The following is a 72089-nucleotide window of genomic DNA, read 5'->3' on the forward strand; positions in this document are numbered from 1 at the left end:
GGTACTGACTGTCTGACCACTAGAACCCCTAGCTCTAACCATAACCTAGAAGGTACTGACTGTCTGAGACCACTAGAACCCCTAGCTCTAACCATAACCCAGAAGGTACTGACTGTCTGAGACCACTAGAACCCCTAGCTCTAACCATAACCCAGAAGGTACTGACTGTCTGAGGCCACTAGAACCCCTAGCTCTAACCATAACCCAGAAGGTACTGACTGTCTGACCACTAGAACCCCTAGCTCTAACCATAACCCAGAAGGTACTGACTGTCTGACCACTAGAACCCCTAGCTCTAACCATAACCCAGAAGGTACTGACTGTCTGAGACCACTAGAACCCCTAGCTCTAACCATAACCCAGAAGGTACTGACTGTCTGAGACCACTAGAACCCCTAGCTCTAACCATAACCCAGAAGGTACTGACTGTCTGAGACCACTAGAACCCCTAGCTCTAACCATAACCCAGAAGGTACTGACTGTCTGACCACTAGAACCCCTAGCTCTAACCATAACCCAGAAGGTACTGACTGTCTGAGACCACTAGAACCCCTAGCTCTAACCATAACCCAGAAGGTACTGACTGTCTGAGACCACTAGAACCCCTAGCTCTAACCATAACCCAGAAGGTACTGACTGTCTGAGACCACTAGAACCCCTAGCTCTAACCATAACCCAGAAGGTACTGACTGTCTGACCACTAGAACCCCTAGCTCTAACCATAACCCAGAAGGTACTGACTGTCTGAGACCACTAGAACCCCTAGCTCTAACCATAACCCAGAAGGTACTGACTGTCTGACCACTAGAACCCCTAGCTCTAACCATAACCCAGAAGGTACTGACTGTCTGAGACCACTAGAACCCCTAGCTCTAACCATAACCCAGAAGGTACTGACTGTCTGACCACTAGAACCCCTAGCTCTAACCATAACCCAGAAGGTACTGACTGTCTGACCACTAGAACCCCTAGCTCTAACCATAACCCAGAAGGTTTGAAAGGCCATTGTATACTGACTATGACCTCTGTGGTCCAGTTTAGTTAGTCTTTATTATAAGGAGTTATTTCCAGTAACTGTATATAGCCCTTGGTTCTGATTAGATTAGATGACCAAACCTGAGAGGTGTAGTGTAGTCAGTGGTGTTGGTCTAGATTAGATGACCAAACCTGAGAGGTGTAGTCAGTGGTGTTGGTCTAGATTAGATGACCAAACCTGAGAGGTGTAGTCAGTGGTGTTGGTCTAGATTAGATGACCAAACCTGAGAGGTGTAGTCAGTGGTGTTGGTCTAGATTAGATGACCAAACCTGAGAGGTGTAGTCAGTGGTGTTGGTCTAGATTAGATGACCAAACCTGAGAGGTGTAGTCAGTGGTGTTGGTCTAGATTAGATGACCAAACCTGAGAGGTGTAGTGTAGTCAGTGGTGATGGTCTAGATTAGATGACCAAACCTGAGAGGTGTAGTGTAGTCAGTGGTGTTGGTCTAGATTAGATGACCAAACCTGAGAGGTGTAGTCAGTGGTGTTGGTCTAGATTAGATGACCAAACCTGAGAGGTGTAGTCAGTGGTGTTGGTCTAGATTAGATGACCAAACCTGAGAGGTGTAGTCAGTGGTGTTGGTCTAGATTAGATGACCAAACCTGAGAGGTGTAGTGTAGTCAGTGGTGATGGTCTAGATTAGATGACCAAACCTGAGAGGTGTAGTCAGTGGTGTTGGTCTAGATTAGATGACCAAACCTGAGAGGTGTAGTGTAGTCAGTGGTGTTGGTCTAGATTAGATGACCAAACCTGAGAGGTGTAGTCAGTGGTGTTGGTCTAGATTAGATGACCAAACCTGAGAGGTGTAGTGTAGTCAGTGGTGATGGTCTAGATTAGATGACCAGACCTGAGAGGTGTAGTGTAGTCAGTGGTGTTGGTCTAGATTAGATGACCAAACCTGAGAGGTGTAGTGTAGTCAGTGGTGTTGGTCTAGATTAGATGACCAAACCTGAGAGGTGTAGTCAGTGGTGATGGTCTAGATTAGATGACCAAACCTGAGAGGTGTAGTCAGTGGTGTTGGTCTAGATTAGATGACCAAACCTGAGAGGTGTAGTCAGTGGTGATGGTCTAGATTAGATGACCAAACCTGAGAGGTGTAGTCAGTGGTGTTGGTCTAGATTAGATGACCAAACCTGAGAGGTGTAGTCAGTGGTGATGGTCTAGATTAGATGACCAAACCTGAGAGGTGTAGTCAGTGGTGTTGGTCTAGATTAGATGACCAAACCTGAGAGGTGTAGTGTAGTCAGTGGTGTTGGTCTAGATTAGATGACCAAACCTGAGAGGTGTAGTCAGTGGTGTTGGTCTAGATTAGATGACCAAACCTGAGAGGTGTAGTCAGTGGTGTTGGTCTAGATTAGATGACCAAACCTGAGAGGTGTAGTCAGTGGTGTTGGTCTAGATTAGATGACCAAACCTGAGAGGTGTAGTCAGTGGTGTTGGTCTAGATTAGATGACCAAACCTGAGAGGTGTAGTGTAGTCAGTGGTGATGGTCTAGATTAGATGACCAAACCTGAGAGGTGTAGTGTAGTCAGTGGTGTTGGTCTAGATTAGATGACCAAACCTGAGAGGTGTAGTCAGTGGTGTTGGTATAGATTAGATGACCAAACCTGAGAGGTGTAGTCAGTGGTGTTGGTCTAGATTAGATGACCAAACCTGAGAGGTGTAGTGTAGTCAGTGGTGATGGTCTAGATTAGATGACCAAACCTGAGAGGTGTAGTCAGTGGTGTTGGTCTAGATTAGATGACCAAACCTGAGAGGTGTAGTCAGTGGTGATGGTCTAGATTAGATGACCAAACCTGAGAGGTGTAGTCAGTGGTGTTGGTCTAGATTAGATGACCAAACCTGAGAGGTGTAGTCAGTGGTGATGGTCTAGATTAGATGACCAAACCTGAGAGGTGTAGTCAGTGGTGTTGGTCTAGATTAGATGACCAAACCTGAGAGGTGTAGTGTAGTCAGTGGTGTTGGTCTAGATTAGATGACCAAACCTGAGAGGTGTAGTCAGTGGTGTTGGTCTAGATTAGATGACCAAACCTGAGAGGTGTAGTGTAGTCAGTGGTGTTGGTCTAGATTAGATGACCAAACCTGAGAGGTGTAGTCAGTGGTGATGGTCTAGATTAGATGACCAAACCTGAGAGGTGTAGTGTAGTCAGTGGTGTTGGTCTAGATTAGATGACCAAACCTGAGAGGTGTAGTGTAGTCAGTGGTGTTGGTCTAGATTAGATGACCAAACCTGAGAGGTGTAGTCAGTGGTGTTGGTCTAGATTAGATGACCAAACCTGAGAGGTGTAGTGTAGTCAGTGGTGTTGGTCTAGATTAGATGACCAAACCTGAGAGGTGTAGTGTAGTCAGTGGTGTTGGTCTAGATTAGATGACCAAACCTGAGAGGTGTAGTCAGTGGTGATGGTCTAGATTAGATGACCAAACCTGAGAGGTGTAGTCAGTGGTGTTGGTCTAGATTAGATGACCAAACCTGAGAGGTGTAGTCAGTGGTGTTGGTCTAGATTAGATGACCAAACCTGAGAGGTGTAGTGTAGTCAGTGGTGTTGGTCTAGATTAGATGACCAAACCTGAGAGGTGTAGTCAGTGGTGTTGGTCTAGATTAGATGACCAAACCTGAGAGGTGTAGTGTAGTCAGTGGTGATGGTCTAGATTAGATGACCAAACCTGAGAGGTGTAGTGTAGTCAGTGGTGTTGGTCTAGATTAGATGACCAAACCTGAGAGGTGTAGTCAGTGGTGTTGGTCTAGATTAGATGACCAAACCTGAGAGGTGTAGTCAGTGGTGTTGGTCTAGATTAGATGACCAAACCTGAGAGGTGTAGTCAGTGGTGTTGGTCTAGATTAGATGACCAAACCTGAGAGGTGTAGTCAGTGGTGTTGGTCTAGATTAGATGACCAAACCTGAGAGGTGTAGTCAGTGGTGATGGTCTAGATTAGATGACCAAACCTGAGAGGTGTAGTCAGTGGTGATGGTCTAGATTAGATGACCAAACCTGAGAGGTGTAGTCAGTGGTGTTGGTCTAGATTAGATGACCAAACCTGAGAGGTGTAGTCAGTGGTGATGGTCTAGATTAGATGACCAAACCTGAGAGGTGTAGTGTAGTCAGTGGTGTTGGTCTAGATTAGATGACCAAACCTGAGAGGTGTAGTCAGTGGTGATGGTCTAGATTAGATGACCAAACCTGAGAGGTGTAGTCAGTGGTGATGGTCTATCATCTGACAGTTAGTCCCTGTGGTAGAAGACCGTCTGAGAGCAGACATACGGTGGGTGGAGCCAGACAGACAGTGGGTGGAGCCAGACAGACAGACAGACAGTGGGTGGAGACAGACAGACGGTGGGTGGAGCTGTGCTTGATTTAGTCTGCCCTGTACAATGGAATGGAATAGTCCCAAACAGGCCAACTCCAAGTTAAGTCAAGCGCACCACCAAGCCTTTAGAAGTATTTGACCTATCTAGGTCTGATCCCAATACAGTCATGCTTTTCCTTCAGCTTTTTTACAGAATTTTGACTGACTTCATGTTCATTCTGCTGCAATGGTCCTCATCTACAGTGCCTTCGGGAAGTATTCAGACCCCTTGACTTTTTCCACATTTTGTTATGTTACAGCCTTATTCTAAAATTGATTCAATAAATTGTTTTCCTCCTCAATCTACACACAATTCTCCATAAGGACAAAGCAAAAACAGGTTTTTAGACATTTTTGCTAATTTGTAAATTAAAAAACTCTGGAAATATCACATTTACATAAGTATTCAGACCCTTTACTCAGTACTTTGTTGAAGCACCTTTGGCAGCGATTACAGCCTCGAGTCTTCTTGGGTATGACGCTACAAGCTTGGCACACCTGTATTTGGGGAGTTTCTCACATTCTTCTCTGCAGATCCTCTCAAGCTCTGTCAGGTTGGATGGGGAGCGTCACTGCACAGCTATTTTCAGTTCTCTCCAGAGATGTTCAATCGGGTTGAAGTCTGGACTCTGGCTGGGCCACTCAAGGACATTCAGAGACTTGTTCCGAAGCCACTCCTGCATTGTCTTGGCTGTGTGCTTAGGGTCGTTGTCCTGTTGGAAGGTGAACCTTCGCCCTAGTCTGAGGTCCTAAGCGCTCTGGAGCAGGTTTTCATCAAGGATCTCTCTGTAATTTGCTCCGTTCATCTTTGTCTTGATCCTGACTAGTCTCCCGGTCCCTGCCGCTGAAAAACATCCCCACAGCATGATGCTGCCACCACCATGCTTCACCGTAGGGATGGTGCCAGGTTTCCTCCAGACGTGACGATTGGCATTCAGGCCAAAGAGTTCAATCTTGGTTTCATCAGACTAGAGAATCTTGTTTCTCATGGTCTGAGAGTCTTTAGGTGCCTTGTGGCAAACTCCAAGCGGTCTGTCATGTGCCTTTTTACTGAGGAGTGGCTTCTGTCTGGCCACTCTACCATAAAGGCCTGATTGATGCAGTGCTGCAGAGATGGTTGCCCTTCTGGAAGGTTCACCCATCGCCACAGAGGAACTCTGGAGCTCTGTCAGAGTGACCATCGGGTTCTTGGTCACCTCCCTGACCAAGGCCCTTCTCCCCCGATTGCTCAGTTTAGCCGGGCGGCCAGCTCTAGGAAGAATCTTGGTGGTTCCAAACGTCTTCCACTTAAGAATGATGGAGGCCACTGTGTTCTTCCGGACCTTCAATGCTGCAGAAATGTTTGGGTACCCTTCCCCAGATCTGTGCCTCGAAACAATCAATCAATCAATTTTATTTTATATAGCCCTTCTTACATCAGCTAATATCTCGAAGTGCTGTACAGAAACCCAGCCTAAAACCCCAAACAGCTAGTAATGCAGGTGTAGAAGCACGGTGGCTAGGAAAAACTCCCTAGAAAGGCAAAACCTAGGAAGAAACCTAGAGAGGAACCAGGCTATGAGGGGTGGCCAGTCCTCTTCTGGCTGTGCCGGGTGGAGATTATAACAGAACCATGCCAAGATGTTCAAAAATGTTAATAAGTGACAAGCATGGTCAAATAATAATCAGGAATAAATCTCAGTTGGCTTTTCATAGCCGATCATTAGAGTTTAAAACAGCAGGTCTGGGACAGGTAGGGGTTCCATAACCGCAGGCAGAACAGTTTAAACTGGAATAGCAGCAAGGCCAGGCGGACTGGGGATAGCAAGGAGTCACCACGGCCGGTAGTCCCGACGTATGGTCCTAGGGCTCAGGTCTCTCAGTTGGCTTTTCATAGCCGATCATTTAGAGTTGAAAACAGCAGGTCTGGGACAGGTAGGGGTTTCGTAGCCGCAGGCAGAACAGTTGAAACTGGAATAGCAGCAAGGCCAGGCGGACTGGGGGCAGCAGGGTGTCATCATGCCCGGTAGTCCTGACGTATGGTCCTAGGGCTCAGGTTCTCAGAGAGAAAGAGAGAACGAGAGAATTAGAGAGAGCATACTTAAATTCACACAGGACACTGGATAAGACAGAAGTACTCCAGGTATAACCAACTAACCCCAGCCCCCCGACACATAAACTACTGCAGCATAAATACTGGAGGCTGAGACAGGAGCGGTCCGGAGACACTGTGGCCCCATCCGAAGAAACCCCCGGACAGGGCCAAACAGGAAGGATATAACCCCACCCACTCCGCCAAAGCACAGCCCCCGCACCACTAGAGGGATATCCCCAACCACCAACTTACAATCCTGAGACAAGGCCGAGTATAGCCCACAGAGGTCTCCACCACAGCACAAACCAAGGGGGGGGGGGGCGCCAACCCAGACAGGAAGATCACGTCAGTAACTCAACCCACTCAAGTGACGCACCCCTCCCAGGGACGGCATGAAAGAGCACCAGCAGGCCAGTGACTCAGCCCCTGCAACAGGGTTAGAGGCAGAGAACCCCAGTGGAGAGGGGAACCGGCCTGGCAGAGACAGCAAGGGCTGTTCGTTGCTCCAGCCTTTCCGTTCACCTTCACACTCCTGGGCCAGACTACACTCAATCATATGACCTACTGAAGAGATAAGTCTTCAGTAAAGACTTAAAGGTTGAGACCGAGTCTGCGTCTCTCACATGGGTAGGCAGACTGTTCCATAAAAATGGAGATCTATAGGAGAAAGCCCTGCCTCCCGCTGTTTGCTTAGAAATTCTAGGGACAATTAGGAGGCCTGCGTCTTGTGACCGTAGCGTACGTATTGGTATGTACGGCAGGACCAACTCGGAAAGATAGGTAGGAGCAAGCCCATGTAACGCTTTATAGGTTAACAGTAAAACCTTGAAATCAGCCCTTGCCTTAACAGGAAGCCAGTGTAGGGAAGCTAGCACTGGAGTAATATGATCAAATTTCTTGGTTCTAGTCAGGATTCTAGCAGCCGTATTTAGCACTAACTGAAGTTTATTTAGTGCTTTATCCGGGTAGCCGGAAAATAGAGCATTGCAGTAGTCTAATCTAGAAGTAACAAATGCATGGATTAATTTTTCTGCATCATTTTTGGACAGAAAATTTCTGATTTTTGCAATGTTACGTAGATGGAAAAAAGCTGTCCTTGAAACAGTCTTGATATGTTCGTCAAAAGAGAGATCAGGGTCAAGAGTAACGCCTAGGTCCTTCACAGTTTTATTTGAGACGACTTTACAACCATCAAGATGAATTGTCAGATTTAACAGAAGATCTCTTTGTTTCTTGGGACCTAGAACAAGCATCTCTGTTTTGTCCGAGTTTAAAAGTAAAAAGTTTTCAGCCATCCACTTCCTTATGTCTGAAACACAGGCTTCTAGCGAGGGCAATTTTGGGGCTTCACCATGCTTCATTGAAATGTACAGCTGTGTGTCATCCGCATAGCAGTGAAAGTTAACATTATGTTTTCGAATAACATCCCCAAGAGGTAAAATATATAGTGAAAACAATAGTGGTCCTAAAACGCAACCTTGAGGAACACCGAAATGTACAGTTGATTTGTCGGAGGACAGACCATTCACAGAGACAAACTGATATCTTTCCGACAGGTAGGATCTAAACCAGGCCAGAACTTGTCCGTGTAGACCAATTTGGGTTTCCAGTCTCTCCAAAAGAATGTGGTGATCGATGGTGTCAAAGGCAGCACTAAGGTCTAGTAGCACGAGGACAGATGCAGAGCCTCGGTCTGACGCCATTAAAAGGTCATTTACCACCTTCACAAGTGCAGTCTCAGTGCTATGATGGGGTCTAAAACCAGACTGAAGCATTTCGTATACATTGTTTGTCTTCAGAAAGGCAGTGAGTTGCTGCGCAACAGCTTTTTCTAAAATTTTTGAGAGGAATGGAAGATTCGATATTGGCCGATAGTTTTTTATATTTTCCGGGTCAAGGTTTGGCTTTTTCAAGAGAGGCTTTATCACTGCCACTTTTAGTGAGTTTGGTACACATCCGGTGGATAGAGAGCTGTTTATTATGTTCAACATAGGAGGGCCAAGCACAGGAAGCAGCTCCTTCAGCAGTTTAGTAGGAATAGGATCCAGTATGCAGCTTGAAGGTTTAGAGGCCATGATTATTTTCATCATTGTGTCAAGAGATATAGTACTAAAACACTTAAGTGTCTCTCCCGATCCCAGGCCCTCGCAGAGCTGTGCAGATCCAGGACAGCTAAGCCCTGGAGGAATACGCAGATTCAAAGAGGAGTCCGTAATTTGCTTTCTAATGGTCATGATCTTTTCCTCAAAGAAGTTCATGAATTTATCACTGCTGAAGTGAAAACCATCCTCTCTTGGGGAATGCTGCTTTTTAGTTAGCTTTGCAACAGTATCAAAAAGAAATTTTGGATTGTTCTTATTTTCCTCGATTAATTTGGAAAAGTAGGATGATCGAGCAGCAGTGAGGGCTCTTCGGTACTGCACGGTACTGTCTTTCCAAGCTAGTCGGAAGACTTCCAGTTTGGTGTGGCGCCATTTCCGTTCCAATTTCCTGGAAGCTTGCTTCAAAGCTCGGGTATTTTCTGTATACCAGGGAGCTAGTTTCTTATGACAAATGTTTTTCGTTTTTAGGGGTGCAACTGCATCTAGGGTATTGTGCAAGGTTAAATTTAGTTCCTCAGTTAAGTGGTTAACTGATTTTTGTCCTCTGACGTCCTTGGGTAGGCAGAAGGGGTCTGGAAGGGCATCAATGAATTTTTGTGTTGTCTGAGAATTTATAGCACGACTTTTGATGCTCCTTGGTTGGGGTCTGAGCAGATTATTTGTTGCGATTGCAAACGTAATAAAATGGTGGTCCGATAGTCCAGGATTTTGTGGAAAAACATTAAGATCTACAACATTTATTCCATGGGACAAAACTAGGTCCAGAGTATGACTGTGGCAGTGAGTAGGTCCAGAGACATGTTGGACAAAACCCACTGAGTCGATAATGGCTCCGAAGGACTTTTGGAGTGGGTCTGTGGACTTCTCCATGTGAATATTAAAATCACCAAAAATTAGAATATGATCTGCTATGACTACAAGGTCTGATAGGAATTCAGGAAACTCAGAGAGGAACGCTGTATATGGCCCAGGAGGCCTGTAAACAGTAGCTATAAAAAGTGATTGAGTAGGCTGCATAGATTTCATGACTAGAAGCTCGAAAGATGAAAACGTCATTTTTTTTTTTGTAAATTGAAATTTGCTATCGTAAATGTTAGCAACACCTCCGCCTTTGCGGGATGCACGGGGAATATGGTCACTAGTGTAACCAGGAGGTGAGGCCTCATTTAACACAGCAAATTCATCAGGCTTAAGCCATGTTTCAGTCAGGCCAATCACATCAAGATTATGATCAGTGATTAGTTCATTGACTATGACTGCCTTTGAAGTGAGGGATCTAACATTAAGTAACCCTATTTTGAGATGTGAGGTATCACGATCTCTTTCAATAATGGCAGGAATGGAGGAGGTCTTTATCCTAATAAGATTGCTAGGGTGGACACCACCATGTTTAGTTTTGCCCAACCTAGGTCGAGGCACAGACACAGTCTCAATGGGTATGGCTGAGCTGACTACACTGACTATGCTATTGGCAGACTCCACTAAGCTGGCAGGTTGGCTAACAGCCTGCTGCCTGGCCTGCACCCTATTTCACTGTGGGGCTAAAGGAGTTAGAGCCCTATCTATGTTGGTAGATAAGAGGAGAGCACCCCTCCAGCTAGGATGGAGTCCGTCACTCCTCAGCAGGTCAGGCTTGATCCTGTTTGTGGGTGAGTCCCAGAAAGAGGGCCAATTATCCACAAATGTTATCTTTTGGGAGGGGCAGAAAACAGTTTTCAACCAGCGATTAAGTGCTGAGACTCTGCTGTAGAGCTCGTCACTTCCCCTAACTGGGAGGGGGCCAGAGACAATTACTCGATGCCGACACATCTTTCTAGCTGATTTACACGCTGAAGCTATGTTGCACTTGGTGACCTCTGACTGTTTCATCCTAACATCGTTGGTGCCGACGTGGATAACAATATCTCTATACTCTCTACACTCGCCAGTTTTAGCTTTAGCCAGCACCATCTTTAGATTAGCCTTAACGTCGGTAGCCCTGCCCCCTGGTAAACAGTGTATGATCGCTGGGTGATTCGTTTTAAGTCTAATACTGCGGGTAATGGAGTCGCCAATGACTAGGGTTTTCAATTTGTCAGAGCTAATGGTGGGAGCCTTCGGCGTCTCAGACCCCGTAACGGGAGGAGTAGAGACTAGAGAAGACTCAGACTCAGACTCGCTACATAATGGGGAAAACCGGTTGAAGGTTTCTGTCGGCTGAATGAGCGACACCGGTTGAGCATTCCAACAGTATTTCCCTCCAGAAGCCATGAGAAAGTTGTCCGGCTGCGGGGACTGTGCGGGGGGAGTTATACTAACGTTACTGTCTGTACTTACTGGTGGCACAGACGCTGTTTCTTCCTTTCCTACACTGATAATACTCTTGCCTAACGATTGCGTCTGAAGCTGGGCTTGTAGCACAGCTATTCTCGCCGTAAGGCGAGAATTCTCCTGTATATTATGAGTACAGCGACTGCAATTAAAAGACATCATGTTAATGTTACTACTTAGCTTCGGCTGTTGAAGATGTTGATGAGCCATGTCCAGATAAAGCGTCCGGAGTGAAAAAGTTGAATAAGGGAAAAAAAAGTTGCGATGGAAAAACGGAAAATAACGTAAAGTTGGCAGCTAAAACGCACAGGAAAATGACTCTTCTGTCTCGGGATAAACGTCCGGGGTGAAAAAGTTTAACGAAAAAAGATGAGTGAGGACAAAACTAAAAAGTTGGTAAATTTGTTGAACACAGAGATTGATTAAACGTTTATTAAAAGTAAAACGTGAATAGTTTGGCAGGTAGCCAAGTAGCAACAAACAGCAGAGCAGCACGGAGACAATGCGGAAGCGAGACGGAAGTCACATCCGGAAGTCACATCCGGTGAAACATCTGGCTCATTGTTCTTTCTGCGATTGTACTACAGCGCATAACATACGATTTTAACCACATACCCTACCCCAGCCTGTCTCGGAGCTCTACGGACAATTCCTTCGACCTCATGGCTTTGTTTTTGCCCTGACATGAACTGTCAACTGTGGGACCTTATATAGACAGGTGTGTGCCTTTCCAAATCATGTCCAATTAATTTAATTTACCACAGGTGGACTCCAGTCAAGTTGTAGAAACATCTCAAGGATGATAAATGGAACAGGATGCACCTGAGCTCAATTTCGAGTCTCATAGCAAAGGATACTTATTTTTTAATACATTTGCAAACATTTCTAAAAACCTGTTTTCACTTTGTCATTATGGGGTATTGTGTTTAGATTGCTAAGGGTAAAAATAAATAAATATCGATTTGAGAATAAGGCTGTAACGTGTGGAAAAAGTCAAGGGGTCTGAATACTTTCCGAAGGCACTAACTGTCCTCCTGTGTTCTTATTGGTCAGGTCCTCCATTTAACTGTCCTCCTGTGTTCTTATTGGTCAGGTCCTCATCTAACTGTTATGCTGTGTTCTTATTGGTCAGGTCCTCATCTAACTGTTATGCTGTGTTCTTATTGGTCAGGTCCTCATCTAACTGTCCTCCTGTGTTCTTATTGGTCAGGGAATGAAGGGTCATAAGTGTGAGGTGTGTTCCCGTGAGTTCACCTTGTCAGCCAACCTGAAGAGACACATGTTGATCCACAACAGCATCAGACCCTTCCAGTGTCACATCTGCTTCAAGAGCTTCATCCAGAAACAGACGCTCAAAACGCACATGATCGTCCACCTCCCCGTCAAACCCTTCAAATGCAAGGTGAGTTTATATCCAGGGTTGGAACACGTTCAGGGAACAGCAAGGTGAGTTTATATCCAGGGTTGGAACACGTTCAGGGAACAGCAAGGTGAGTTTATATCCAGGGTTGGAACACGTTCAGGGAACAGCAAGGTGAGTTTATATCCAGGGTTGGAACACGTTCAGGGAACAGCAAGGTGAGTTTATATCCAGGGTTGGAACACGTTCAGGGAACAGCAAGGTGAGTTTATATCCAGGGTTGGAACAAGTTCAGGGAACAGCAAGGTGAGTTCATATCCAGGGTTGGAACAAGTTCAGGGAACAGCAAGGTGAGTTCATATCCAGGGTTGGAACAAGTTCAGGGAACAGCAAGGTGAGTTCATATCCAGGGTTGGAACAAGTTCAGGGAACAGCAAGGTGAGTTTATATCCAGGGTTGGAACACGTTCAGGGAACAGAACCGGAAACCGGAAAATAACGGCATTTTTCAACAACAGAAACGGAACCTGGAAGGAAAGTGATCCATACTGTTCCGAAACAGAACTGTTATTTTAAAAGCATGAGAACCGGTTAATAACGCAATTTTACATTCCAGGTATTTCTTTCTAGTCCCACAACAAAACTCAACAAAGAGCCTATGTAAAGCCCTCTCTGTCACTCAGAAACGTATTCTGTCTGCCTGCAAGCTGAAGATCTTTGCCTGTGTGTGTTTAGGCTACCAGCCCCTCCCCCCTCCGAAGCAGAGGCTCCTCTACTGACATTACAAGCTTGATTCAGAAGATAGGGAGAGACCTTTTTAATTAGCTAGAGAATAATGGATGTACTTTTTCAATGCTAGTTAAGGACACTATAGGCCTAGTTACAGTATCACATTTCATGTTGGATTTACACTACATGACCAACAGTATGTGGACACCTGCTCGTCAAACATCTCATTCCAAAATCATGAACATTAATATGGAGTTGGTCCCCCCTTTGCTGCTATAACAGCCTCCACTCTTCTGGGAAGGCTTTCCACTAGATGTTGGAACATTGCTGAGGGGACTTGCTTCCACTCCACAAGAGCATTAGTCAGGTCGGGCACTGATGTTGGGCAATTAGGTCTGGCTCGCAGTCAGCGTTCCAATTCATCCCAAAGGTGTTTCGATGGGGTTGAGGTCAGGGCTCTGTGTAGGCCAGTCAAGTTCTTCCACACCGATCTCAACAAACCATTTCTGTATAGACCTCGCTTTGTGCACGGGGGCATTGTCATGCTGAAACAGGAAAGGGCCTTCCCCCGAACTGTTGCCACAAAGTTGGAAGCACAGAATCGTCTAGAATGTCGTTGTATGCTGTAGCGTTAAGATTTCCCTTCACTGGAACTAAGGGGCCTAACCTGAACCATGAAAAACAGCCCCAAACATTCCTCCTCCACCAAACGTTACAGTTGGCACTATGCATTCAGGCAGGTAGCGTTCTCCTGGCATCCACTAAACCCTGATTCGTCTGTCGGACTGACAGATGGTCAAAGTGTGATTCATCACTCCGAAGAACGCATTTCCACTGCTCCAGAGTCCAATGGCAGCGAGCTTTACACCACTCCAGCCGACGCTTGGCATTGGGCATGGTGATCTTAGCCGTTGTTGCTCCTTCACGAACTGACTTGTTGGAAAGGTGGCATCCTATGACGGTACCACGTTGAAAGTCAGAGCTCTTCAGTAAGGCTACAAGCTTGGCACAACAGTATTTGGGGAGTTTCTCACATTCTTCTCTGCAGATCCTCTCAAGCTCTGTCAAGTTGGATGGGGAGCGTTGCTGCACAGCGATTTTCAAGTCTCTCCAGAGATGTTCGATCGGGTTGAAGTCTGGACTCTGGCTGGGCCACTCAAGGACATTCAGAGACTTGTCCCGAAGCCACTCCTGCCTTGTCTTGGCTGTGTGCTTAGGGTCGTTTTCCTGTTGGAAGGTGAACCTTCGCCCCAGTCCTGAGCGCCCTGGAGCAGGTTTTCACCAAGGATCTCTCTGTACTTTGCTCCGTTCATCTTTCCCTCGATCCTGACTAGTCTCCCAGTCCCTGCCGCTGAAAATCATCCCCACAGCATGATGCTGCCACCACCATGCTTCACCGTAGGGATGGTGCCAGGTTTCCTCCAGACGTGACGCTTGGCATTCAGGCCAAAGAGTTCAATCTTGGTTTCATCAGACCAGAGAATCTTGTTTCTCATGGTCTGAGAGTCCTTTAGGTGCCTTTTGGCAAACTCCAAGTGGGCTGTCATTTGCCTTTTACTGAGGAGAGGCTTCCGTCTGGCCATTCTACCATAAAGACCTGATTGGTGGAGTGCTGCAGAGATGGTTGTCCTTCTGGAAGGTTCTCCCATCTCCACAGAGGAACTCTGGAGCTCTTGCAGAGTGACCATCGGGCTCTTGGTCACCTCCCTGACCAAGGCCCTTCTCCCCCGTTTGGCCGGGCGGCCAGCTCTAGGAAGAATCTTGGTGGTTCCAAACTTCTTCCATTTAAGAATGATGGAGGCCACTGTGTTCTTGGGGACCTTCAATGCTGCAGACATGTTTTGGTACTCTTCCCCAGATCTGTGCCTCGATACAATCCTGTCTCAGAGCTCTACGGACAATTATTTCGACCTCATGGCTTTGTTTTTGCTCTGACATGCACTGTCAACTGTAGGACCTTATATAGAGGTGTGTGCATTTCCAAATCATGTCCAATCAATTGAATTTACCACAGGTGGACTCCAATCAAGTTGTAGAAACATCTCAAGGATAATCAATGGAAACAGGATGCACCTGAGCTCAATTTCGAGTCTCATAGCAAAGGATCTGAATACTTATGTAAATAAGATATTTCTAAAAACCTGTTTTCACTTTGTCATTACATTTACATTTTAGTCATTTAGCCGACGCTCCTATCCAGAGCGACTTACAGGAGCAATTAGGGTTAAGTGCCTTGCTCAAGGGCACATCGACAGATTTTTCACCTAGTCGGCTTGGGGATTAGAACCAGCGACCTTTCGGTTACTGGCACAACGCTCTTAACCACTAAGCTACCTGCCGCCATGGGGTATTGTGTGTAGATTGATGAGGAACATTTTTTATTTAATCAATTTTAGATTAAGGCTGTAATTTAAACAAAATCTGGAAAAAGTCAAGGGGAATACTTTCCGAATGCACTGTATGACCTGGTGAGTTTATATATGACCTGGTGAGTTTATATATTCATATTATATATATATATTACCTGGTGAGTTTATATATTATATTTATATTATATATGGCCTGCCTGTCAAACCTTCAAACGCAAGGTGAGGAAAGGATGAATGGATGACCTTTACAAACATCTGCATTAAAGGTTCCTCAATTTCTGATTCCATCCAGTGGACATAACATTGGCGTTTGTCTGATTCCATCCAGTGGACATAACATTGGCGTTTGTCTGATTCCATCCAGTGGACATAACATTGGCGTTTGTCTGATTCCATCCAGTGGACATAACATTGGCGTTTGTCTAGAGGGGTGGGTTTCGGACACCGTTATTTGAATTCTGGAATAACCGCCCCCTAGTCTTTGGTCTTGGAGGTTGGTTACTGCCTCAAATAGGGACTGGTAGCAGCCAGGGACTACAGTTAGGTCTTGGAGGTTGATTACTGCCTCAAATAAGGACTTAGCAGCCAGGGACTACAGTTAGGTCTTGGAGGTTGGATACTGCCTCAAATACGGACTTAGCAACCAGGGACTACAGTTAGGTCTTGGAGGTTGGTTACTGCCTCAAATAGGGACTTAGCAGCCAGGGACTACAGTTAGGTCTTGGAGGTTGGTTACTGCCTCAAATAGGGACTGGTAGCATCCAGGGACTACAGTTAGGTCTTGGAGGTTGGTTACTGCCTCAAATAGGGACTGGTAGCAGCCAGGGACTACAGTTAGGTCTTGGAGGTTGGATACTGCCTCAAATAAGGACTTAGCAGCCAGGGACTACAGTTAGGTCTTGGAGGTTGGATACTGCCTCAAATACGGACTTAGCAACCAGGGACTACAGTTAGGTCTTGGAGGTTGGTTACTACCTCAAATAGGGACTTAGCAGCCAGGGACTACAGTTAGGTCTTGGAGGTTGGATACTGCCTCAAATACGGACTTAGCAACCAGGGACTACAGTTAGGTCTTGGAGGTTGGTTACTGCCTCAAATACGGAGCTGAACGACGGCGTGGACAACATACAGCTGACAGGATATACGCTCCATCGGGCGGGGATAGAACGGCTGACTCCGATAAGACAAGGGTTGGCGGTCTGTGTATATTTGTAAACAACAGCTGGTGCACAAAATCAAATACTAAGGAAGTCTCTAGGTTTTGCTCGCTTGAGGTAGAGTATCTTATGATAAGCTGTAGACCACACTATTTACCAAGAGAGTTTTCATCTATATTTTTCATAGCTGTCTATTTACCACCACAAACCAATGCTGGCATTAAGATTGCACTCAATAAGCTGTATAAGGCCATAAGTAAACAGGAAAACGCTCATCCAGAGGCAGCGCTCCTAGTGGCCGGGGACTTTAATGCAGGGAAACTTAAATCCGTTCTGCCTAATTTCTACCAGCATGTTAAATGTGCAACCAGAGGGAAAAAAAACTCTAGACCACCTTTACTCCACACACAGAGACGCATACAAAGCTCTCCCTCGCCCTCTATTTGGCAAATCTGACCATAACTCTATCTTCCTGATTCCTGCTTATAAGCAAAAACTAAAGCAGGAAGCACCAGTGACTCGGTTAATAAAAAAGTGGTCAGATGATGCAGATGCTAAGCTACAGGACTGTTTTGCTAGCACAGACTGGAACATGTTCCGGGATTCTTCACATAGCATTGAGGAGTACACCACATCAGTTACTGGCTTCATCAATAAGTGCATCGATGACATCGTCCCCACAGTGACCGTATGTACATACCCCAACCAGAAGCCATGGATTACAGGCAACATCCACACTGAGCTAAAGGGTAGAGCTGCCGCTTTCAAGGAGCTGGACTCTAACCTGGACACTTATAAGAAATCCGGCAATGCCCTCCGACGAACAATCAAACAGGCAAAGCATCAACACAGGACTAAGATTGAATCGTACTACACCAGCTCTGACGCTCGTCGGATGTGGCAGGGCTTGCAAACTATTACAGACTACAAAGGGAAGCACAGCCGCGAGCTGCCCAGTGACACGAGCCTACCAGACGAGCTAAATCACTTCTATGCTCCCTTCGAGGCAAGCAACACTGAAGAATGCATGAGAGCACCAGCTGTTCCGGACGACTGTGTGATCACGCTCTCCATAGCCGATGTGAGCAAGACGTTTAAACAGGTCAACATTCACAAGGCCGCGGGGCCAGACGGATTACCAGGACGTGTACTCAGAGCATGCACTGACCAACTGGCAAGTGTCTTCACTGACATTTTCAACATGTCCCTGACTGAGTCTGTAATACCAACATGTTTCAAGCAGACCACCATAGTCCCTGTGCCCAAGGACACTAAGATAACTTGCCTAAATGACAACCGAACCGTAGCACTGTATTTAGCCATGAAGTGCTTTGAAAGGCTGGTCATGGCTCACATCAACACCATTATCCCAGAAACCCTAGACCCCACTCCAATTTGCATACCGCCCCAACAGATCCACAGATGATGCAATCTCTATTGCGCTCCACACTGCCCTTTCCCACCTGGACAAGAGGAACACCTACGTGAGAATGCTATTCATTGACTACAGCTCAGCATTCAACACCATAGTGCCCTCAAAGCTCATCACTAAGCTAAGGATCCTGGGACTAAACACCTCCCTCTGCAACTGGATCCTGGACTTCGTGACGGGCCGCCCCCAGGTGGTAAGGGTAGGTAACAACACATCTGCCACGCTGATCCTCAACACAGGGTCCCCTCAGGGGTGTGTGCTCAGTCCCCTCCTGTACTCCCTGTTCACCCATGACTGCATGGCCAGGCACGACTCTAACACCATCATTAAGTTTTCCGACGACACAACAGTGGTAGGCCTGATCACTGACAACGATGAGACAGCCTATAGGGAGGAGGTCAGAGACCTGGCCGTGTGGTGCCAGGATAACAACCTCTCCCTCAATGTGACCATGACAAAGGAGATGATTGTGGACTACAGGGGAAAAAAAGAGGACTGAGCACGCCCCCATTCTCATCGACGGGGCTGTAGTGGAACAGGTTGAGAGCTTCAAGTTCCTTGGTGTCCACATCACCAACAAACTATCATGGTCCAAACACACCAAGACGGTCGTGAAGAGGGCACGACAAAGCCTATTCCCCCTCAGGAGACTGAAAAGATTTGGCATGGGTCCTCAGATCCTCAAAAGGTTATACAGCTGCACCATCGAGAGCATCCTGACTGGTTGCATCACTACCTGGTAGCCAGGGACTACAGTTAGGTCTTGGAGGTTGGTTACTGCCTCAAATAGGGACTTAGCAGCCAGGGACTACAGTTAGGTCTTGGAGGTTGGTTACTGCCTCAAATAGGGACTGGTAGCAGCCAGGGATTACAGTTAGGTCTTGGAGGTTGGTTACTGCCTCAAATAGGGACTTAGCAGCCAGGGACTACAGTTAGGTCTTGGAGGTTGATTAATGCCTCAAATAGGGACTGGTAGCAGCCAGGGACTACAGTTAGGTCTTGGAGGTTGGTTACTGCCTCAAATAGGGACTGGTAGCAGCCAGGGACTACAGTTAGGTCTTGGAGGTTGGTTACTGCCTCAAATAGGGACTGGTAGCAGCCAGGGACTACAGTTAGGTCTTGGAGGTTGATTACTGCCTCAAATAGGGACTGGTAGCAGCCAGGGACTACAGTTAGGTCTTTGAGGTTGATTACTGCCTCAAATGGGGACTGGTAGCAGCCAGGGACTACAGTTAGGTCTTGGAGGTTGATTACTGCCTCAAATAGGGACTGGTAGCAGCCAGGGACTACAGTTAGGTCTTGGAGGTTGGTTACTGCCTCAAATAGGGACTGGTAGCAGCCAGGGACTACAGTTAGGTCTTGGAGGTTGGTTACTGCCTCAAATAAGGACTGGTAGCAGCCAGGGACTACAGTTAGGTCTTGGAGGTTGATTAATGCCTCAAATAGGGACTGGTAGCAGCCAGGGACTACAGTTAGGTCTTGGAGGTTGGTTACTGCCTCAAATAGGGACTGGTAGCAGCCAGGGACTACAGTTAGGTCTTGGAGGTTGGTTACTGCCTCAAATAGGGACTGGTAGCAGCCAGGGACTACAGTTAGGTCTTGGAGGTTGGTTACTGCCTCAAATAGGGACTGGTAGCAGCCAGGGACTACAGTTAGGTCTTGGAGGTTGGTTACTGCCTCAAATAGGGACTGGTAGCAGCCAGGGACTACAGTTAGGTCTTGGAGGTTGGTTACTGCCTCAAATAGGGACTTAGCAGCCAGGGACTACAGTTAGGTCTTGGAGGTTGATTACTGCCTCAAATAGGGACTGGTAGCAGCCAGGGACTACAGTTAGGTCTTGGAGGTTGATTACTGCCTCAAATAGGGACTGGTAGCAGCCAGGGACTACAGTTAGGTCTTGGAGGTTGGTTACTGCCTCAAATAGGGACTGGTAGCAGCCAGGGACTACAGTTAGGTCTTGGAGGTTGGTTACTGCCTCAAATAGGGACTGGTAGCAGCCAGGGATTACAGTTAGGTCTTGGAGGTTGGTTACTGCCTCAAATAGGGACTTAGCAGCCAGGGACTACAGTTAGGTCTTGGAGGTTGATTACTGCCTCAAATAGGGACTGGTAGCAGCCAGGGACTACAGTTAGGTCTTGGAGGTTGATTACTGCCTCAAATAGGGACTGGTAGCAGCCAGGGACTACAGTTAGGTCTTGGAGGTGGTTACTGCCTCAAATAGGGACTTAGCAGCCAGGGACTACAGTTAGGTCTTGGAGGTTGGTTACTGCCTCAAATAGGGACTTAGCAGCCAGGGACTACAGTTAGGTCTTGGAGGTTGATTACTGCCTCAAATAGGGACTGGTAGCAGCCAGGGACTACAGTTAGGTCTTGGAGGTTGGTTACTGCCTCAAATAGGGACTGGTAGCAGCCAGGGACTACAGTTAGGTCTTGGAGGTTGGTTACTGCCTCAAATAGGGACTTAGCAGCCAGGGACTACAGTTAGGTCTTGGAGGTTGATTACTGCCTCAAATAGGGACTGGTAGCAGCCAGGGACTACAGTTAGGTCTTGGAGGTTGGTTACTGCCTCAAATAGGGACTGGTAGCAGCCAGGGACTACAGTTAGGTATTGGAGGTTGATTACTGCCTCAAATAGGGACTTAGCAGCCAGGGACTACAGTTAGGTCTTGGAGGTTGGTTACTGCCTCAAATAGGGACTGGTAGCAGCCAGGGACTACAGTTAGGTCTTGGAGGTTGGTTACTGCCTCAAATAGGGACTTAGCAGCCAGGGACTACAGTTAGGTCTTGGAGGTTAATTACTGCCTCAAATAGGGACTTAGCAGCCAGGGACTACAGTTAGGTCTTGAAGGTTGATTACTGCCTCAAATAGGGACTGGTAGCAGCCAGGGACTACAGTTAGGTCTTGGAGGTTGATTACTGCCTCAAATAGGGACTGGTAGCAGCCAGGGACTACAGTTAGGTCTTGGAGGTTGATTACTGCCTCAAATAGGGACTGGTAGCAGCCAGGGACTACAGTTAGGTCTTGGAGGTTGATTACTGCCTCAAATAGGGACTTAGCAGCCAGGGACTACAGTTAGGTCTTGGAGGTTGGTTACTGCCTCAAATAGGGACTGGTAGCAGCCAGGGACTACAGTTAGGTCTTGGAGGTTGATTACTGCCTCAAATAGGGACTGGTAGCAGCCAGGGACTACAGTTAGGTCTTGGAGGTTGATTACTGCCTCAAATAGGGACTGGTAGCAGCCAGGGACTACAGTTAGGTCTTGGAGGTTGATTACTGCCTCAAATAGGGACTTAGCAGCCAGGGACTACAGTTAGGTCTTGGAGGTTGGTTACTGCCTCAAATAGGGACTGGTAGCAGCCAGGGACTACAGTTAGGTATTGGAGGTTGGTTACTGCCTCAAATAGTGACTTAGCAGCCAGGGACTACAGTTAGGTCTTGGAGGTTAATTACTGTCTCAAATAGGGACTGGTAGCAGCCAGGGACTACAGTTAGGTCTTGGAGGTTGATTAATGCCTCAAATAGAGACTGGTAGCAGCCAGGGACTACAGTTAGGTCTTGGAGGTTGGTTACTGCCTCAAATAGGGACTGGTAGCAGCCAGGGACTACAGTTAGGTCTTGGAGGTTGATTACTGCCTCAAATAGGGACTGGTAGCAGCCAGGGACTACAGTTAGGTCTTGGAGGTTGATTACTGCCTCAAATAGGGACTGGTAGCAGCCAGGGACTACAGTTAGGTCTTGGATGTTGATTACTGCCTCAAATAAGGACTGGTAGCAGCCAGGGACTACAGTTAGGTCTTGGAGGTTGATTACTGCCTCAAATAGGGACTTAGCAGCCAGGGACTACAGTTAGGTCTTGGAGGTTGATTACTGCCTCAAATAGGGACTGGTAGCAGCCAGGGACTACAGTTAGGTCTTGGAGGTTGGTTACTGCCTCAAATAGGGACTGGTAGCAGCCAGGGACTACAGTTAGGTCTTGGAGGTTGGTTACTGCCTCAAATGGGGACTGGTAGCAGCCAGGGACTACAGTTAGGTCTTGGAGGTTGGTTACTGCCTCAAATAGGGACTGGTAGCAGCCAGGGACTACAGTTAGGTCTTGGAGGTTGGTTACTGCCTCAAATAAGGACTTAGCAGCCAGGGACTACAGTTAGGTCTTGGAGGTTGATTACTGCCTCAAATAGGGACTGGTAGCAGCCAGGGACTACAGTTAGGTCTTGGAGGTTGGTTACTGCCTCAAATAGGGACTTAGCAGCCAGGGACTACAGTTAGGTCTTGGAGGTTGGTTAAAGGAATGGCAGATAAGTCTGGCTACACAGCCGATGGTCAAACGTGCTGCAAATGGAGAAATCATGTGACTAAACTGAAAAAGAAGAAGAACTTCACTATGAAACAAGATAAATGACATAAAGAATGATAATAAAAGCTTTGGAGCACCTTCAATTACATTTTGGGCAGAAAAGCGAACTCTGCTCCATCATTCATTTAATCAGATGGCTCATTCATCACAAAACCCACTGATATTGCCAACTACTTTAATGATTTATTAATTGTCAAGATTAGCAAACTTAGGCATGACATGCCAACAACAAATTCTGAACATACACAACCATGAATAACTGACCAAATTATGAAAGACAAGCATTGTAATTTTTAATTCCGTAAAGTGAGTGTGGAAGAGGTGAAAAAATTATTGTTGTCTATCAACAATGACAAGCCACCGGGGTCTGACAACTTGGATGGAAAATTACTGAGGATAATAGCGGACGATATAGCCACTCCTATTTCCCATCTCTTCAATTTAAGCCTACTAGAAAGTGTTTGCCCTCAGGCCTGGAGGGAAGCAAAAGTCATTCTGCTACCTAAGAATAGTAAAGCCCCCTTTACTGGCTCAAATAGCCGACCAATCAGTCTGTTCCCAACCTTTAGTAAACTATCGGAAAACTTTGTTTGACCAGATACAATGTTATTTCACAGTAAACAAATGAACTCCAGATGTTCAGCCCGCTAATAGGGAAGGGCATTCAACATGCATGGAACTCACACTAATGAGTGATTTGGCTGAGAAAAATGGATCATACAAATATTGGGAGCTGTTTTGTTAGACTTCAGTGCAGCTTTTGACATTATCCATCATAATCTGCTGCTGGAAAACACTGTATGTGTTATGGTAGGGCTGGGCGATAAAACCGTATGTGTTATGGTAGGGCTGGGCGATAAAACCGTATGTGTTATGGTAGGGCTGGGAGATAAAACCGTATGTGTTATGGTAGGGCTGGGAGATAAAACCGGATGTGTTATGGTAGGGCTGGGAGATAAAACCGGATGTGTTATGGTAGGGCTGGGCGATAAAACCGGATGTGTTATGGTAGGGCTGGGCGATAAAACCGTATGTGTTATGGTAGGGCTGGGCTATAAAACCGTATGTGTTATGGTAGGGCTGGGCGATAAAACCGTATGTGTTATGGTAGGGCTGGGCGATAAAACCGTATGTGTTATGGTAGGGCTGGGCGATAAAACCGTATGTGTTATGGTAGGGCTGGGCGATAAAACCGTATGTGTTATGGTAGGGCTGGGCGATAAAACCGTATGTGTTATGGTAGGGCTGGGCGATAAAACCGTATGTGTTATGGTAGGGCTGGGAGATAAAACCGTATGTGTTATGGTAGGGCTGGGCTATAAAACCGTATGTGTTATGGTAGGGCTGGGCGATAAAACCGTATGTGTTATGGTAGGGCTGGGAGATAAAACCGGATGTGTTATGGTAGGGCTGGGCGATAAAACCGGATGTGTTATGGTAGGGCTGGGCGATAAAACCGTATGTGTTATGGTAGGGCTGGGCTATAAAACCGTATGTGTTATGGTAGGGCTGGGCGATAAAACCGTATGTGTTATGGTAGGGCTGGGCGATAAAACCGTATGTGTTATGGTAGGGCTGGGCGATAAAACCGTATGTGTTATGGTAGGGCTGGGCGATAAAACCGTATGTGTTATGGTAGGGCTGGGCGATAAAACCGTATGTGTTATGGTAGGGCTGGGCGATAAAACCGTATGTGTTATGGTAGGGCTGGGCTATAAAACCGTATGTGTTATGGTAGGGCTGGGCGATAAAACCGTATGTGTTATGGTAGGGCTGGGCGATAAAACCGGATGTGTTATGGTAGGGCTGGGCGATAAAACCGTATGTGTTATGGTAGGGCTGGGAGATAAAACCGGATGTGTTATGGTAGGGCTGGGCGATAAAACCGGATGTGTTATGGTAGGGCTGGGCTATAAAACCGGATGTGTTATGGTAGGGCTGGCCGATAAAACCGGATGTGTTATGGTAGGGCTGGGCTATAAAACCGGATGTGTTATGGTAGGGCTGGGCGATAAAACCGTATGTGTTATGGTAGGGCTGGGCTATAAAACCGTATGTGTTATGGTAGGGCTGGGCGATAAAACCGTATGTGTTATGGTAGGGCTGGGCGATAAAACCGGATGTGTTATGGTAGGGCTGGGCGATAAAACCGTATGTGTTATGGTAGGGCTGGGCGATATGGTCTAAAAGATATCTAAATTTCTTTTAAACTTATGGGCGATTCATGATATACAGTATATCGGATTTTTTTTTTTTTTTTTTATTCTCTAAATAAGCGTTGTTGTACAATTAAATATAAAATACACTGCATTTCAAACAGTCAGCAATAAGCCAATGAATTCAGGGCTTGTGAAGTTATACCCAGGCAGAATATAAGCCTTCCACAACCAATAAGACACACTAATCATTTAAATATTTTATCAAAATAGTTTCACCTGCTTTTTTTGTTGTTTCAATAATCACTGATCTGGCTCTCCAGTCTGTCTATGAAAAAGCTATTTTTTATTACAAATGTAACTAGAACCATGCAACCAGGCATTAGGCTATAGATTAGCATTAGGCTGTAGAAAATGAACACAGGCCTCATCAACCATCTCTCAAGCCCACGTGCTAGTGATTAGCCAGGTTATCTTTATATTTCAAGTTTAACCAACTTGGATCTATTTGCTAGATAACAAGGTTGACTTGGATCTATTTGCTAGCTAACAAGGTTGACTTGGATCTATTTGCTAGCTAACAAGGTTGACTTGGATCTATTTGCTAGCTAACAAGGTTGACTTGGATCTATTTGCTAGCTAACAAGGTTGACTTGGATCTATTTGCTAGCTAACAAGGTTGACTTGGATCTATTTGCTAGCTAACAAGGTTGACTTGGATCTATTTGCTAGCTAACAAGGTTGACTTGGATCTATTTGCTAGCTAACAAGGTTGACTTGGATCTATTTGCTAGCTAACAAGGTTGACTTGGATCTATTTGCTAGCTGACAAGGTTGAGTTGTTATGAACACACCATTCTGTCCTTCTCCAACTGTTTGAACAGCATGTTAGCCTGTCCACTTTGTTGAGATGTTGAAATCAAGTGGCCTACCTTATTTCTCAGAATGAGAACGAGTTGTCAATTCCTTATATAATTGTGTGTTATGCTTATTGCACATTTATAAAACACAGACTAGACATCTAGTATAACGGTCTTTGGCTAAAATGCTGCTTGCGATACCACAATGCAGCGCGCGACAAACTGAGCATTCATCTTCCAGAATCAATGTTCATTGATACTCTCGTTTTAGTAGTGTAATATAATAATAATAATGTGTCTGCTCTGAGCTCAATTTGAGGAGTTGAGACATAAAAAGGGTATCGTTAGAAAAGTTAACTTCTCCTCTATTACAGTAAAATAATGTCTTAATGTGTTTTGGTGTCCATATGACCGATTCCGTTGGACCAAACCTCAAATGCAAATAGCGACTTGAAACAACTTGTCAGAGAGGAAAATGGGATCTCTCAAGTTTGTTGTTGTGAGAGGCAGGGGGAGGGGCTTGGTGTGTTTGTGTGGAAACCATAGAGGAAGAGGCGAAGCAAGAGGTTTCAGTCTCGCTCAAATCAGTCCAAAATAAGGCCAATGTGTTTCTACGCTCGTCACCTGCCTTCCCGCCTTTGGGACAACGATTCCCATTGTTAGAGCAGAGACATGCATCTCTTCATTATATACAGATCTCTGGTGTAAATGGGAAGGTGCATCTCATCATTAAATCCAGATCTCTGGTGTAAATGGGAAGGTGCACCTCATCATTATATCCAGATCTCTGGTGTAAATGGGAAGGTGCATCTCATCATTATATCCAGATCTCTGGTGTAAATGGGAAGGTGCATCTCATCATTATATCCAGATCTCTGGTATAAATGGGAAGGTGCATCTCATCATTATATCCAGATCTCTGGTGTAAATGGGAAGGTGCACCTCATCATTATATCCAGATCTCTGGTGTAAATGGGAAGGTGCATCTCATCATTAAATCCAGATCTCTGGTGTAAATGGGAAGGTGCACCTCATCATTATATCCAGATCTCTGGTGTAAATGGGAAGTTGCACCTCATCATTATATCCAGATCTCTGGTGTAAATGGGAAGGTGCACCTCATCATTATATCCAGATCTCTGGTGTAAATGGGAAGGTGGATCTCATCATTATATCCAGATCTCTGGTGTAAATGGGAAGGTGCACCTCATCATTATATCCAGATCTCTGGTGTAAATGGGAAGGTGCATCTCATCATTATATCCAGATCTCTGGTGTAAATGGGAAGTTGCACCTCATCATTATATCCAGATCTCTGGTGTAAATGGGAAGGTGCACCTCATCATTATATCCAGATCTCTGGTGTAAATGGGAAGGTGCACCTCATCATTATATCTAGATCTCTGGTGTAAATGGGAAGGTGCATCTCATCATTATATCCAGATCTCTGGTGTAAATGGGAAGGTGCACCTCTTCATTATATCCAGATCTCTGGTGTAAATGGGAAGGTGCATCTCATCATTATATCCAGATCTCTGGTGTAAATGGGAAGGTGGTGCACAGCACAGAGGAGTGAAGGACTACAGTTAGGTCTTGGAGGTTAATTACTGCCTCAAATAGGGACTGGTAGCAGCCAGAGACATGCATCTCTTCATTATATACAGATCTCTGGTGTAAATGGGAAGGTGCATCTCATCATTAAATCCAGATCTCTGGTGTAAATGGGAAGGTGCACCTCATCATTATATCCAGATCTCTGGTGTAAATGGGAAGGTGCATCTCATCATTATATCCAGATCTCTGGTGTAAATGGGAAGGTGCATCTCATCATTATATCCAGATCTCTGGTATAAATGGGAAGGTGCATCTCATCATTATATCCAGATCTCTGGTGTAAATGGGAAGGTGCATCTCATCATTATATCCAGATCTCTGGTGTAAATGGGAAGGTGGTGCACAGCACAGAGGAGTGAAGGACTACAGTTAGATCTTGGAGGTTAATTACTGCCTCAAATAGGGACTGGTAGCAGCCAGGGACTACAGTTAGGTCTTGGAGGTTAATTACTGCCTCAAATAGGGACTGGTAGCAGGGACTACAGTTAGGTCTTGGAGATTGGTTACTGCCTCAAATAGGGACTGGTAGCAGCCAGGGACTACAGTTAGGTCTTGGGGGTTGATTACTGCCTCAAATAGGGACTGGTAGCAGGGACTACAGTTAGGTCTTGGGGGTTGGTTACTGCCTCAAATAGGGACTGGTAGCAGGGACTACAGTTAGATCTTGGAGGTTAATTACTGCCTCAAATAGGGACTGGTAGCAGGGACTTTAGTTAGGTCTTGGGGGTTGGTTACTGCCTCAAATAGGGACTGGTAGCAGGGACTTTAGTTAGGTCTTGGGGGTTGGTTACTGCCTCAAATAGGGACTGGTAGCAGGGACTACAGTTAATAGCCATGTCCCGATGTTGTCAAGCCAAACGATCCCGATTATGAACATATACTGTAACTCATGCTTTGTCTTTTCCAGGTGTGCGGGAAGTCGTTCAATAGAATGTACAATCTGCTGGGTCACATGCACCTCCACGCCGGATCCAAACCCTTCAAGTGTCCTTACTGCTCCTCTAAGTTTAACCTGAAGGGGAACCTCAGCCGACACATGAAGGTCAAACACGGCATGGACATCTCACCTGATGGACAAGGTGAGGTTTTACCCTTTACCCTAACCCTTTACCCTTTACCCCTAACCCTTTACCCTTTAACCCTAACCCTTTACCCTAACCCTTTACCTTAACCCTTTACCCTAACCCTTTACCCTAACCCTTTACCCTAACCCTTTACCCTAACCCTTTACCCTAACCCTTTACCCTTTAACCCTAACCCTTTACCCTAACCCTTTACCCTAACCCTTTACCCTAACCCTTTACCCTAACCCTTTACCTTAACCCTTTACCGTAATACAGCATGGACATCTCACCTGATGGACAAGGTGAGGTTTTACCCTTCACCCTAACCGTTTACCCTTTAACCCTAACCCTTTACCCTAACCCTTTACCCTAACCCTTTACCCTTTACCCTAACCCAGCATGGACATCTCACCTGACAGACAAGGTAGGGCTTTACTTTTTTCCCAAACCCTGAACTTTATCCTAACCCTTTACCCTTGTGTCATCTTGATGACTGTCCAGTAATATGGTCAAGTGCAGCAAAGAAAGACCTAGAAAGCTGCAGCTGGCTCAAAACAGAGCAACACGCCTTGCCCTGTACTGCACATACACAACTAACATCAACAACATGCATGCCAGTCTTTCCTGGTTGAGGGTTGACGAGAGATGAACTGCTTCTCTTCTAGTTTTTATGAGAAATATTACTGATGGACATTTCCAGATTGTCTGCATAATCAAATAACATACAGCTCAGACACCCATACATACCACCAGGGGTCTCTTCACAGTCCCCAAATCCACGGTGTTGTGATCCTGTTGGTTCTACCACGGTGTTGTGATCCTGTTGGTTCTACCACTGTGTTGTGATCCTGTTGGTTCTACCACGGTGTTGTGATCCTGTTGGTTCTACCACTGTGTTGTGATCCTGTTGGTTCTACCACTGTGTTGTGATCCTGTTGGTTCTACTACGGTGTTGTGATCCTGTTGGTTCTACCACGGTGTTGATCCTGTTGGTTCTACCACTGTGTTGTGATCCTGTTGGTTCTACCACTGTGTTGATCCTGTTGGTTCTACCACGGTGTTGTGATCCTGTTGGTTCTACCACGGTGTTGATCCTGTTGGTTCTACCACTGTGTTGTGATCCTGTTGGTTCTACCACTGTGTTGTGATCCTGTTGGTTCTACCACTGTGTTGTGATCCTGTTGGTTCTACCACGGTGTTGTGATCCTGTTGGTTCTACCACGGTGTTGATCCTGTTGGTTCTACCACTGTGTTGTGATCCTGTTGGTTCTACCACTGTGTTGTGATCCTGTTGGTTCTACCACGGTGTTGTGATCCTGTTGGTTCTACCACGGTGTTGTGATCCTGTTGGTTCTACCACTGTGTTGTGATCCTGTTGGTTCTACCACTGTGTTGTGATCCTGTTGGTTCTACCACGGTGTTGTGATCCTGTTGGTTCTACCACGGTGTTGATCCTGTTGGTTCTACCACTGTGTTGTGATCCTGTTGGTTCTACCACTGTGTTGTGATCCTGTTGGTTCTACCACGGTGTTGTGATCCTGTTGGTTCTACCACGGTGTTGTGATCCTGTTGGTTCTACCACTGTGTTGTGATCCTGTTGGTTCTACCACGGTGTTGTGATCCTGTTGGTTCTACCACAGTGTTGTGATCCTGTTGGTTCTACCACGGTGTTGATCCTGTTGGTTCTACCACTGTGTTGTGATCCTGTTGGTTCTACCACTGTGTTGTGATCCTGTTGGTTCTACCACTGTGTTGTGATCCTGTTGGTTCTACCACTGTGTTGTGATCCTGTTGGTTCTACCACTGTGTTGTGATCCTGTTGGTTCTACCACTGTGTTGTGTTCCTGTTGGTTCTACCACTGTGTTGTGATCCTGTTGGTTCTACCACTGTGTTGTGATCCTGTTGGTTCTACCACGGTGTTGTGATCCTGTTGGTTCTACCACGGTGTTGTGATCCTGTTGGTTCTACCACTGTGTTGTGATCCTGTTGGTTCTACCACGGTGTTGTGATCCTGTTGGTTCTACCACTGTGTTGTGATCCTGTTGGTTCTACTACGGTGTTGTGTTCCTGTTGGTTCTACCACTGTGTTGTGATCCTGTTGGTTCTACCACGGTGTTGTGATCCTGTTGGTTCTACCACGGTGTTGTGATCCTGTTGGTTCTACCACGGTGTTGTGATCCTGTTGGTTCTACCACTGTTTTGTGATCCTGTTGGTTCTACCACTGTGTTGTGATCCTGTTGGTTCTACCACGGTGTTGTGATCCTGTTGGTTCTACCACTGTGTTGTGATCCTGTTGGTTCTACCACTGTGTTGTGATCCTGTTGGTTCTACCACGGTGTTGTGATCCTGTTGGTTCTACCACTGTGTTGTGATCCTGTTGGTTCTACCACTGTTTTGTGATCCTGTTGGTTCTACCACTGTGTTGTGATCCTGTTGGTTCTACCACTGTGTTGTGATCCTGTTGGTTCTACCACAGTGTTGATCCTGTTGGTTCTACCACTGTGTTGTGATCCTGTTGGTTCTACCACTGTGTTGTGATCCTGTTGGTTCTACCACTGTGTTGTGATCCTGTTGGTTCTACCACGGTGTTGTGATTTTGTTGGTTCTACCACGGTGTTGTGATCCTGTTGGTTCTACTACGGTGTTGTGATCCTGTTGGTTCTACCACGGTGTTGTGATCGTGTTGGTTCTACCACTGTGTTGTGATCCTGTTGGTTCTACCACAGTGTTGTGATCCTGTTGGTTCTACCACGGTGTTGATCCTGTTGGTTCTACCACTGTGTTGTGATCCTGTTGGTTCTACCACGGTGTTGATCCTGTTGGTTCTACCACGGTGTTGTGATCCTGTTGGTTCTACCACGGTGTTGTGATCCTGTTGGTTCTACCACGGTGTTGATCCTGTTGGTTCTACCACTGTGTTGTGATCCTGTTGGTTCTACCACTGTGTTGTGATCCTGTTGGTTCTACCACTGTGTTGTGATCCTGTTGGTTCTACCACTGTGTTGTGATCCTGTTGGTTCTACCACGGTGTTGTGATCCTGTAGGTTCTACTACGGTGTTGTGATCCTGTTGGTTCTACCACGGTGTTGTGATCGTGTTGGTTCTACCACTGTGTTGTGATCCTGTTGGTTCTACCACAGTGTTGTGATCCTGTTGGTTCTACCACGGTGTTGATCCTGTTGGTTCTACCACTGTGTTGTGATCCTGTTGGTTCTACCACTGTGTTGTGATCCTGTTGGTTCTACCACTGTGTTCTTGGTTGGTGTTAGGGTTGGTTCTACCATTGTGTTCTGGGTTAGGGTTGGTTCTACAACTGTGTTGTGATCCTGTTGGTTCTACCACTGTGTTCTGGGTTAGGGTTAGGGTTGGTTCTACCATTGTGTTCTGGGTTAGGGTTGGTTCTACCACTGTGTTCTGGGTTAGGGTTAGGGTTGGTTCTACCATTGTGTTCTGGGTTAGGGTTGGTTCTACCACTGTGTTCTGGGTTAGGGTTAGGGTTGGTTCTACCACTGTGTTCTGGGTTAGGGTTAGGGTTGGTTCTACCATTGTGTTCTGGGTTAGGGTTGGTTCTACCACTGTGTTCTGGGTTAGGGTTAGGGTTGGTTCTACCATTGTGTTCTGGGTTAGGGTTGGTTCTACCACTGTGTTCTGGGTTAGGGTTAGGGTTGGTTCTACCACTGTGTTCTGGGTTAGGGTTAGGGTTGGTTCTACCACTGTGTTGTGATCCTGTTGGTTCTACCACTGTGTTGTGATCCTGTTGGTTCTACCACTGTGTTGTGATCCTGTTGGTTCTACCACGGTGTTGTGATCCTGTTGGTTCTACCACTGTGTTGTGATCCTGTTGGTTCTACCACGGTGTTGTGATCCTGTTGGTTCTACCACTGTGTTGTGATCCTGTTGGTTCTACCACGGTGTTGTGATCCTGTTGGTTCTACCACTGTGTTGTGATCCTGTTGGTTCTACCACTGTGTTGTGATCCTGTTGGTTCTACCACTGTGTTGTGATCCTGTTGGTTCTACCACGGTGTTGTGATCCTGTTGGTTCTACCACGGTGTTGTGATCCTGTTGGTTCTACCACTGTGTTGTGATCCTGTTGGTTCTACCACTGTGTTGTGATCCTGTTGGTTCTACCACTGTGTTGTGATCCTGTTGGTTCTACCACTGTGTTGTGATCCTGTTGGTTCTACCACTGTTGTGATCCTTTTGGTTCTACCACTGTGTTGTGATCCTGTTGGTTCTACCACTGTGTTGTGATCCTGTTGGTTCTACCACGGTGTTGTGATCCTGTTGGTTCTACCACTGTGTTGTGATCCTGTTGGTTCTACCACTGTGTTCTGGGTTGGGGTTATGGTTGGTTCTACCACTGTGTTGTGATCCTGTTGGTTCTACCATGGTGTTCTGGGTTGGGGTTAGGGTTGGTTCTACCACTGTGTTCTGGGTTAGGGTTGGTTCTACCACTGTGTTCTGGGTTGGGGTTAGGATTGGTTCTACCACTGTGTTCTGGGTTGGGGTTAGGGTTGGTTCTACCATTGTGTTCTGGGTTGGGGTTAGGGTTGGTTCTACCATTGTGTTCTGGGTTGGGGTTAGGGTTGGTTCTACCACTGTGTTCTGGGTTGGGGTTAGGGTTGGTTCTACCATTGTGTTCTGGGTTAGGGTTGGTTCTACCACTGTGTTCTGGGTTGGGGTTAGGGTTGGTTCTACCATTGTGTTCTGGGTTGGGGTTAGGGTTGGTTCTACCATTTGTGTTCTGGGTTAGGGTTGGTTCTACCACTGTGTTCTGGGTTGGGGTTAGGGTTGGTTCTACCACTGTGTTCTGGGTCGGGGTTAGGGTTGGTTCTACAACTGTGTTCTGGGTTGGGGTTAGGGTTGGTTCTACCACTGTGTTGTGATCCTGTTGGTTCTACCACTGTGTTGTGATCCTGTTGGTTCTACCACGGTGTTGTGATCCTGTTGGTTCTACCACGGTGTTGTGATCCTGTTGGTTCTACCACTGTGTTGTGATCCTGTTGGTTCTACCACTGTGTTGTGATCCTGTTGGTTCTACCACTGTGTTGTGATCCTGTTGGTTCTACCACTGTGTTGTGATCCTGTTGGTTCTACCACTGTTGTGATCCTGTTGGTTCTACCACTGTGTTGTGATCCTGTTGGTTCTACCACTGTGTTGTGATCCTGTTGGTTCTACCACGGTGTTGTGATCCTGTTGGTTCTACCACTGTGTTGTGATCCTGTTGGTTCTACCACTGTGTTCTGGGTTGGGGTTATGGTTGGTTCTACCACTGTGTTGTGATCCTGTTGGTTCTACCATGGTGTTCTGGGTTGGGGTTAGGGTTGGTTCTACCACTGTGTTCTGGGTTAGGGTTGGTTCTACCACTGTGTTCTGGGTTGGGGTTAGGATTGGTTCTACCACTGTGTTCTGGGTTGGGGTTAGGGTTGGTTCTACCATTGTGTTCTGGGTTGGGGTTAGGGTTGGTTCTACCATTGTGTTCTGGGTTAGGGTTGGTTCTACCACTGTGTTCTGGGTTGGGGTTAGGGTTGGTTCTACCATTGTGTTCTGGGTTGGGGTTAGGGTTGGTTCTACCATTTGTGTTCTGGGTTAGGGTTGGTTCTACCACTGTGTTCTGGGTTGGGGTTAGGGTTGGTTCTACCACTGTGTTCTGGGTCGGGGTTAGGGTTGGTTCTACCACTGTGTTCTGGGTTGGGGTTAGGGTTGGTTCTACCACTGTGTTCTGGGTTGGGGTTAGGGTTGGCTCTACCACTGTGTTCTGGGTTGGGGTTGGGGTTGGTTCTACCATTGTGTTCTGGGTTGGGGTTGGTTCTACCATTGTGTTCTGGGTTGGGGTTGGTTCTACCATTGTGTTGATCCTGTTGCTTCTACCACGGTGTTCTTGGTTGGTGTTAGGGTTGGTTCTGCCACGGTGTTCTGGGTTGGGGTTAGGGTTGGTTATACCACTGTACTCTCCATAACAGCCCTTTTTCTCTGTGTTCCCAGATGCTCTTCCTGAGATGGAGGACCAGGGCCACTATGAGGAGGACAACTTTGACTTCGGGGCCTCTGGGGCCAACAACAACATGGATAATGGAGGCTCCCAGAACCTCACCAAGCTCACCACGGCAAACATGGAGGACATGGACAACTATTACAGCTTTGGGAAGGATACAGCTAACTACAACACGCCTTGAGCAGTTGGATAGGAGTGCTAATGTTAATGGACTACAGACCATTAGAGACCATGGGTTAATGGTGGACTAACTACAGACCATGGGTTAATGGTGGACTAACTACAGCCCATGGGTTAATGGAGAAGAGACCATGGGTTAATGGTGGACTAACTACAGACCATGGGTTAATGGAGAAGAGACCATGGGTTAATGGTGGACTAACTACAGACCATGGGTTAATGGTGGACTAACTACAGACCATGGGTTAATGGAGAGGAAAACAATGTTTCCACCCTTAGCTCTTCATCAGGCATCCAGGACCTAAGGGTGGAAACGTTGTTCTAAATAAATATCACCTGGGAGCATGAGCAGCAGTGTGCAGCGTTTTCCATCACTTCTACAACTCCAGCACCTGACGAGAGCACCTGGATGTGCCTCTGTTCTTCAGCTTCTGTTAATGGAGAGGAGACTATGGGTGGGGAACAGACAACATGGCTGCCATGCTGTGGCAATGAGAGAGTCTGAGTTAGGGTTAGGGTGTGCTGTGGCAGTGAGAGAGACTGGGTTAGGGTTAGGCTGTGCTGTGGCAGTGAGGGAGACTAGGTTAGGGTTAGGCTGTGGCAGTGAGAGACTGGGTTAGGGTGTGCTGTGGCAGTGAGAGAGACTGGGTTAGGGTGTGCTGTGGCAGTGAGAGAGACTGGGTTAGGGTGTGCTGTGGCAATGAGAGAGTCTGGGTTAGGGTGTGCTGTGGCAGTGAGAGAGACTAGGTTAGGGTTAGGCTGTGGCAGTGAGAGACTGGGTTAGGGTGTGCTGTGGCAGTGAGAGAGACTGGGTTAGGGTTAGGGTGTGCTGTGGCAGTGAGAGAGACTGGGTTAGGGTGTGCTGTGGCAGTGAGAGAGACTGGGTTAGGGTTAGGGTGTGCTGTGGCAGTGAGAGAGACTGGGTTAGGGTTAGGGTGTGCTGTGGCAGTGAGAGAGACTGGGTTAGGGTGTGCTGTGGCAATGAGAGAGACTGGGTTAGGGTTAGGGTGTGCTGTGGCAGTGAGAGAGACTGGGTTAGGGTTAGGGTGTGCTGTGGCAGTGAGAGAGACTGGGTTAGGGTGTGCTGTGGCAATGAGAGAGTCTGGGTTAGGGTTAGGGTGTGCTGTGGCAGTGAGAGAGACTGGGTTAGGGTTAGGGTGTGCTGTGGCAGTGAGAGAGACTGGGTTAGGGTTAGGGTGTGCTGTGGCAGTGAGAGAGACTGGGTTAGGGTGTGCTGTGGCAGTGAGAGAGACTGGGTTAGGCTGTGCTGTGGCAGTGAGAGAGACTGGGTTAGGGTTAGGCTGTGCTGTGGCAGTGAGAGAGACTGGGTTAGGGTTAGGGTGTGCTGTGGCAGTGAGAGAGACTGGGTTAGGGTGTGCTGTGACAGTGAGAGAGACTGGGTTAGGGTTAGGCTGTGCTGTGGCAGTGAGAGAGACTGGGTTAGGGTTAGGCTGTGGCAGTGAGAGAGACTGGGTTAGGGTTAGGCTGTGCTGTGGCAGTGAGAGAGACTGGGTTAGGGTTAGGGTGTGCTGTGGCAGTGAGAGAGACTGGGTTAGGGTTAGGGTGTGCTGTGGCAGTGAGAGAGACTGGGTTAGGGTTAGGGTGTGCTGTGGCAGTGAGAGAGACTGGGTTAGGGTGTGCTGTGACAGTGAGAGAGACTGGGTTAGGGTTAGGCTGTGCTGTGGCAGTGAGAGAGACTGGGTTAGGGTTAGGGTGTGCTGTGGCAGTGAGAGAGACTGGGTTAGGGTTAGGCTGTGCTGTGGCAGTGAGAGAGACTGGGTTAGGGTTAGGGTGTGCTGTGGCAGTGAGAGAGACTGGGTTAGGGTTAGGGTGTGCTGTGACAGTGAGAGAGACTGGGTTAGGGTTAGGCTGTGCTGTGGCAGTGAGAGAGACTGGGTTAGGGTTAGGGTGTGCTGTGGCAGTGAGAGAGACTGGGTTAGGGTTAGGGTGTGCTGTGACAGTGAGAGAGACTGGGTTAGGGTTAGGCTGTGCTGTGGCAGTGAGAGAGACTGGGTTAGGGTTAGGGTGTGCTGTGGCAGTGAGAGAGACTGGGTTAGGGTTAGGCTGTGCTGTGGCAGTGAGAGAGACTGGGTTAGGGTTAGGGTGTGCTGTGGCAGTGAGAGAGACTGGGTTAGGGTTAGGCTGTGCTGTGGCAGTGAGAGAGACTGGGTTAGGGTTAGGCTGTGCTGTGGCAGTGAGAGAGACTGGGTTAGGGTTAGGGTGTGCTGTGGCAGTGAGAGAGACTGGGTTAGGGTTAGGGTGTGCTGTGGCAGTGAGAGAGACTGGGTTAGGGTTAGGCTGTGCTGTGGCAGTGAGAGAGACTAGGTTAGGCTGTGCTGTGGCAGTGAGAGAGACTGGGTTAGGGTTAGGGCGTGCTGTGGCAGTGAGAGAGACTGGGTTAGGGTTAGGGTGTGCTGTGGCAGTGAGAGAGACTGGGTTAGGGTTAGGCTGTGGCAGTGAGAGACTGGGTTAGGGTGTGCTGTGGCAGTGAGAGAGACTGGGTTAGGGTGTGCTGTGGCAGTGAGAGAGACTGGGTTAGGGTGTGCTGTGGCAGTGAGAGAGACTGGGTTAGGGTGTGCTGTGGCAGTGAGAGAGACTGGGTTAGGGTGTGCTGTGGCAGTGAGAGAGACTGGGTTAGGGTTAGGGTGTGCTGTGGCAGTGAGAGAGACTGGGTTAGGGTTAGGGTGTGCTGTGGCAGTGAGAGAGTCTGGGTTAGGCTGTGCTGTGGCAGTGAGAGAGACTGGGTTAGGGTTAGGGTGTGCTGTGGCAGTGAGAGAGACTGGGTTAGGGTTAGGGTGTGCTGTGGCAGTGAGAGAGACTGGGTTAGGGTTAGGGTGTGCTGTGGCAGTGAGAGAGACTGGGTTAGGGTTAGGGTGTGCTGTGGCAGTGAGAGAGACTAGGTTAGGGTTAGGCTGTGGCAGTGAGAGACTGGGTTAGGGTGTGCTGTGGCAGTGAGAGAGACTGGGTTAGGGTTAGGGTGTGCTGTGGCAGTGAGAGAGACTGGGTTAGGCTGTGCTGTGGCAGTGAGAGAGACTGGGTTAGGGTTAGGCTGTGCTGTGGCAGTGAGAGAGACTGGGTTAGGCTGTGCTGTGGCAGTGAGAGAGACTGGGTTAGGGTGTGCTGTGGCAGTGAGACACAGGGAGGGGGTTCATGGACCTTTTAAGAACCAGAACTGACCTGTCCTGATGGAGGGGCGGGACATGCACTTCAACAGCCAATCAGCTCCACCCGTCTCTGATAGAAGTGACTCTGAGACTGACGATTGGGTCTAGAAGTCCTTTGGGATATTCTACCAGACATGATTGGTCTAGAAGTCCTTTGGGATATTCTACCAGACATGATTGGTCTAGAAGTCCTTTGGGATATTCTACCAGACATGATTGGTCTAGAAGTCCTTTGGGATATTCTACCAGACATGATTGGTCTAGAAGTCCTTTGGGATATTCTACCAGACATGATTGGTCTAGAAGACCTTTGGGATATTCTACCAGACATGATTGGTCTAGAAGTCCTTTGGGATATTCTACCAGACATGATTGGTCTAGAAGTCCTTTGGGATATTCTACCAGACATGATTGGTCTAGAAGTCCTTTGGGATATTCTACCAGACATGATTGGTCTAGAAGTCCTTTGGGATATTCTACCAGACATGATTGGTCTAGAAGTCCTTTGGGATATTCTACCAGACATGATTGGTCTAGAAGTCCTTTGGGATATTCTACCAGACATGACTAAAGACTATAGTGACAGATGTAAACTGTGATAAGTTGTGGTATGGAACTATGTATCAGCACTCAGAAAGCAGTTTACATAGAGCCATCTTACCTACCATGGAATCATTCACCAATAAGTATGTTTTTACATGTTTTGACAGAAGACCAAGCCAGATACAGTATAACTCTGATCTTAGATCCAACTAGACACACCTGTATACAGCGCCTTCAGAAAGGCTTCACACCCCTTGACTTTTTCCACATTTTGTTGTGTTGCAGCCTGAATTGAAAATTGATTACATTGAGATTTTTTGTCACTGGCCTTCACACAATACCCCATAATGTCAAGGTGGAATTATGTTTGTAGAATTTTTTTAATGAAAAGCTGAAATGTCTTGAGTCAATAAGTATTCAACCCCTTAAGTTCAGGAATAAAAATGTGCTTAACAAGTCACATAAGTTGCATGGACTCTCTCTCTCTCTCTCTGCAATAAGTGTTTAACATGTTTTTTGAATGACTACCTTATCTCTGTACCCCACACATACAATTATCTGTATGTGTGAAAACCAGTCAGTATCTGGTGTGACCATTTGCCTCATGCAGCGCGACACAGCTCCTTCCCATAGAGTTGATCCGGCTGTTGATTGTGGCCTGTGGAAGGTTGTCCCACTCCTCTTCAATGGCTGTGAGAAGTTACTGGATATTGGCGGGAACTGGAACACGCTGTTATACACGTCAATCCAGAGCATCCTGAACATGCTCAATGGGTGATGTCTGGTGAGTATGCGGCCCATGGAAGAACTGGGACATTTTCAGCTTCCAGGAATTGTGTACAGATCTTTGCGACTTGGGGCTGTGCATTATCATGCTGAAACATGAGGTGATGGTGGCGGCTGGATGGCACGACAATGGGCCTCAGGATCTCGTCACAGTATCTCTGTGCATTAAAATTGGCATAGATAAAATGCAATTCTGTTCATTGTCCATAGCTTATGCCTGCCCATACCATAAACCCACCGCCACCATGGGGCACTCTGTTCACAACGTTGACATCGGCAAACCTCTCGCCCACACAACGCCATACACACTGTCTGCCTTCTGCCCGGGACAGTAGAAACCGGGATTAATCCATGAAGAGTACACTTCTCCAGCATGCTAGTGGCCACCAAAGGTGAGCATTTGTCCACTGAAGTCGGTTATGACGCCAAACTGCAGTCAGGTCAAGACCCTGGTGAGGACAACGAGCACGCAGATGAGCTGAGATGGTTTTTGACAGTTTGTCCAGAAAATCTTTGGTTGTGCAAACCCCCAGTTTCATCAGCTGTCCAGCTGGCTGGTCTCAGATGATCCCGCAGGTTAAGAAGCCGGTTGTGGAGGTCCTGGGCTGGCGTGGTTACACGTGGACTGCGGTTTTGAGGCCGGTTGGACGTACTGCCAAATTCTCTAAAACGACGTCGGAGGCGGCTTATGTTAGAGAAATGAACATTAAAGTCTCTGGCAACAGCTCTGGTGGACATTCCTGCAGTCAGCATGTCAATCGCACGCTCCCTTTAGACTTGACACATCTGTGGCATTGTGTTGTGTGTCAAAACTGCAAATTTTAGAGTGGCATTTTATTGTCCCCAGCACGAGGTGCACCTGTGTAATGATCATCATGCTGTTTAATCAGCTTCTTGATATGTCACACCTGTCAGGTGGATGGATTATCTTGGCAAAGAAGAAATGCTCACCAACAGGGATGTAAACAAATTAGTGCACAGCATTTGAGAGAAATAAGCTTTTTGTGTGTATGGAACATTTCTGGGATCTTTTATTTCAGCTCATGAAACATGGGATTAACACTTTACATGTTGCCTTTTCTATTTTGCGTTTTCTATATTTGTTCAGTAAACATTTGAGTTGCTCACCAAGATGACATTGAATGTTCCTGAGTGGGCTAGTTACAGTTTTGACTTAAATTTACTTAAAAATCTATGGCAAGAACTGAAAATGGCTGTCTAGCAATGATCAACAACCAACTTGACAGAGCTTGAAGAATTAAAAATAATGTTGAAATATTGTCCAATCCATGTGTGCAAAGCTCTTGGAGATTTACCCAGAAAGACACAGCTGTAATCGCTGGCAAAGGTTATTGTCACGTATTGACTCAGGGGGTTGAATACTTATCTAATCACAATATATTAGTTTTATTTTTCTTTCTTTTTTTACAAACGTTAGAATTTTTCTTCCACTTTGACATTAGAGTAGTTTGTGTAGATCGTTGACAAAAAATGACAATTAAATCCATTTTAATCCCACTTTGTAACAACAAAAGGTGGAAAAAGTCGAGGGGTACTTTCTGAAGGCACTGTTTTAGACATTGATACATCTGATACCAACATGTTAAAGAATAGGTTTGAATGATCTTCACAACATGTCTGTTCTGCAGCATGGAGGAGCACAGGACCAGTCTTCTATGAGCTGATCTGGAGTCAGGTCTATACTTACCAAAGTGACTGCTGTGTGTGCTGGCTGTTACTACAACATGTTGCTGCTGTCTAACCTCTTACAGTCTCTTACTCTACAAACCTGTTTCACTTGGTTTAGCTTGACACTGCTGTTGTTTTAATGATGACTATGACCTGGCTCTGCCTGAATACATTAAAGCACTTTGAAGTAGCCTGGTCCCAGATCAGCTTGGTGTGACAATGACTTTGCAAGACAGTACAACCAGATCTGGACCAGGCTACCTGAGACGGTACAACCAGATCTGGACCAGGCTACCTAAGACGGTACAACCACATCTGGACCAGGCTACCTGAGACGGTACAACCAGATCTGGACCAGGCTACCTGAGACGGTACAACTAGATCTGGACCAGGCTACCTGAGACGGTACAACCAGATCTGGACCAGGCTACCTGAGACGGTACAACTAGATCTGGACCAGGCTACCTAAGACGGTACAACCAGATCTGGACCAGGCTACCTGAGACGGTACAACCAGATCTGGACCAGGCTACCTGAGACGGTACAACCAGATCTGGACCAGGCTACCTGAGACGGTACAACCAGATCTGGACCAGGCTACCTGAGACGGTACAACTAGATCTGGACCAGGCTACCTGAGACGGTACAACCAGATCTGGACCAGGCTACCTGAGACGGTACAACTAGATCTGGACCAGGCTACCTAAGACGGGACAACCAGATCTGGACCAGGCTACCTGAGTACAACTAGATCTGGACCAGGCTACCTAAGACGGGACAACCAGATCTGGACCAGGCTACCTGAGTACAACCAGATCTGGACCAGGCTACCTGAGTACAACTAGATCTGGACCAGGCTACCTGAGTACAACTAGATCTGGACCAGGCTACCTGAGTACAACTAGATCTGGACCAGGCTACCTGAGTACAACTAGATCTGGACCAGAATACCTGAGACGGACAAGCAGAACTCTGTAACATCACACAGTAGTCAATACAAGCAAGACTGTGACTTCACTGGTTGTCTTGAGAATGAGCAGTGTGGTTGTTTCAGTTGCACCTCTCTCTCTCTCTCTCTCTCTCTCTCTCTGGGTGCTTGTGTTTTAACTGGCCAGGGCACCAGGTGGGAGGAGTTAGCACCTTTTTTAGACCATTCCCCCATCCTTCTATGCAGGGCAGCCTTGATTCACACTCAAACTAAAAACCTGGTATTCTACTAGTTGTTATTGGAATAAGGAATATCCAACTGAAACCTCACATTACTATTTAATAAAGGTTATTTGGTTTCTGTTTTTCAGTCTTGTTTTAATCTGTCTGCATTCTGTAATTCCTTAAACTGAACTTCTGTTGAAATGACTAGACGGTATGTTTCAACCTTGTCAGTTAGTATAATATACAACCCTAAGCCATATCATTATATTTATATTATATCATACAGCCAAAGAGTCCAACTGCTTCAGTCGTCTATTCATGTCTTTCTAACCCTAGGATTGTTTAGCCCAGCCTGTGACGTCATGTTTCAATTGGAATCTCCTTGTGCCTCCATGTCGCCCCCTGCTGTACAGACAACACAGTAGGAACAGCTTTCTGAATCATGCCGGTGAAAGAATCTGTGGCCCTCCATTAGTGGTACAGTGAGTCCTGGACATCAGAGGGATTTCACCCATCTTTACCTTCCCTGGGCTGGCTGTAAGATCAGCCACCCCTTTCTACTTGAATAGCCACCAAGAAATATTCAAATAGAATTTCCATAGTGTAGTGTGTAGAATTTCTGTAGTGTGAACACCACAGTGTGCAGTTCACAGGTGTTAAGGAGCGCTGCCATCCCTCCGCGAGATGCTCATTGCTGTCAGTAGCCTACAGCTTAGAGACGTCAGTAGCCTACCGCGCAGAGACGTCAGTAGCCTACAGCGCAGAGACGTCAGTAGCCTACAGCTTAGAGACGTCAGTAGCCTACAGCGCAGAGACGTCAGTAGCCTACAGCGCAGAGACGTCAGTAGCCTACCGCGCAGAGACGTCAGTAGCCTACCGCGCAGAGACGTCAGTAGCCTACCGCGCAGAGACGTCAGTAGCCTACCGCGCAGAGACGTCAGTAGCCTACCGCGCAGAGACGTCAGTAGCCTACCGCGCAGAGACGTCAGTAGCCTACCGCGCAGAGACGTCAGTAGCCTACAGCTTAGAGACGTCAGTAGCCTACAGCTTAGAGACGTCAGTAGCCTACAGCGCAGAGACGTCAGTAGCCTACAGCGCAGAGACGTCAGTAGCCTACCGCGCAGAGACGTCAGTAGCCTACCGCGCAGAGACGTCAGTAGCCTACAGCTTAGAGACGTCAGTAGCCTACCGCGCAGAGACATCAGTAGCCTACCGTGCAGAGACGTCAGTAGCCTACAGCGCAGAGACGTCAGTAGCCTACAGCTTAGAGACGTCAGTAGCCTACAGCGCAGAGACGTCAGTAGCCTACAGCGCAGAGACGTCAGTAGCCTACAGCGCAGAGACGTCAGTAGCCTACAGCTTAGAGACGTCAGTAGCCTACAGCTTAGAGACGTCAGTAGCCTACAGCTTAGAGACGTCAGTAGCCTACAGCGCAGAGACGTCAGTAGCCTACCGCGCAGAGACGTCAGTAGCCTACAGCTTAGAGACGTCAGTAGCCTACAGCTTAGAGACGTCAGTAGCCTACCGCGCAGAGACGTCAGTAGCCTACAGCTTAGAGACGTCAGTAGCCTACAGCGCAGAGACGTCAGTAGCCTACAGAGCAGAGACGTCAGTAGCCTACAGCGCAGAGACGTCAGTAGCCTACAGCGCAGAGACGTCAGTAGCCTACAGCTTAGCGACGTCAGTAGCCTACAGCTTAGAGACGTCAGTAGCCTACAGCTTAGAGACGTCAGTAGCCTACAGAGCAGAGACGTCAGTAGCCTACAGCTTAGAGACGTCAGTAGCCTACAGCGCAGAGACGTCAGTAGCCTACAGCGCAGAGACGTCAGTAGCCTACAGCTTAGAGACGTCAGTAGCCTACAGCGCAGAGACGTCAGTAGCCTACAGCGCAGAGACGTCAGTAGCCTACAGAGCAGAGACGTCAGTAGCCTACAGCGCAGAGACGTCAGTAGCCTACAGCTTAGAGACGTCAGTAGCCTACCGCGCAGAGACGTCAGTAGCCTACAGCGCAGAGACGTCAGTAGCCTACAGCTTAGAGACGTCAGTAGCCTACAGCGCAGAGACGTCAGTAGCCTACAGCTTAGAGACGTCAGTAGCCTACAGCGCAGAGACGTCAGTAGCCTACAGCTTAGAGACGTCAGTAGCCTACAGCTTAGAGACGTCAGTAGCCTACAGCTTAGAGACGTCAGTAGCCTACAGCGCAGAGACGTCAGTAGCCTACAGCTTAGAGACGTCAGTAGCCTACAGCGCAGAGACGTCAGTAGCCTACAGCTTAGAGACGTCAGTAGCCTACAGCTTAGAGACGTCAGTAGCCTACAGCGCAGAGACGTCAGTAGCCTACAGCTTAGAGACGTCAGTAGCCTACAGCGCAGAGACGTCAGTAGCCTACAGCGCAGAGACGTCAGTAGCCTACAGCTTAGAGACGTCAGTAGCCTACCGCGCAGAGACGTCAGTAGCCTACAGCTTAGAGACGTCAGTAGCCTACAGCTTAGAGACGTCAGTAGCCTACAGCGCAGAGACGTCAGTAGCCTACAGCTTAGAGACGTCAGTAGCCTACAGCTTAGAGACGTCAGTAGCCTACAGCGCAGAGACGTCAGTAGCCTACAGCGCAGAGACGTCAGTAGCCTACAGCTTAGAGACGTCAGTAGCATACAGCTTAGAGACGTCAGTAGCCTACAGCTTAGAGACGTCAGTAGCCTACAGCGCAGAGACGTCAGTAGCCTACAGCGCAGAGACGTCAGTAGCCTACAGCGCAGAGACGTCAGTAGCCTACAGCGCAGAGACGTCAGTAGCCTACAGCTTAGAGACGTCAGTAGCCTACAGCTTAGAGACGTCAGTAGCCTACAGCGCAGAGACGTCAGTAGCCTACAGCGCAGAGACGTCAGTAGCATACAGCTTAGAGACGTCAGTAGCCTACAGCGCAGAGACGTCAGTAGCCTACCGCGCAGAGACGTCAGTAGCCTACAGCTTAGAGACGTCAGTAGCCTACAGCTTAGAGACGTCAGTAGCCTACAGCTTAGAGACGTCAGTAGCCTACAGCGCAGAGACGTCAGTAGCCTACAGTGCAGAGACGTCAGTAGCCTACCGCGCAGAGACGTCAGTAGCCTACAGCTTAGAGACGTCAGTAGCCTACAGCGCAGAGACGTCAGTAGCCTACAGCGCAGAGACGTCAGTAGCCTACAGCTTAGAGACGTCAGTAGCCTACAGCTTAGAGACGTCAGTAGCCTACAGCTTAGAGACGTCAGTAGCCTACAGCGCAGAGACGTCAGTAGCCTACAGCTTAGAGACGTCAGTAGCCTACAGCGCAGAGACGTCAGTAGCCTACAGCGCAGAGACGTCAGTAGCCTACCGCGCAGAGACGTCAGTAGCCTACAGCGCAGAGACGTCAGTAGCCTACAGCTTAGAGACGTCAGTAGCCTACAGCGCAGAGACGTCAGTAGCCTACAGCTTAGAGACGTCAGTAGCCTACAGCGCAGAGACGTCAGTAGCCTACAGAGCAGAGACGTCAGTAGCCTACAGCACAGAGACGTCAGTAGCCTACAGCTTAGAGACGTCAGTAGCCTACAGCGCAGAGACGTCAGTAGCCTACAGCGCAGAGACGTCAGTAGCCTACCGCGCAGAGACGTCAGTAGCCTACCGCGCAGAGACGTCAGTAGCATACAGCTTAGAGACGTCAGTAGCCTACAGCTTAGAGACGTCAGTAGCCTACAGCGCAGAGACGTCAGTAGCCTACAGCTTAGAGACGTCAGTAGCCTACAGCGCAGAGACGTCAGTAGCATACAGCTTAGAGACGTCAGTAGCCTACAGCTTAGAGACGTCAGTAGCCTACAGCGCAGAGACGTCAGTAGCCTACAGCTTAGAGACGTCAGTAGCCTACAGCTTAGAGACGTCAGTAGCCTACAGCGCAGAGACGTCAGTAGCCTACAGCGCAGAGACGTCAGTAGCCTACAGCGCAGAGACGTCAGTAGCCTACAGCGCAGAGACGTCAGTAGCCTACAGCGCAGAGACGTCAGTAGCCTACAGCTTAGAGACGTCAGTAGCCTACAGCGCAGAGACGTCAGTAGCCTACAGCGCAGAGACGTCAGTAGCCTACCGCGCAGAGACGTCAGTAGCCTACAGCGCAGAGACGTCAGTAGCCTACAGCTTAGAGGTCTTTATATGGAAACTGATGACTTCGTACATACTGCATTTATTGAGAATTATTTAGACAATAGTCAATCATTCAAGAGTAATATACACTTAATTGAAATGGTTGTTTAAATTGATCCCTGGTATTAATCTCTTAATATGAATAATAGATTAATAATCATATGAATCCAGAATGTATTGGACCACAGACAAGAAAATCAAATCATTTGAAAAGTCTCCCCTGTCAATGGGAAGGCAGAGAAGCACACTGATAGTGACACAGCATCTGATTGGCACTATACAAATACTCCATGGCACAAACTGGCAAGAAAATATCAAACATGTTCCCTTCAAACAGGATACAAAGGCTCATAGAAATATTGGGGTACAAAACAAGATCATAAAATAGTACGGACGGAATGTAACGACTATTTCAAACTTGTCTGTTTTGTGTTAGGGTTAAGGGTATTTTTTCATTTATTTTTTTATTTTTTTTAGCTTTAACTAGGCAAGTCAATTAAGAACAAATTCTTATTTACAATGACGGCCTACCAAGAGGCAAAAGGCCTCCTGCGGGGTCTGGGGCTGGGATTAAAAATACAAATGTAGGACAAAACACACATCACGACAAGAGAGACACTACATAAAGAGAGACACCACAACACTACATAAAGAGACACCACAACACTACATAAAGAGAGACGCCACAACACTACATAAAGAGAGACGCCACAACACTACATAAAGAGAGACGCCACAACACTACATAAAGAGAGACGCCACAACACTACATAAAGAGAGACACCACAACACTACATAAAGAGAGACGCCACAACACTACATAAAGAGAGACGCCACAACACTACATAAAGAGAGACGCCACAACACTACATAGAGACGCCACAACACTACATAAAGAGAGACGCCACAACACTCCATAAAGAGAGACACCACAACACTACATAAAGAGAGACACCACAACACTACATAAAGAGAGACGCCACAACACTACATAAAGAGAGACACCACAACACTACATAAAGAGAGACGCCACAACACTACATAAAGAGAGACGCCACAACACTACATAAAGAGAGACGCCACAACACTACATAAAGAGAGACACCACAACACTACATAAAGAGAGACACCACAACACTACATAAAGAGAGACGCCACAACACTACATAAAGAGAGACGCCACAACACTACATAAAGAGAGACACCACAACACTACATAAAGAGAGACCTAAGACAACAACACTACATAAAGAGAGACACCACAACACTACATAAAGAGAGACACCACAACACTACATAAAGAGAGACGCCACAACACTACATAAAGAGAGACACCACAACACTACATAAAGAGAGACGCCACAACACTACATAAAGAGAGACACCACAACACTACATAAAGAGAGACACCACAACACTACATAGAGACGCCACAACACTACATAAAGAGACACCACAACACTACATAAAGAGAGACGCCACAACACTACATAAAGAGAGACGCCACAACACTACATAAAGAGAGACGCCACAACACTACATAAAGAGAGACGCCACAACACTACATAAAGAGAGACGCCACAACACTACATAAAGAGAGACACCACAACACTACATAAAGAGAGACACCACAACACTACATAAAGAGAGACACCACAACACTACATAAAGAGAGACACCACAACACTACATAAAGAGAGACACCACAACACTACATAAAGAGAGACAACACAACATGGTAGCAACACAGATCTAATCTAAGTTAGTGTTAGTTTGTTTTGTGGCGTTGTCCTCCTCCTCTTCACTTGCCCAGAGCCTTGTCCAGGTTGGTCCTGATGGCGTCCAGGAAGTCGGATGTGTTGACGTAATGTTCATTCAGCTTGCAGCTGCAACATCACATGACAGGTTAGATTAAACACTTGAAGGAACCTAGGCAGGTGTGTACGACAAGACTAAGGGCTCTATTCAATCCCATCGCGGGTTAGACAAAGGGCTCTATTCAATCTCATCGCGGGTTAGACTAAGGGTTAGGCTCTATTCAATCCCATCGCGGGTTAGACTAAGGGCTCTATTCAATCCCATCGCGGGTTAGACTAAGGGCTCTATTCAATCCCATCGCGGGTTAGACTAAGGGCTCTATTCAATCCCATCGCGGGTTAGACTAAGGGCTCTATTCAATCCCATCGCGGGTTAGACTAAGGGCTCTATTCAATCCCATCGCGGGTTAGACTAAGGGCTCTATTCAATCCCATCGCGGGTTAGACTAAGGGCTCTATTCAATCCCATCGCGGGTTAGACTAAGGGCTCTATTCAATCCCATCGCGGGTTAGACTAAGGGCTCTATTCAATCCCATCGCGGGTTATGGGCATTGCAGCTTTTAGAGGCAATTTCCGATTGAGCCGACATATGCAGCGTTCACTGTGAATGGGATCTCGGAAAACGTGGGAACCTTTAAAGCTGCATAAGGGGAAACAGCGCCACATTGTTATCATTATTGTAGATGAAATGGAGGAGAGGAGCATCCAACATTGTGGTAATGATGTGCAATGACATCCTTCTTTGTTGTTGTAATATCGCAAACAGACTAGACGTGGCAGTTTCACCATTACGGATTCCAGCTTAAACTGTCAATGCCTATAACCCGCAATCTGATTGAATCCCAGGTTTCACTTGGCCAGGGTTAGGGTTATCCTGTGGACATGCCTGTCCTGTATTGTACTGTATAGTGTAGTATATAAGTGTGTAGTCACTTGGCCAAGCCGTGGATGCAGCCTGCCAGGTCCTTGGTCATCACACCACTCTCCACCATCTCCACACACACCCTCTCCAGAGTCTGGGAGAACCTACAGGTCAACAGGGGTTAGGGTTAGTTACCTACAGGTCAACGGGGTCAATGAGACAACAGCACTGGTGTGTATAGGTAGGTACACTATATGGTAATAACTAAGTAGTTATTTATATATTATAGATCAGGGTTTTAGTAGTAATTGATATATTACAGGTTTTAGTAGTTATTTATATATTACAGATCAGGGTTTTAGTAGTTATTGATATATTACAGATCAGGGTTTTAGTAGTTATTGATATATTACAGGTTTTAGTAGTTATTTATATATTACAGATCAGGGTTTTAGTAGTTATTGATATATTACAGATCAGGGTTTTAGTAGTAATTTATATATTACAGATCAGGGTTTTAGTAGTTATTGATATATTACAGGTTTTAGTAGTTATTGATATATTACAGGTTTGAGTAGTTATTGATATATTATAGATCAGGGTTTTAGTAGTTATTGATATATTATAGATCAGGGTTTTAGTAGTTATTGATATATTACAGGTTTTAGTAGTTATTTATATATTATAGATCAGGGTTTTAGTAGTTATTGATATATTATAGATCAGGGTTTTAGTAGTTATTGATATATTACAGGTTTTAGTAGTTATTGATATATTACAGGTTTGAGTAGTTATTGATATATTATAGATCAGGGTTTTAGTAGTTATTGATATATTACAGGTTTTAGTAGTTATTGATATATTATAGATCAGGGTTTTAGTAGTTATTGATATATTACAGGTTTTAGTAGTTATTGAGATATTACAGGTTTTAGTAGTTATTGATATATTACAGATCAGGGTTTTAGTAGTTATTGATATATTACAGGTTTTAGTAGTTATTGATATATTACAGGTTTGAGTAGTTATTGATATATTACAGGTTTTAGTAGTTATTGATGTATTACAGGTTTTAGTAGTTATTGATATATTACAGGTTTTAGTAGTTATTGAGATATTACAGGTTTTAGTAGTTATTGATATATTATAGATCAGGGTTTTAGTAGTTATTGATATATTACAGGTTTGAGTAGTTATTGATATATTACAGGTTTTATTAGTTATTGAGATATTACAGGTTTTAGTAGTTATTGATATATTATAGATCAGGGTTTTAGTAGTTATTGATATATTATAGATCAGGGTTTTAGTAGTTATTGATATATTACAGGTTTTAGTAGTTATTTATATATTATAGATCAGGGTTTTAGTAGTTATTGATATATTATAGATCAGGGTTTTAGTAGTTATTGATATATTACAGGTTTTAGTAGTTATTGATATATTACAGGTTTGAGTAGTTATTGATATATTATAGATCAGGGTTTTAGTAGTTATTGATATATTATAGATCAGGGTTTTAGTAGTTATTGATATATTATAGATCAGGGTTTTAGTAGTTATTTATATATTACAGGTCAGGGTTTTAGTAGTTATTGATATATTACAGATCAGGGTTTTAGTAGTAATTGATATATTATTGACCAGGGTTTTAGTAGTAATTGATATATTACAGGTTTTAGTAGTTATTGATATATTACAGGTTTTAGTAGTTATTGAGATATTACAGGTTTTAGTAGTTATTGAGATATTACAGGTTTTAGTAGTTATTGAGATATTATAGATCAGGGTTTTAGTAGTTATTGATATATTACAGGTTTTAGTAGTTATTGAGATATTACAGGTTTTAGTAGTTATTGAGATATTATAGATCAGGGTTTTAGTAGTTATTGATATATTACAGGTTTGAGTAGTTATTGATATATTACAGGTTTTAGTAGTTATTGATATATTATAGATCAGGGTTTTAGTAGTTATTGATATATTACAGGTTTTAGTAGTTATTGAGATATTACAGGTTTTAGTAGTTATTGAGATATTACAGGTTTTAGTAGTTATTGAGATATTATTGACCAGGATTTTAGTAGTTATTGATATATTACAGGTTTTAGTAGTTATTGATGTATTACAGGTTTTAGTAGTTATTGATATATTACAGGTTTTAGTAGTTATTGATGTATTACAGGTTTTAGTAGTTATTGATATATTATAGATCAGGGATTTAGTAGTTATTGATATATTACAGGTTTTAGTAGTTATTGATATATTACAGGTTTTAGTAGTTATTGATATATTACAGGTTTTAGTAGTTATTGAGATATTACAGGTTTTAGTAGTTATTGATATATTATTGACCAGGATTTTAGTAGTTATTGATATATTACAGATCAGGGTTTTAGTAGTTATTGATATATTACAGGTTTTAGTAGTTATTGAGATATTACAGGTTTTAGTAGTTATTGATGTATTGCAGGTTTTAGTAGTTATTGATGTATTACAGGTTTTAGTAGTTATTGATATATTACAGGTTTTAGTAGTTATTGATGTATTACAGGTTTTAGTAGTTATTGATATATTATAGATCAGGGATTTAGTAGTTATTGATATATTACAGGTTTTAGTAGTTATTGATATATTACAGGTTTTAGTAGTTATTGATATATTACAGGTTTTAGTAGTTATTGAGATATTACAGGTTTTAGTAGTTATTGATATATTATTGACCAGGATTTTAGTAGTTATTGATATATTACAGATCAGGGTTTTAGTAGTTATTGATATATTACAGGTTTTAGTAGTTATTGATATATTACAGGTTTTAGTAGTTATTGATATATTACAGGTTTGAGTAGTTATTGATATATTACAGGTTTGAGTAGTTATTGATATATTGCAGGTTTTAGTAGTTATTGAGATATTACAGGTTTTAGTAGTTATTGATATATTATAGATCAGGGATTTAGTAGTTATTTAGTAGTTATAACCCTGATTGATATATTACAGGTTTTAGTAGTTATTGAGATATTACAGGTTTTAGTAGTTATTGAGATATTACAGGTTTTAGTAGTTATTGAGATATTACAGGTTTTAGTAGTTATTGATATATTATTGACCAGGATTTTAGTAGTTATTGATATATTACAGATCAGGGTTTTAGTAGTTATTGATATATTACAGGTTTTAGTAGTTATTGATATATTATTGACCAGGATTTTAGTAGTTATTGATATATTACAGATCAGGGTTTTAGTAGTTATTGATATATTACAGGTTTTAGTAGTTAGAGATATTACAGGTTTTAGTAGTTATTGATATATTACAGGTTTTAGTAGTTATTGATATATTACAGGTTTTAGTAGTTATTGAGATATTACAGGTTTTAGTAGTTATTGATATATTATTGACCAGGATTTTAGTAGTTATTGATATATTATAGATCAGGGTTTTAGTAGTTATTGATGTATTATAGATCAGGGTTTTAGTAGTTATTGATATATTACAGGTTTTAGTAGTTAGAGATATTACAGGTTTTAGTAGTTATTGATATATTACAGGTTTGAGTAGTTATTGATATATTACAGGTTTTAGTAGTTATTGATATATTATAGATCAGGGTTTTAGTAGTTATTGATATATTACAGGTTTTAGTAGTTATTGAGATATTACAGGTTTTAGTAGTTATTGAGATATTACAGGTTTTAGTAGTTATTGAGATATTATTGACCAGGATTTTAGTAGTTATTGATATATTACAGGTTTTAGTAGTTATTGATGTATTACAGGTTTTAGTAGTTATTGATATATTACAGGTTTTAGTAGTTATTGATGTATTACAGGTTTTAGTAGTTATTGATATATTATAGATCAGGGATTTAGTAGTTATTGATATATTACAGGTTTTAGTAGTTATTGATATATTACAGGTTTGAGTAGTTATTGATATATTACAGGTTTGAGTAGTTATTGATATATTGCAGGTTTTAGTAGTTATTGAGATATTACAGGTTTTAGTAGTTATTGATATATTATAGATCAGGGATTTAGTAGTTATTTAGTAGTTATAACCCTGATTGATATATTACAGGTTTTAGTAGTTATTGAGATATTACAGGTTTTAGTAGTTATTGAGATATTACAGGTTTTAGTAGTTATTGAGATATTACAGGTTTTAGTAGTTATTGATATATTATTGACCAGGATTTTAGTAGTTATTGATATATTACAGATCAGGGTTTTAGTAGTTATTGATATATTACAGGTTTTAGTAGTTATTGATATATTATTGACCAGGATTTTAGTAGTTATTGATATATTACAGATCAGGGTTTTAGTAGTTATTGATATATTACAGGTTTTAGTAGTTAGAGATATTACAGGTTTTAGTAGTTATTGATATATTACAGGTTTTAGTAGTTATTGATATATTACAGGTTTTAGTAGTTATTGAGATATTACAGGTTTTAGTAGTTATTGATATATTATTGACCAGGATTTTAGTAGTTATTGATATATTATAGATCAGGGTTTTAGTAGTTATTGATGTATTATAGATCAGGGTTTTAGTAGTTATTGATATATTACAGGTTTTAGTAGTTAGAGATATTACAGGTTTTAGTAGTTATTGATATATTACAGGTTTTAGTAGTTATTGATATATTACAGGTTTTAGTAGTTATTGAGATATTACAGGTTTTAGTAGTTATTGATATATTATTGACCAGGATTTTAGTAGTTATTGATATATTACAGGTTTTAGTAGTTATTGAGATATTACAGATCAGGGTTTTAGTAGTTATTGATATATTACAGGTTTTAGTAGTTATTGAGATATTACAGGTTTTAGTAGTTATTGATGTATTGCAGGTTTTAGTAGTTATTGATGTATTACAGGTTTTAGTAGTTATTGATATATTACAGGTTTTAGTAGTTATTGATATATTACAGGTTTTAGTAGTTATTGAGATATTACAGGTTTTAGTAGTTATTGATATATTACAGGTTTTAGTAGTTATTGATATATTACAGGTTTTAGTAGTTATTGAGATATTACAGGTTTTAGTAGTTATTGATATATTATTGACCAGGATTTTAGTAGTTATTGATATATTACAGGTTTTAGTAGTTATTGATATATTACAGATCAGGGTTTTAGTAGTTATTGATATATTACAGGTTTTAGTAGTTATTGAGATATTACAGGTTTTAGTAGTTATTGATGTATTGCAGGTTTTAGTAGTTATTGATGTATTACAGGTTTTAGTAGTTATTGATATATTACAGGTTTTAGTAGTTATTGATGTATTACAGGTTTTAGTAGTTATTGATATATTATAGATCAGGGATTTAGTAGTTATTGATATATTACAGGTTTTAGTAGTTATTGATATATTACAGGTTTTAGTAGTTATTGATATATTACAGGTTTTAGTAGTTATTGAGATATTACAGGTTTTAGTAGTTATTGATATATTATTGACCAGGATTTTAGTAGTTATTGATATATTACAGATCAGGGTTTTAGTAGTTATTGATATATTACAGGTTTTAGTAGTTATTGATATATTACAGGTTTGAGTAGTTATTGATATATTACAGGTTTTAGTAGTTATTGATATTTTATAGATCAGGATTTTAGTAGTTATTGATATATTACAGGTTTTAGTAGTTATTGATATATTACAGGTTTGAGTAGTTATTGATATATTACAGGTTTGAGTAGTTATTGATATATTGCAGGTTTTAGTAGTCATTGAGATATTACAGGTTTTAGTAGTTATTGATATATTACAGGTTTTAGTAGTTATTGATGTATTACAGGTTTTAGTAGTTATTGATATATTATAGATCAGGGATTTAGTAGTTATTGATATATTACAGGTTTTAGTAGTTATTGAGATATTACAGGTTTGAGTAGTTATTGATATATTGCAGGTTTTAGTAGTCATTGAGATATTACAGGTTTTAGTAGTTATTGATATATTACAGGTTTTAGTAGTTATTGATGTATTACAGGTTTTAGTAGTTATTGATATATTATAGATCAGGGATTTAGTAGTTATTGATATATTACAGGTTTTAGTAGTTATTGAGATATTACAGGTTTTAGTAGTTATTGAGATATTACAGGTTTTAGTAGTTATTGAGATATTACAGGGTTTAGTAGTTATTGATATATTACAGGTTTTAGTAGTTATTGAGATATTACAGGTTTTAGTAGTTATTGATATATTATTGACCAGGATTTTAGTAGTTATTGATATATTACAGATCAGGGTTTTAGTAGTTATTGATATATTACAGGTTTTAGTAGTTAGAGATATTACAGGTTTTAGTAGTTATTGATGTATTACAGGTTTTAGTAGTTATTGATATATTACAGGTTTTAGTAGTTATTGATATATTACAGGTTTTAGTAGTTATTGATATATTATAAATCAGGGTTTTAGTAGTTATTGAGATATTACAGGTTTTAGTAGTTATTGATGTATTACAGGTTTTAGTAGTTATTGATATATTACAGGTTTTAGTAGTTGTTGATATATTACAGGTTTTAGTAGTTATTGATATATTACAGGTTTTAGTAGTTATTGATATATTACAGGTTTTAGTAGTTATTGATGTATTACAGGTTTTAGTAGTTATTGATATATTACAGGTTTTAGTAGTTATTGATATATTATAGATTAGGGTTTTAGTAGTTATTGAGATATTACAGGTTTTTATTAGTTATTGATATATTACAGGTTTTAGTAGTTATTGATATATTATAGATCAGGGTTTTAGTAGTTATTGATATATTACAGGTTTTAGTAGTTATTGATATATTACAGGTTTTAGTAGTTATTGATATATTACAGGTTTTAGTAGTTATTGATGTATTACAGGTTTTAGTAGTTATTGATATATTATAGATCAGGGATTTAGTAGTTATTGATATATTACAGGTTTTAGTAGTTATTGAGATATTACAGGTTTTAGTAGTTATTGATATATTATAGATCAGGGTTTTAGTAGTTATTGAGATATTACAGGTTTTAGTAGTTATTGATATATTATAGATCAGGGTTTTAGTAGTTATTGATATATTACAGGTTTTAGTAGTTATTGATATATTACAGGTTTTAGTAGTTATTGATGTATTACAGGTTTTAGTAGTTATTGATATATTATAGATCAGGGTTTTAGTAGTTATTGATATATTACAGGTTTTAGTAGTTATTGATGTATTACAGGTTTTAGTAGTTATTGATATATTATAGATCAGGGATTTAGTAGTTATTGATATATTACAGGTTTTAGTAGTTATTGAGATATTACAGGTTTTAGTAGTTATTGATATATTATAGATCAGGGTTTTAGTAGTTATTGAGATATTACAGGTTTTAGTAGTTATTGATATATTATAGATCAGGGATTTAGTAGTTATTGATATATTACAGGTTTTAGTAGTTATTGATATATTATAGATCAGGGTTTTAGCAGTTATTGATATATTACAGGTTTTAGTAGTTATTGATATATTACAGGTTTTAGTAGTTATTGATATATTACAGGTTTTAGTAGTTATTGATGTATTACAGGTTTTAGTAGTTATTGATATATTATAGATCAGAGATTTAGTAGTTATTGATATATTACAGGTTTTAGTAGTTATTGAGATATTACAGGTTTTAGTAGTTATTGATGTATTACAGGTTTTAGTAGTTATTGATATATTATAGATCAGGGATTTAGTAGTTATTGATATATTACAGGTTTTAGTAGTTATTGATATATTACAGGTTTTAGTAGTTATTGATATATTACAGGTTTTAGTAGTTATTGATGTATTACAGGTTTTAGTAGTTATTGATATATTATAGATCAGGGTTTTAGTAGTTATTGATATATTACAGGTTTTAGTAGTTATTGATGTATTACAGGTTTTAGTAGTTATTGATATATTATAGATCAGGGATTTAGTAGTTATTGATATATTACAGGTTTTAGTAGTTATTGAGATATTACAGGTTTTAGTAGTTATTGATATATTATAGATCAGGGTTTTAGTAGTTATTGATATATTACAGGTTTTAGTAGTTATTGAGATATTACAGGTTTTAGTAGTTATTGATATATTATTGACCAGGATTTTAGTAGTTATTGATATATTACAGATCAGGGTTTTAGTAGTTATTGATATATTACAGGTTTGAGTAGTTATTGATATATTACAGGTTTTAGTAGTTATTGATATATTATAGATCATGATTTTAGTAGTTATTGATATATTACAGGTTTTAGTAGTTATTGATATATTACAGGTTTGAGTAGTTATTGATATATTACAGGTTTGAGTAGTTATTGATATATTGCAGGTTTTAGTAGTCATTGAGATATTACAGGTTTTAGTAGTTATTGATATATTACAGGTTTTAGTAGTTATTGATGTATTACAGGTTTTAGTAGTTATTGATATATTACAGGTTTGAGTAGTTATTGATATATTACAGGTTTTAGTAGTTATTGATATATTATAGATCAGGATTTTAGTAGTTATTGATATATTACAGGTTTTAGTAGTTATTGATATATTACAGGTTTGAGTAGTTATTGATATATTACAGGTTTGAGTAGTTATTGATATATTGCAGGTTTTAGTAGTCATTGAGATATTACAGGTTTTAGTAGTTATTGATATATTACAGGTTTTAGTAGTTATTGATGTATTACAGGTTTTAGTAGTTATTGATATATTATAGATCAGGGATTTAGTAGTTATTGATATATTACAGGTTTTAGTAGTTATTGAGATATTACAGGTTTGAGTAGTTATTGATATATTGCAGGTTTTAGTAGTCATTGAGATATTACAGGTTTTAGTAGTTATTGATATATTACAGGTTTTAGTAGTTATTGATGTATTACAGGTTTTAGTAGTTATTGATATATTATAGATCAGGGATTTAGTAGTTATTGATATATTACAGGTTTTAGTAGTTATTGAGATATTACAGGTTTTAGTAGTTATTGAGATATTACAGGTTTTAGTAGTTATTGAGATATTACAGGGTTTAGTAGTTATTGATATATTACAGGTTTTAGTAGTTATTGAGATATTACAGGTTTTAGTAGTTATTGATATATTATTGACCAGGATTTTAGTAGTTATTGATATATTACAGATCAGGGTTTTAGTAGTTATTGATATATTACAGGTTTTAGTAGTTAGAGATATTACAGGTTTTAGTAGTTATTGATGTATTACAGGTTTTAGTAGTTATTGATATATTACAGGTTTTAGTAGTTATTGATATATTACAGGTTTTAGTAGTTATTGATATATTATAAATCAGGGTTTTAGTAGTTATTGAGATATTACAGGTTTTAGTAGTTATTGATGTATTACAGGTTTTAGTAGTTATTGATATATTACAGGTTTTAGTAGTTGTTGATATATTACAGGTTTTAGTAGTTATTGATATATTACAGGTTTTAGTAGTTATTGATATATTACAGGTTTTAGTAGTTATTGATGTATTACAGGTTTTAGTAGTCATTGATATATTACAGGTTTTAGTAGTTATTGATATATTATAGATCAGGGTTTTAGTAGTTATTGAGATATTACAGGTTTTAGTAGTTATTGATATATTACAGGTTTTAGTAGTTATTGATATATTATAGATCAGGGTTTTAGTAGTTATTGATATATTACAGGTTTTAGTAGTTATTGATATATTACAGGTTTTAGTAGTTATTGATATATTACAGGTTTTAGTAGTTATTGATGTATTACAGGTTTTAGTAGTTATTGATATATTATAGATCAGGGATTTAGTAGTTATTGATATATTACAGGTTTTAGTAGTTATTGAGATATTACAGGTTTTAGTAGTTATTGATATATTATAGATCAGGGTTTTAGTAGTTATTGAGATATTACAGGTTTTAGTAGTTATTGATATATTATAGATCAGGGTTTTAGTAGTTATTGATATATTACAGGTTTTAGTAGTTATTGATATATTACAGGTTTTAGTAGTTATTGATGTATTACAGGTTTTAGTAGTTATTGATATATTATAGATCAGGGTTTTAGTAGTTATTGATATATTACAGGTTTTAGTAGTTATTGATGTATTACAGGTTTTAGTAGTTATTGATATATTATAGATCAGGGATTTAGTAGTTATTGATATATTACAGGTTTTAGTAGTTATTGAGATATTACAGGTTTTAGTAGTTATTGATATATTATAGATCAGGGTTTTAGTAGTTATTGAGATATTACAGGTTTTAGTAGTTATTGATATATTATAGATCAGGGATTTAGTAGTTATTGATATATTACAGGTTTTAGTAGTTATTGATATATTATAGATCAGGGTTTTGGCAGTTATTGATATATTACAGGTTTTAGTAGTTATTGATATATTACAGGTTTTAGTAGTTATTGATATATTACAGGTTTTTGTAGTTATTGATGTATTACAGGTTTTAGTAGTTATTGATATATTACAGGTTTTAGTAGTTATTGATGTATTACAGGTTTTAGTAGTTATTGATATATTATAGATCAGAGATTTAGTAGTTATTGATATATTACAGGTTTTAGTAGTTATTGAGATATTACAGGTTTTAGTAGTTATTGATGTATTACAGGTTTTAGTAGTTATTGATATATTATAGATCAGGGATTTAGTAGTTATTGATATATTACAGGTTTTAGTAGTTATTGATGTATTACAGGTTTTAGTAGTTATTGATATATTATAGATCAGGGATTTAGTAGTTATTGATATATTACAGGTTTTAGTAGTTATTGAGATATTACAGGTTTTAGTAGTTATTGATATATTATAGATCAGGGTTTTAGTAGTTATTGAGATATTACAGGTTTTAGTAGTTATTGATATATTATAGATCAGGGATTTAGTAGTTATTGATATATTACAGGTTTTAGTAGTTATTGATATATTATAGATCAGGGTTTTAGTAGTTATTGATATATTACAGGTTTTAGTAGTTATTGATATATTATAGATCAGGGTTTTAGTAGTTATTGAGATATTACAGGTTTTAGTAGTTATTGAGATATTACAGGTTTTAGTAGTTATTGAGATATTACAGGTTTTAGTAGTTATTGAGATATTACAGGTTTTAGTAGTTATTGAGATATTGCAGGTTTTAGTAGTTATTGATGTATTACAGGTTTTAGTAGTTATTGATATATTACAGGTTTTAGTAGTTATTGATGTATTACAGGTTTTAGTAGTTATTGATATATTATAGATCAGGGATTTAGTAGTTATTGATATATTACAGGTTTTAGTAGTTATTGATATATTACAGGTTTTAGTAGTTATTGAGATATTACAGGTTTTAGTAGTTATTGATATATTATTGACCAGGATTTTAGTAGTTATTGATATATTACAGATCAGGGTTTTAGTAGTTATTGATATATTACAGGTTTTAGTAGTTATTGAGATATTACAGGTTTTAGTAGTTATTGATGTATTGCAGGTTTTAGTAGTTATTGATGTATTACAGGTTTTAGTAGTTATTGATATATTACAGGTTTGAGTAGTTATTGATATATTACAGGTTTTAGTAGTTATTGATATATTATAGATCAGGATTTTAGTAGTTATTGATATATTACAGGTTTTAGTAGTTATTGATATATTACAGGTTTGAGTAGTTATTGATATATTACAGGTTTGAGTAGTTATTGATATATTGCAGGTTTTAGTAGTTATTGAGATATTACAGGTTTTAGTAGTTATTGAGATATTACAGGTTTTAGTAGTTATTGAGATATTACAGGGTTTAGTAGTTATTGATATATTACAGGTTTTAGTAGTTATTGAGATATTACAGGTTTTAGTAGTTATTGATATATTATTGACCAGGATTTTAGTAGTTATTGATATATTACAGATCAGGGTTTTAGTAGTTATTGATATATTACAGGTTTTAGTAGTTAGAGATATTACAGGTTTTAGTAGTTATTGATATATTACAGGTTTTAGTAGTTATTGATATATTACAGGTTTTAGTAGTTATTGAGATATTACAGGTTTTAGTAGTTATTGATATATTATTGACCAGGATTTTAGTAGTTATTGATATATTACAGGTTTTAGTAGTTATTGAGATATTACAGGTTTTAGTAGTTATTGAGATATTACAGGTTTTAGTAGTTATTGAGATATTACAGGGTTTAGTAGTTATTGATATATTACAGGTTTTAGTAGTTATTGAGATATTACAGGTTTTAGTAGTTATTGATATATTATTGACCAGGATTTTAGTAGTTATTGATATATTACAGATCAGGGTTTTAGTAGTTATTGAGATATTACAGGTTTTAGTAGTTATTGAGATATTACAGGTTTTAGTAGTTATTGAGATATTGCAGGTTTTAGTAGTTATTGATGTATTACAGGTTTTAGTAGTTATTGATATATTACAGGTTTTAGTAGTTATTGATGTATTACAGGTTTTAGTAGTTATTGATATATTATAGATCAGGGATTTAGTAGTTATTGATATATTACAGGTTTTAGTAGTTATTGATATATTACAGGTTTTAGTAGTTATTGAGATATTACAGGTTTTAGTAGTTATTGATATATTATTGACCAGGATTTTAGTAGTTATTGATATATTACAGATCAGGGTTTTAGTAGTTATTGATATATTACAGGTTTTAGTAGTTATTGAGATATTACAGGTTTTAGTAGTTATTGATGTATTGCAGGTTTTAGTAGTTATTGATGTATTACAGGTTTTAGTAGTTATTGATATATTACAGGTTTGAGTAGTTATTGATATATTACAGGTTTTAGTAGTTATTGATATATTATAGATCAGGATTTTAGTAGTTATTGATATATTACAGGTTTTAGTAGTTATTGATATATTACAGGTTTGAGTAGTTATTGATATATTACAGGTTTTAGTAGTTATTGATATATTATAGATCAGGATTTTAGTAGTTATTGATATATTACAGGTTTTAGTAGTTATTGATATATTACAGGTTTGAGTAGTTATTGATATATTACAGGTTTGAGTAGTTATTGATATATTGCAGGTTTTAGTAGTTATTGAGATATTACAGGTTTTAGTAGTTATTGAGATATTACAGGTTTTAGTAGTTATTGAGATATTACAGGGTTTAGTAGTTATTGATATATTACAGGTTTTAGTAGTTATTGAGATATTACAGGTTTTAGTAGTTATTGATATATTATTGACCAGGATTTTAGTAGTTATTGATATATTACAGGTTTTAGTAGTTGTTGATATATTACAGGTTTTAGTAGTTATTGATATATTACAGGTTTTAGTAGTTATTGATATATTACAGGTTTTAGTAGTTATTGATGTATTACAGGTTTTAGTAGTTATTGATATATTACAGGTTTTAGTAGTTATTGATATATTATAGATCAGGGTTTTAGTAGTTATTGAGATATTACAGGTTTTAGTAGTTATTGATATATTACAGGTTTTAGTAGTTATTGATATATTATAGATCAGGGTTTTAGTAGTTATTGATATATTACAGGTTTTAGTAGTTATTGATATATTATAGGTTTTAGTAGTTATTGATATATTACAGGTTTTAGTAGTTATTGATGTATTACAGGTTTTAGTAGTTATTGATATATTATAGATCAGGGATTTAGTAGTTATTGATATATTACAGGTTTTAGTAGTTATTGAGATATTACAGGTTTTAGTAGTTATTGATATATTATAGATCAGGGTTTTAGTAGTTATTGAGATATTACAGGTTTTAGTAGTTATTGATATATTATAGATCAGGGTTTTAGTAGTTATTGATATATTACAGGTTTTAGTAGTTATTGATATATTACAGGTTTTAGTAGTTATTGATGTATTACAGGTTTTAGTAGTTATTGATATATTATAGATCAGGGTTTTAGTAGTTATTGATATATTACAGGTTTTAGTAGTTATTGATGTATTACAGGTTTTAGTAGTTATTGATATATTATAGATCAGGGATTTAGTAGTTATTGATATATTACAGGTTTTAGTAGTTATTGATATATTATAGATCAGGGTTTTAGTAGTTATTGAGATATTACAGGTTTTAGTAGTTATTGATGTATTACAGGTTTTAGTAGTTATTGATATATTACAGGTTTTAGTAGTTGTTGATATATTACAGGTTTTAGTAGTTATTGATATATTACAGGTTTTAGTAGTTATTGATATATTACAGGTTTTAGTAGTTATTGATGTATTACAGGTTTTAGTAGTTATTGATATATTACAGGTTTTAGTAGTTATTGATATATTATAGATCAGGGTTTTAGTAGTTATTGAGATATTACAGGTTTTAGTAGTTATTGATATATTACAGGTTTTAGTAGTTATTGATATATTATAGATCAGGGTTTTAGTAGTTATTGATATATTACAGGTTTTAGTAGTTATTGATATATTACAGGTTTTAGTAGTTATTGATATATTACAGGTTTTAGTAGTTATTGATGTATTACAGGTTTTAGTAGTTATTGATATATTATAGATCAGGGATTTAGTAGTTATTGATATATTACAGGTTTTAGTAGTTATTGAGATATTACAGGTTTTAGTAGTTATTGATATATTATTGACCAGGATTTTAGTAGTTATTGATATATTACAGGTTTTAGTAGTTATTGAGATATTACAGGTTTTAGTAGTTATTGAGATATTACAGGTTTTAGTAGTTATTGAGATATTACAGGGTTTAGTAGTTATTGATATATTACAGGTTTTAGTAGTTATTGAGATATTACAGGTTTTAGTAGTTATTGATATATTATTGACCAGGATTTTAGTAGTTATTGATATATTACAGATCAGGGTTTTAGTAGTTATTGAGATATTACAGGTTTTAGTAGTTATTGAGATATTACAGGTTTTAGTAGTTATTGAGATATTGCAGGTTTTAGTAGTTATTGATGTATTACAGGTTTTAGTAGTTATTGATATATTACAGGTTTTAGTAGTTATTGATGTATTACAGGTTTTAGTAGTTATTGATATATTATAGATCAGGGATTTAGTAGTTATTGATATATTACAGGTTTTAGTAGTTATTGATATATTACAGGTTTTAGTAGTTATTGAGATATTACAGGTTTTAGTAGTTATTGATATATTATTGACCAGGATTTTAGTAGTTATTGATATATTACAGATCAGGGTTTTAGTAGTTATTGATATATTACAGGTTTTAGTAGTTATTGAGATATTACAGGTTTTAGTAGTTATTGATGTATTGCAGGTTTTAGTAGTTATTGATGTATTACAGGTTTTAGTAGTTATTGATATATTACAGGTTTGAGTAGTTATTGATATATTACAGGTTTTAGTAGTTATTGATATATTATAGATCAGGATTTTAGTAGTTATTGATATATTACAGGTTTTAGTAGTTATTGATATATTACAGGTTTGAGTAGTTATTGATATATTACAGGTTTTAGTAGTTATTGATATATTATAGATCAGGATTTTAGTAGTTATTGATATATTACAGGTTTTAGTAGTTATTGATATATTACAGGTTTGAGTAGATATTGATATATTACAGGTTTGAGTAGTTATTGATATATTACAGGTTTTAGTAGTTATTGAGATATTACAGGTTTTAGTAGTTATTGAGATATTACAGGTTTTAGTAGTTATTGAGATATTACAGGGTTTAGTAGTTATTGATATATTACAGGTTTTAGTAGTTATTGAGATATTACAGGTTTTAGTAGTTATTGATATATTATTGACCAGGATTTTAGTAGTTATTGATATATTACAGGTTTTAGTAGTTGTTGATATATTACAGGTTTTAGTAGTTATTGATATATTACAGGTTTTAGTAGTTATTGATATATTACAGGTTTTAGTAGTTATTGATGTATTACAGGTTTTAGTAGTTATTGATATATTATAGATCAGGGTTTTAGTAGTTATTGAGATATTACAGGTTTTAGTAGTTATTGATATATTACAGGTTTTAGTAGTTATTGATATATTATAGATCAGGGTTTTAGTAGTTATTGATATATTACAGGTTTTAGTAGTTATTGATATATTATAGGTTTTAGTAGTTATTGATATATTACAGGTTTTAGTAGTTATTGATGTATTACAGGTTTTAGTAGTTATTGATATATTATAGATCAGGGATTTAGTAGTTATTGATATATTACAGGTTTTAGTAGTTATTGAGATATTACAGGTTTTAGTAGTTATTGATATATTATAGATCAGGGTTTTAGTAGTTATTGAGATATTACAGGTTTTAGTAGTTATTGATATATTATAGATCAGGGTTTTAGTAGTTATTGATATATTACAGGTTTTAGTAGTTATTGATATCTTACAGGTTTTAGTAGTTATTGATGTATTACAGGTTTTAGTAGTTATTGATATATTATAGATCAGGGTTTTAGTAGTTATTGATATATTACAGGTTTTAGTAGTTATTGATGTATTACAGGTTTTAGTAGTTATTGATATATTATAGATCAGGGATTTAGTAGTTATTGATATATTACAGGTTTTAGTAGTTATTGATATATTATAGATCAGGGTTTTAGTAGTTATTGAGATATTACAGGTTTTAGTAGTTATTGATGTATTACAGGTTTTAGTAGTTATTGATATATTACAGGTTTTAGTAGTTGTTGATATATTACAGGTTTTAGTAGTTATTGATATATTACAGGTTTTAGTAGTTATTGATGTATTACAGGTTTTAGTAGTTATTGATATATTACAGGTTTTAGTAGTTATTGATATATTATAGATCAGGGTTTTAGTAGTTATTGAGATATTACAGGTTTTAGTAGTTATTGATATATTATAGATCAGGGTTTTAGTAGTTATTGATATATTACAGGTTTTAGTAGTTATTGATATATTACAGGTTTTAGTAGTTATTGATATATTACAGGTTTTAGTAGTTATTGATGTATTACAGGTTTTAGTAGTTATTGATATATTATAGATCAGGGATTTAGTAGTTATTGATATATTACAGGTTTTAGTAGTTATTGAGATATTACAGGTTTTAGTAGTTATTGATATATTATAGATCAGGGTTTTAGTAGTTATTGAGATATTACAGGTTTTAGTAGTTATTGATATATTATAGATCAGGGTTTTAGTAGTTATTGATATATTACAGGTTTTAGTAGTTATTGATATATTACAGGTTTTAGTAGTTATTGATGTATTACAGGTTTTAGTAGTTATTGATATATTATAGATCAGGGTTTTAGTAGTTATTGATATATTACAGGTTTTAGTAGTTATTGATGTATTACAGGTTTTAGTAGTTATTGATATATTATAGATCAGGGATTTAGTAGTTATTGATATATTACAGGTTTTAGTAGTTATTGAGATATTACAGGTTTTAGTAGTTATTGATATATTATAGATCAGGGTTTTAGTAGTTATTGAGATATTACAGGTTTTAGTAGTTATTGATATATTATAGATCAGGGATTTAGTAGTTATTGATATATTACAGGTTTTAGTAGTTATTGATATATTATAGATCAGGGTTTTAGCAGTTATTGATATATTACAGGTTTTAGTAGTTATTGATATATTACAGGTTTTAGTAGTTATTGATATATTACAGGTTTTTGTAGTTATTGATGTATTACAGGTTTTAGTAGTTATTGATATATTACAGGTTTTAGTAGTTATTGATGTATTACAGGTTTTAGTAGTTATTGATATATTATAGATCAGGGTTTTAGTAGTTATTGATATATTACAGGTTTTAGTAGTTATTGATATATTATAGATCAGGGTTTTAGTAGTTATTGAGATATTACAGGTTTTAGTAGTTATTGAGATATTACAGGTTTTAGTAGTTATTGAGATATTACAGGTTTTAGTAGTTATTGAGATATTACAGGTTTTAGTAGTTATTGAGATATTGCAGGTTTTAGTAGTTATTGATGTATTACAGGTTTTAGTAGTTATTGATATATTACAGGTTTTAGTAGTTATTGATGTATTACAGGTTTTAGTAGTTATTGATATATTATAGATCAGGGATTTAGTAGTTATTGATATATTACAGGTTTTAGTAGTTATTGATATATTACAGGTTTTAGTAGTTATTGAGATATTACAGGTTTTAGTAGTTATTGATATATTATTGACCAGGATTTTAGTAGTTATTGATATATTATAGATCAGGATTTTAGTAGTTATTGATATATTACAGGTTTTAGTAGTTATTGATATATTACAGGTTTGAGTAGTTATTGATATATTACAGGTTTTAGTAGTTATTGATATATTATAGATCAGGATTTTAGTAGTTATTGATATATTACAGGTTTTAGTAGTTATTGATATATTACAGGTTTGAGTAGTTATTGATATATTACAGGTTTGAGTAGTTATTGATATATTGCAGGTTTTAGTAGTTATTGAGATATTACAGGTTTTAGTAGTTATTGAGATATTACAGGTTTTAGTAGTTATTGAGATATTACAGGGTTTAGTAGTTATTGATATATTACAGGTTTTAGTAGTTATTGAGATATTACAGGTTTTAGTAGTTATTGATATATTATTGACCAGGATTTTAGTAGTTATTGATATATTACAGGTTTTAGTAGTTGTTGATATATTACAGGTTTTAGTAGTTATTGATATATTACAGGTTTTAGTAGTTATTGATATATTACAGGTTTTAGTAGTTATTGATGTATTACAGGTTTTAGTAGTTATTGATATATTACAGGTTTTAGTAGTTATTGATATATTATAGATCAGGGTTTTAGTAGTTATTGAGATATTACAGGTTTTAGTAGTTATTGATATATTACAGGTTTTAGTAGTTATTGATATATTATAGATCAGGGTTTTAGTAGTTATTGATATATTACAGGTTTTAGTAGTTATTGATATATTATAGGTTTTAGTAGTTATTGATATATTACAGGTTTTAGTAGTTATTGATGTATTACAGGTTTTAGTAGTTATTGATATATTATAGATCAGGGATTTAGTAGTTATTGATATATTACAGGTTTTAGTAGTTATTGAGATATTACAGGTTTTAGTAGTTATTGATATATTATAGATCAGGGATTTAGTAGTTATTGATATATTACAGGTTTTAGTAGTTATTGATATATTATAGATCAGGGTTTTAGTAGTTATTGAGATATTACAGGTTTTAGTAGTTATTGATGTATTACAGGTTTTAGTAGTTATTGATATATTACAGGTTTTAGTAGTTATTGATGTATTACAGGTTTTAGTAGTTATTGATATATTACAGGTTTTAGTAGTTATTGATATATTATAGATCAGGGTTTTAGTAGTTATTGAGATATTACAGGTTTTAGTAGTTATTGATATATTACAGGTTTTAGTAGTTATTGATATATTATAGATCAGGGTTTTAGTAGTTATTGATATATTACAGGTTTTAGTAGTTATTGATATATTACAGGTTTTAGTAGTTATTGATATATTACAGGTTTTAGTAGTTATTGATGTATTACAGGTTTTAGTAGTTATTGATATATTATAGATCAGGGATTTAGTAGTTATTGATATATTACAGGTTTTAGTAGTTATTGAGATATTACAGGTTTTAGTAGTTATTGATATATTATAGATCAGGGTTTTAGTAGTTATTGAGATATTACAGGTTTTAGTAGTTATTGATATATTATAGATCAGGGTTTTAGTAGTTATTGATATATTACAGGTTTTAGTAGTTATTGATATATTACAGGTTTTAGTAGTTATTGATGTATTACAGGTTTTAGTAGTTATTGATATATTATAGATCAGGGTTTTAGTAGTTATTGATATATTACAGGTTTTAGTAGTTATTGATGTATTACAGGTTTTAGTAGTTATTGATATATTATAGATCAGGGATTTAGTAGTTATTGATATATTACAGGTTTTAGTAGTTATTGAGATATTACAGGTTTTAGTAGTTATTGATATATTATAGATCAGGGTTTTAGTAGTTATTGAGATATTACAGGTTTTAGTAGTTATTGATATATTATAGATCAGGGATTTAGTAGTTATTGATATATTACAGGTTTTAGTAGTTATTGATATATTATAGATCAGGGTTTTAGCAGTTATTGATATATTACAGGTTTTAGTAGTTATTGATATATTACAGGTTTTAGTAGTTATTGATATATTACAGGTTTTTGTAGTTATTGATGTATTACAGGTTTTAGTAGTTATTGATATATTACAGGTTTTAGTAGTTATTGATGTATTACAGGTTTTAGTAGTTATTGATATATTATAGATCAGGGTTTTAGTAGTTATTGATATATTACAGGTTTTAGTAGTTATTGATATATTATAGATCAGGGTTTTAGTAGTTATTGAGATATTACAGGTTTTAGTAGTTATTGAGATATTACAGGTTTTAGTAGTTATTGAGATATTACAGGTTTTAGTAGTTATTGAGATATTACAGGTTTTAGTAGTTATTGAGATATTGCAGGTTTTAGTAGTTATTGATGTATTACAGGTTTTAGTAGTTATTGATATATTACAGGTTTTAGTAGTTATTGATGTATTACAGGTTTTAGTAGTTATTGATATATTATAGATCAGGGATTTAGTAGTTATTGATATATTACAGGTTTTAGTAGTTATTGATATATTACAGGTTTTAGTAGTTATTGAGATATTACAGGTTTTAGTAGTTATTGATATATTATTGACCAGGATTTTAGTAGTTATTGATATATTATAGATCAGGATTTTAGTAGTTATTGATATATTACAGGTTTTAGTAGTTATTGATATATTACAGGTTTGAGTAGTTATTGATATATTACAGGTTTTAGTAGTTATTGATATATTATAGATCAGGATTTTAGTAGTTATTGATATATTACAGGTTTTAGTAGTTATTGATATATTACAGGTTTGAGTAGTTATTGATATATTACAGGTTTGAGTAGTTATTGATATATTGCAGGTTTTAGTAGTTATTGAGATATTACAGGTTTTAGTAGTTATTGAGATATTACAGGTTTTAGTAGTTATTGATATATTACAGGTTTTAGTAGTTATTGAGATATTACAGGTTTTAGTAGTTATTGATATATTATTGACCAGGATTTTAGTAGTTATTGATATATTACAGGTTTTAGTAGTTGTTGATATATTACAGGTTTTAGTAGTTATTGATATATTACAGGTTTTAGTAGTTATTGATATATTACAGGTTTTAGTAGTTATTGATGTATTACAGGTTTTAGTAGTTATTGATATATTACAGGTTTTAGTAGTTATTGATATATTATAGATCAGGGTTTTAGTAGTTATTGAGATATTACAGGTTTTAGTAGTTATTGATATATTACAGGTTTTAGAAGTTATTGATATATTATAGATCAGGGTTTTAGTAGTTATTGATATATTACAGGTTTTAGTAGTTATTGATATATTATAGGTTTTAGTAGTTATTGATATATTACAGGTTTTAGTAGTTATTGATGTATTACAGGTTTTAGTAGTTATTGATATATTATAGATCAGGGATTTAGTAGTTATTGATATATTACAGGTTTTAGTAGTTATTGAGATATTACAGGTTTTAGTAGTTATTGATATATTATAGATCAGGGTTTTAGTAGTTATTGAGATATTACAGGTTTTAGTAGTTATTGATATATTATAGATCAGGGTTTTAGTAGTTATTGATATATTACAGGTTTTAGTAGTTATTGATATATTACAGGTTTTAGTAGTTATTGATGTATTACAGGTTTTAGTAGTTATTGATATATTATAGATCAGGGTTTTAGTAGTTATTGATATATTACAGGTTTTAGTAGTTATTGATGTATTACAGGTTTTAGTAGTTATTGATATATTATAGATCAGGGATTTAGTAGTTATTGATATATTACAGGTTTTAGTAGTTATTGATATATTATAGATCAGGGTTTTAGTAGTTATTGAGATATTACAGGTTTTAGTAGTTATTGATGTATTACAGGTTTTAGTAGTTATTGATATATTACAGGTTTTAGTAGTTATTGATGTATTACAGGTTTTAGTAGTTATTGATATATTACAGGTTTTAGTAGTTATTGATATATTATAGATCAGGGTTTTAGTAGTTATTGAGATATTACAGGTTTTAGTAGTTATTGATATATTACAGGTTTTAGTAGTTATTGATATATTATAGATCAGGGTTTTAGTAGTTATTGATATATTACAGGTTTTAGTAGTTATTGATATATTACAGGTTTTAGTAGTTATTGATATATTACAGGTTTTAGTAGTTATTGATGTATTACAGGTTTTAGTAGTTATTGATATATTATAGATCAGGGATTTAGTAGTTATTGATATATTACAGGTTTTAGTAGTTATTGAGATATTACAGGTTTTAGTAGTTATTGATATATTATAGATCAGGGTTTTAGTAGTTATTGAGATATTACAGGTTTTAGTAGTTATTGATATATTATAGATCAGGGTTTTAGTAGTTATTGATATATTACAGGTTTTAGTAGTTATTGATATATTACAGGTTTTAGTAGTTATTGATGTATTACAGGTTTTAGTAGTTATTGATATATTATAGATCAGGGTTTTAGTAGTTATTGATATATTACAGGTTTTAGTAGTTATTGATGTATTACAGGTTTTAGTAGTTATTGATATATTATAGATCAGGGATTTAGTAGTTATTGATATATTACAGGTTTTAGTAGTTATTGAGATATTACAGGTTTTAGTAGTTATTGATATATTATAGATCAGGGTTTTAGTAGTTATTGAGATATTACAGGTTTTAGTAGTTATTGATATATTATAGATCAGGGATTTAGTAGTTATTGATATATTACAGGTTTTAGTAGTTATTGATATATTATAGATCAGGGTTTTAGCAGTTATTGATATATTACAGGTTTTAGTAGTTATTGATATATTACAGGTTTTAGTAGTTATTGATATATTACAGGTTTTTGTAGTTATTGATGTATTACAGGTTTTAGTAGTTATTGATATATTACAGGTTTTAGTAGTTATTGATGTATTACAGGTTTTAGTAGTTATTGATATATTATAGATCAGAGATTTAGTAGTTATTGATATATTACAGGTTTTAGTAGTTATTGAGATATTACAGGTTTTAGTAGTTATTGATGTATTACAGGTTTTAGTAGTTATTGATATATTATAGATCAGGGATTTAGTAGTTATTGATATATTACAGGTTTTAGTAGTTATTGATGTATTACAGGTTTTAGTAGTTATTGATATATTATAGATCAGGGATTTAGTAGTTATTGATATATTACAGGTTTTAGTAGTTATTGAGATATTACAGGTTTTAGTAGTTATTGATATATTATAGATCAGGGTTTTAGTAGTTATTGAGATATTACAGGTTTTAGTAGTTATTGATATATTATAGATCAGGGATTTAGTAGTTATTGATATATTACAGGTTTTAGTAGTTATTGATATATTATAGATCAGGGTTTTAGTAGTTATTGATATATTACAGGTTTTAGTAGTTATTGATATATTATAGATCAGGGTTTTAGTAGTTATTGAGATATTACAGGTTTTAGTAGTTATTGAGATATTACAGGTTTTAGTAGTTATTGAGATATTACAGGTTTTAGTAGTTATTGAGATATTACAGGTTTTAGTAGTTATTGAGATATTGCAGGTTTTAGTAGTTATTGATGTATTACAGGTTTTAGTAGTTATT

General features: G+C 39.7%; 1 protein-coding gene and 3 long non-coding RNA genes across 5 annotated transcripts in view; 3 read left to right on the forward strand and 1 right to left on the reverse strand.

Moving 5' to 3' along the window:
• LOC311124139 overlaps nucleotides 1-891 on the forward strand; it is a 3181-nt gene extending 2290 nt beyond the window's left edge. The window contains exons 6-8 of the long non-coding RNA XR_014612693.1: nucleotide 1; nucleotides 53-786; nucleotides 838-891. The exon at nucleotide 1 is cut by the window's left edge and continues 313 nt beyond it. This is a non-coding gene — a long non-coding RNA (uncharacterized lncRNA). The remainder of the gene's footprint in view (nucleotides 2-52; nucleotides 787-837) is intronic.
• A 10851-nt stretch (nucleotides 892-11742) lies between these two features.
• On the forward strand, nucleotides 11743-40516 carry LOC311124126 (uncharacterized protein). The gene is made up of 3 exons (XM_084198335.1): nucleotides 11743-12270; nucleotides 27807-27978; nucleotides 33955-40516. Exons 1-3 carry the CDS (start codon nucleotides 12082-12084, stop codon nucleotides 34143-34145), a joined length of 552 nt encoding a protein of 183 aa, XP_084054461.1. The 5' UTR covers nucleotides 11743-12081; the 3' UTR covers nucleotides 34146-40516.
• Nucleotides 19574-20706, forward strand: LOC311124140. Its single transcript, XR_014612694.1, has 3 exons — nucleotides 19574-19688; nucleotides 19929-20577; nucleotides 20638-20706. It is a non-coding gene; the product is annotated as an uncharacterized lncRNA (long non-coding RNA).
• Nucleotides 40517-45647: 5131 nt separating the features above from the next.
• LOC311124160 lies at nucleotides 45648-49431 on the reverse strand. 2 transcript variants are annotated; one of them, XR_014612719.1, is made up of 3 exons: nucleotides 48379-49431; nucleotides 46886-47513; nucleotides 45648-46855 (listed from the first exon to the last, which is right to left on the reverse strand). It is a non-coding gene; the product is annotated as an uncharacterized lncRNA (long non-coding RNA). The 2 variants fall into 2 exon arrangements; XR_014612720.1 differs by having other exon boundaries at nucleotides 45648-47513.
• Between the last annotated feature and the right edge of the window lie 22658 nt (nucleotides 49432-72089).

This window comes from Coregonus lavaretus (assembly GCF_964263955.1).
Source record: "Coregonus lavaretus genome assembly, contig: HAP1_SCAFFOLD_528, whole genome shotgun sequence".
NCBI lineage: Eukaryota > Metazoa > Chordata > Actinopteri > Salmoniformes > Salmonidae > Coregonus > Coregonus lavaretus.

Excerpts from the sequence above, each read along its gene's own strand:
- LOC311124126 (XM_084198335.1), top strand. The coding sequence starts at position 12,082 with ATGAAGGGTCATAAGTGTGAGGTGTGTTCCCGTGAGTTCACCTTGTCA. Across the intron at positions 12,271-27,806 it reads TCAAACCCTTCAAATGCAAG|GTGTGCGGGAAGTCGTTCAA; the intron begins GTGAGTTTATAT and ends TGTCTTTTCCAG. Across the intron at positions 27,979-33,954 it reads CATCTCACCTGATGGACAAG|ATGCTCTTCCTGAGATGGAG; the intron begins GTGAGGTTTTAC and ends CTGTGTTCCCAG.